Here is a 72089-nt window from a genome sequence, read left to right as displayed (position 1 = left end):
AAGAATTCTATAAGAAAATGCCCTGCTTGCCTGCCTGCCTGCCTGCCTGCCTGCCTGCCTGCCTCCCTCCCTCCCTCCCTCCCTCCCTCCCTCCCTTCCTTCCTTCCTTCCTTCCTTCCTTCCTTCCTTCCTTCCTTCCTTCCTTCCTTTCCATACTCACTCAATATATAGAAGTATATATGACAGGATTATGGCCCTTAGCTCTCCCCTTCAAACTCTACGCTCTTTCATCTGCAAATGATAAGAAGGTACATACACTCACACACACACATGTATATTATATAGAACATACAAAACTAACATATTCAGCCCCATTGTCAATTTCTATTGTAAGAGCACTGAGATTGGAGTAATGCCATTAGATGCAAGGAGACAGAATTTTGCTCCAGCACTGTGATATCCATGCTATGTGCAACATGAATGCATGATGTCAAAGGAGAACAGAGTTAAAATAACATGGGAAATAACTGAAAAGACCAACATATGCCCTAGGAAGCAGTAACAAATTTAACCATCTCTTCATTATGAGTGTAATTCTTTATCCATGAACTTCCCTGAATCTTTCTTGGTTATTAATATACAATTGTTAGCAAATAAAATATGATTAAATGGGTCAGCTGGGTCTGTTCTTGTTCAAGAATTTTCATTTTAGGATATTTAAATATAACAATGCTCAAAGCCTTGATAATGGTGATAATAAAATGGTGATAATAAAAAGATAATGGTGATAATAAAAAGATAATGCAGAAATGCACTAGGCATGTTCACCAATTGTTGAGGTCCAGAACAGAAAAAAAGTAAAGGAAAAAAAAACTAGTTACCTTGCTTTAAAAACTTCCCATTAAATTCTTAATGTCTATCCGTCTTTTGGAAGTCACCAAGATCCTCTTCCACTGAACAGCAAATAGTGCCAAGAAAATGGAGAAAGATTCAGCACACCTTTTGTTAAAGAATGTTTATTCGATTATTTAATTGCTTTTGCCACAAAAAACCTGCCACCATTCACTATTAACTCTGATAATGCAATTGATTATCTACTGACACATAATTTCATACATAGCCCACAGTAGTTTATGCCCTTTTTTCCTCTTCTGCGCTGATTGGAAAAGAAAAGCACAATTGTACTTCTTTGACTTTATATTTAAAAATGATAGATAGATAGATAGATAGATAGATAGATAGATAGATAGATAGATAGATAGATAGATAGAGATAGATCACTTCTTAATTTTTTTAGAAAGAAATTATAGAAAACGGGAGCTTTAGTTGGATTCATATTTCTATGCCTGAAATAGTTTTATAAAATAATGTTTTTGAAAATTAAAGGAAAAACATGCCAATTTAAAAAGGAGCAGGAGATTCTTCGGAGAGAAAAAGGATGTTCCCAGCTGTTAACAAGGACGTTTCTAAGTTATGTGAAAGCTTAGTTATATCAGAACTAAATGCTGCCTGAATACTATTCTGCCTATTACCCCCCAGTTATGTCTTCATCTGAATGCTAGAAAATGATTTCAGATTATTTCAGCACAAAGATTTGGGGTATCTATTGTATCATATTTGTATGCCCTTTTCTTCCACAGAGTGGCTTATGTGTTTTCACTTTATCTACATTTGACTGTGGAATTCACAGAGTGTGCTAAATCTGAATGTGAGTTTGCTTAGTTTAGGCTTGCAAGATATGTGGGGACTTGGGCATTTAATCATGGTTTACTGAATCACCCACAATTAGCAATGTACATATATTGCACTAAGCCAGAAACTGTGGCTTAATGTATGTTTGTGTGTGTGTGTATATGTGTGTGTACATGTATGTATATATACATATATATATTTCATTGTGGGTGATTCAACAAGCCATAATTAACAACCAATAGCTTTGTAGGATTTTGTCTATCGCTTTCTAATGCGTCTTAGTCTGAGCATTAACCTGAAGCTCATTTCACCTCTTTGATTGTCAGTAAGAGATTTAAGAAACAAATGGATCACCTTAAAAATATCAATGTATTTTTATGTTATGATTATTATGTTTATATTATTATGCTTTATTATGAGTCTATTAAGAAAATAGAGCACCAGTGCTACAAATAATGCCACTGACTAAAATAAAAGATGAAATGAGTTGATAGAATTAGTTCCGTGGAGTCCTTGGTGCTCTCTGAGCTTGGTTGTTTGCTTGCAGATGCTTCATTATCTGACTAGGTAACATCATCAGTGCTAGGGAGTGTGGGGTTTGCTCCCTGTTTACAGGTGGTAGCTTGCCCCACCACTGTTGGTGGGGGTGTGGTTTTCTCCTGGGTAGTTCCTTCATTAGGGTATTGTTGTCTGCTTGATTGTTTGTCTGCTTGATTGTTTGTCTCCTTGGTAGTTCCCTGATTATTGTTTTCCGAAGAGCTCACCTAAACAATGTACAAAATAGAATTGGAAATGATTCACTGATGGACAGGAAAAGATTCTGATCCAATCAGAACCCCTAACTTTATATGGGAAAACTTTAGGCACATACAGCTGTATGCTCGTAGGAACTCTTCGCCCAGCTAGCCAGACCTCAGCAGCAAATAATGGGCAGCGTCCATCCCACAATGCTTTGAACAAGTTACTTTCCAAAGGATCTGAACGTTCCTAAAAGAGCAAAGCAAGTAGTACTGTAAGTGGCCTGCTACAAAAAAAAATTCAATAAAATTTTTCTATTTAAGGTTCTAGCCAGCCAGACATTTCCTTTTCCACATCTGACATTCCATTCTCCTTCACGCCCACTCATTCTCTCTCCAGTCATTAATCTGTAGTCAGTGAGCATCTTCAGTTCTCATTTACTGCTGCTACTCCCCTAGTATTTTTAGGTTTCTCTGAGATTGTTGTTAGTTTCTTAGATCCTTCTCATGTATGATTGCCATTTGGATGATTAAAAACGACAACACATATTTGCAGCCTGTATATCTGAAATGAGGGAATTATTATTTTTTTACTCTCATCTGCTGGGTAATTTGGGGGAATTGCTCTTCATAGGGAACAAAACCTTGTAAAAATAGTGTTTTGACTCGTAACATTATGGAAAAATGCAGAAGGAAAAATGCAGTAGAACAATGCAACGTAAGCCTAACTTACATAGTTATCTAATTTAAACTATTTATATATAAATGACCAAAATTCCAAGGGAATTTACAAAATGAAAACAATTTTTTAAAAACAGAATGTAAACAACTAGCAGGTTACAAAAATTTACTTCAGACTCAGAGAGTCCAAAATATTTTTAAAATGCTTGGATTAATTAGAAATGCTGTTAAAATTAACCATGGAATTGACAAAGAAGAAGAATGTTGTTGGCGGCATCTGTGCAGGTGTGGCTAACAATCCAGTTATCTGAAAAAAGCTGCAAGATATTACAAGTGCAGGGAGTTACCAGCCTTGGGGATGCTGATAGGTACTAATAATCTGTGTAAGAGAAAAACTTTTCTCCCACTAGAAAGCCAAGCATGGAACTGTGCTCAAAGGACTCTCACACGCACCTACATCAGTACTGTACAAACAGAGCAAACTCATAAGACACCTAATGGAAGAGAACACAACTATTACTAACTAGTCCTGAGATGGCACAAAATACATAAAAATGTGTTTCCGGATTTCATCCAGAAATACAGTTGAAGACCCACAGGAAACAGCCATCCAAGCAATGCCTGATGGCCATACGAGTTGTCACTTTATGTATCTCATGCTCAGCAGAGAGAATTTGTCATGGCTCCCCTTAAAGACAGATAAGAAGTATTGCTAAACACTGGTGAATATTATCCCTTGCTATTTTAAGTAATGTACTTTTTAACCAATACTTGGACATTGCACATTAAATGAAGCTACTCAAAGGAATATCCAAACATATCATACTTTATATGGAAAAATAAAGTCAAAGAAAACAATGCTGTAAAGCAGTGTTGTCCAAACTTGGCCACTTTAAGATGAGTGGACTTCAACTCCCAGAATTCCCCAGCCAGCCATGCTGGCTGGGGAATTCTGGGAGTTGAAGTCCACTCATCTTAAAGTGGCCAAGTTTGGACAACACTGCTGTAAAGAAAACAACAAATTAATTGAAGATACCCATGAACTATGATCAAATGGTAATTTTAGCATAACAGCATTCACAATATTCCCTTCACATTACCTATGACATCTCACCATGCCTGCTGGCTTCCATCCAAAAAGGTTGCACATTGGGAAGATCTGAAAGAGGTACTGATATTTAGGCTCTAAGCCAAGTACAATTATATAGGTCCAGATCCAAATTGGAAGCTAATAGATAATATATTGACGAGTGCGATTGATGCATAATACAGCAAACACAATTGTCATGTAAAGCCAGGGACACATTACAATATATATAATGATAGAAAAGGGCAAGAATCCACTTGGGTACTGCCGTTTGCCATTATATTCCCTGATTGTCTGTTACATTCAAATGCATGTATATAATATGCCTGCCTGCTCCCAGTTGCCACATGTGTCCAATAAGCCAGCATCTAACCTTCATTTGATTCCAAGATGATAGCTTAATTTCCAAAAGTCCTGAATAATCACAGACAGGGCAGTGCACTTTGTAAACCCCAAATGCAATGCACAAAAAGGTAAGGTAAGCTCTGTGACATAAGAAGTGCCATAAAATCTCTCTGAGTCTTACCAGTTCAGCTTAGGTTGGAATTTGTACAAGTAATGTTATCTAAAGGAGAAACATATGAGAGCAAATTGAGCAGCACAGAATGAAAATGATTAAAGCTGAACCTAGAGGCAAACTACCTTTAAAGGATCAGCCATGCACCCCTATCTTTGAAGGACTGGCTCTCTAGATATCTTTGGTTATGCTAAAATAAATCACAGTACTGGTTAATTTATCCAAATCTGCACCGCCCCCCCCCCCCCCCCAGCATTCCTGTGGCATGATCCCAAAAGCAGCACACACATTTTGGATTAGCTATGACTATTGGTTCAAAGAAATCTGCCACTTGAAAAACAGACAAATAATGAAAGGGGAGGCATCAATATTTTATACCAGAAAATGCTGCAGATACCCCCATCCAAAAGCCTCTGCTGCTTGAAACCAAAGGACCACTGTTGAATTTAGCACAGTCAATTATGAAATGATTCATACCAAATTTCTTCACAGTATGTCATTTAAATTAAGCAAATATAGATGGAACTGGATTATTGGCAGGAAAAGCAGCAGTTATCCATGGATTCAATATGCGTGGTTAATGTAAAATAGCTGCATTTACTGGATATAATATGATGATATGAAATTGGTATGGCTAGCAGTGTCCATATATGCGGTAGGTTAAGAATTGTGAAAAAGAATTATATTCCAAGTTGTTTCTTTTGCTCTCTCTAAGAAAATGCAAGGTCTCATATTTGCATGTATAGGTGAGGCGTGCCCACTCTGTATTTCAGACAATTGTTTGTCACTAATTTGTCACATGGATGCATTTTTAGATAGTGAACTGCTTTTAGTTAATGTGATCTGCATGTTACAACAGGACAAATATTGAGTTTGGGGCATGCTGAATTCTGATCTCTTTACCCGATCTTCCAACCATACTACTTAAGAAAACACAGTATATATACTTCTCAAGTAACTATGAAGGCAGGTTTCAACTTTAATCACTGTTAGCAAAACATTAGTTGAATTAGCTGCATGGAAAGGAGCAACAGTGATCCTCAATCCCACCAGCCAACCATGTCATTAAATTAAACTAATCTAAATAACAACAGCCTAGTTCAGCAATTGAAGCTAGTTGAAATAGGATTAACTGAGTTAGCTTATGAAAATGAAAGTTAATGTTTAACAAGTTTATTAATTAAAATATTATTTTTAAAAGCATGTCTTTAACCAAATGCAGTTTGGATAATAATTTTAAAGGAAATTAAAAGTAAGAAAATATATTTAAATAAAATTCATGAAATAATTCCTTTTATTATGTGAACTGCCCCCACATTTTCTACATCTCTAAACAGATCACGATTTCCACATGCTATAAATAGTGCAGACTGTAATATAGTGGTACCTCAGTTCACGAACTTAATTCGTTCCACGATTCTGGTCGCGAACTGAATTGGTCGCGAACTGAATCAAATTTCCCCATAAGGTTCAATGTAAATAAGGTTAATCCATTCTGACCCCTATGAACATGGTCGCCAACCGAATTGGTTGCCAGCCGAATCAAATTTTCCTATAAGGTTCAATGTAAATAAGGTTAATCTGTTCTGAACCATATGTATTTTTTTTTAACCACAAAAATATGAAACAAAGTACAGTACCGTACAGTATGAAGAGAGAGAACACTAACCTTGCATGAGGTGACACCAAAAAGCTTCACAGCAAGTGTCTGTCTGGGACCGCGATCTCACCTAGAGGAAGCCACGACCACGTGTCAGAGCAGGGAAGATGGCTGTGGGTCGTGTTTCTCACCCGATGTGGAGTTCACGAACGGAAGCAAAAATGTGCGAACGCTGCTGTTCGCGAACCGAATTGGTCATGAACAGAAGCATTCGTGAACCGAGGTATTACTGTATATGCTTTCTCTTGGGAGTAAGCACCATTAGACTCAATGGAAGTTACTTCTGATTTGATGTATATATGATGGCAATGTATTAGAATTCCATTTATATCCTTGGATTTGGAGAAGAATGAGTTCCTTGCTGTCCTCAGCCCAAAGCCATATCTGAATCTTCCATGAGCTATGATGAGCCACTTAGATGAAAAAGCATGTTTCTAATTAATCAGTCTTCCTATCCGACCAATATTTACAATAGGGCTGGGCAACCTTTTTGTGATTGGCTGATGACATACTGAAATCAGTGGAGTGAATGGTACTTTTTTTGTTTGTTTGTTTGGAGGGTTGACTTTTTTGGCTTTTTTGCCTCCAAATTACAGGGAACAATCTGAGGATGTCATGGGAGCTGCAGAATGATATTGTTGGGCCACATACAGGCTGCAGGTTGTCAAACTCTGACCTAGACAGAAACCTGGTACCATAACAATCATGTTTCCCCAGCTCACTTTTGAGAGTGCCCCTATTGCTACTTTCTTACTACTGTACTTGTCTGCCATGAACTCAGATGTTACATACTGTTATCATATTTGCCTCGAGGTGGAAAGTAGATAGTAGCATGTTCTAATGCATTCAGACAAAGCCAGATGGATCCTTCTTCAGGACATTGAACAGTTCGTGTTTTGGAGAAATCCACTGGCATCTTTCTTGCTGTTGGATTTGCCACAACAGCAAAGTAGAAGCAGAGTTCTCTAGACCCATTCTGACTGGGTCTTTTGGAATGAAGTATTATGAGCAAGATCAGCCACACAGCACCTGTGCTGCTACTGTGATGTGTGTATGTATAATTGTTTTGCAAGCTACTGAAAGGATTACCTGATGGAAATATGTGGCATATAGACAGATAAAGCTCAGATTTCTTTCTGAGGAGGGACCCCTCAGAGGTTTGGTGGGCAAGATTGCCCAAACAGCTGCAGCTTTCTCAACAAGAAACACTGTGGAAAATGAGATGGAAGCAAGTCCTCTGTCTGAGACGGAATAAGCAAGTAGTGGCCCACCCAATGACACATATGAAGACCAAGAAAAACTTGAGGGGGTGGGGGATAGAAAGGTTAAACTACTGGAAACTTGGTTCCTTATAGGTTTCAGGTCCTCCAAAAGATCTTAGAAATATTCTTGAATTCTAAGAATTCTTAGAGGACTTGAACCAAGATTTGTTGCAATGGCTGTCCATATTATCTCAGGTTAATTTTTAGGTGCCCAACCGTAGGCTACTACTATAGGTGCAACATTTCTTCTGCTTGTTTTTGATGTTTTTCAGGAGTGGGTGAAAGTTATGAGCTGAATCAGGCCATACATTTTTTAAAATGAAACTGTAATGTAAATCAAGAAGTATTGGCTGATCAATTACAAAACAAGGCAGCTGGGATACCAACTGAAATGGCCGTTGACCAGCAAATCAGTCTGGGCTTGGTTTGCTATATTATCTGGCCAGGAATGTTTGCTAAACAGTTTATCCATGGTTAACCCCAATGGCTCTTTCTATAGATGCCATTGTCACATACACAGATTTATAAGTATCAGAGAAATATTTATTACGCAAGTTGAATTTTGTATGCAACTTTAGGGAGCAATATTGCAATGTGGCAACCTCTTGTTCTACACCAGGAGCCACAGCTTTTACCTCCCAGTATTAGGCCGTCCAGTCTTCAGTGGGCTGTTTTAACTTCTCCATTTATGGTTTATTTTCTTAAAGACCTGAGGTTTGACAAAGTTGCTTGAGCCTGGATGGTGCTATTTTGGCTATGTCAGCGTTAGCGCTCAAAATCTGAACACTGGAAAAAGACAGAATAGTATTTTTTTTCAAACATTTTTCAGAGACTGCTTAGATTATAAGTAGATCACTGACCTGTGTATTACCATCCAATTTGTGAGCTACTAAGGCTATAGACTGAAAGTATTCCTTGACAAGTACAGGATTCCTGTAATATTTAAAGTGCAGTTCATAGTACTAGGCTCCCTACAATTAGACAAGATTTAGAAATAATCTAGTCCAGATTTTATAAGTGGAGCATAATGAAGATGGATGAGAATAAAGACTGGGCCACAGTTATACAACTGAGATAAATCATCATAATAAAACAGTCTGTTTCTTTTTTGGATTTGAACCAATAATCTTACATCCTAGGCCCAGCTAAGTTCCCCACTAACTTCCCATGTCCTGAAAGGACTTTAACTCTCCAGGTCAAGCTAAGATTTTGCCTTGCTATTAACAGTATTTACTCTGGTTGACTGCTAATAGGGCCAGGAACTGACAGCATCATAAAACACATGAAATTAAAAACATTTCAAGCTTCCCAGCAGAGATTTGAGAATGCAGAACTGGACTGAAGTATTTATAGATAAATCAGTTTACATTAACTGTCATCAAATATAACTGTTTCAAAATAATTTTGTATTTTCTCCTGTAAATAATACATATAGTAGTGTAGGGGATCCAGAACAGATTCCTGTGCAGGACAAATGGTGACTATTAACTGAAAAAATATTATTTCCCATAAAATCATGTAAAATTAGCTCACTTTTCTGTTCTGTGGCAACATCTAACATCACCTTAATACTGTTAACTCAGCACTAACTCAACTTGGCTAGATGAAGTTGTTCAACACCTCAAATCATGAAAAATCAATTTCTTGCTAATGGCAAATAATCATAAACTAAACATAATGGTATTATCTGAATTTTAATCAGAGTAATAATGTGGACAATAAAAAAACAAACAAACATAGCTCTTCTAAAATTCCAACGTATATTCTGATGATTTCCAAACAAGATCACTGCCAGATTATAGACATACATTTTTAGGTCCTACTGAATTTCTTGGGTAAAAAAATATTTTATGCATTGAAAGCCTTCACCTCTCATTTATAGAATTCTAGGCAGCTTAGAGCAATCATAATTAAATTGCAGCTAAATTCTAAATTCTAGGCAGCTAAATTGCAAGAGTGGGAAAGCTATGACTCCCTTTCTTTGACATGCGGAATCCTTAGAGATTGTATTGCATAAAACTGAGGGCTAAATGGTATCTTTCTTGCTTGCAGTAAACAGGTATGCTAAGTGTCAGAGGATGCTACTGATCCTTATAATAAGTTTCTATCTTGAATTCAGAACTCTCATGGGAAAACAAGAATATGGTTTGAGTAGATAAGATACTTTATTATGGATACTAGTAAAGATGAAGGAGCTTCTTTTCCCCATCTTTTTGTGATGGATTGCTTGGAATCTGCTTCTTACATTGGCCAGGTTTCTGCACCTGGCCTGAGTTTACAAAGCAGTTTATCTGGTCCTACACTCCTTGTTTCTGGTCTTGCGAGGTTCAAACCTTCCAAAGCCTCAGATTTTATTTTACTTTAGCTCCTGACACTCTAAGAACAAAAAACAAAAGTTGAAAAATTCAACTCCCTCCAGTAATGTCAACTTGTCATTAATAGGCCTCTTGCTGCCATCAGAGGCCATTAAAACTATGCCACCCTCAACTAAAAATTCTCTCCCTGCTTGAAAAGAAGATCTTTACTAGCTTCCAGAAGGTTGTCAGTAATGAAATGAGGCAGGATCCTTTGGAAAGTATGTGCTAAATATTGTCACTATAAATCAGTGAATTCTTCCAATAAAATTATTGGGACCTAAAATTTCTTATTGTTGGCTGGATTGAGTCTTGTGGAAATAAATTGGGTGCTGACGCTGGTACTCAATAATTTGTGAAATGTCTAAATATTCAACTAGGAGGTTGTCGTGTGTATGTCCAGTTGATGAAGTGCCTATGAGTGTAATTATGTGTAATCACACCCTAAGAATGTGAAAACTGAAGTCAATGTTGACCCTAACATGTATACTGTCATTGAATTAAGCAATTTTTATTGTAATAAATGTTGCTTTGTAGTAGGCAATATCTTGAAAGATGACCCTGTGTTCAAGTTCTTTTCTTTTTTCTTTTCTTTTTTCTCTTCTCTTCTCTTTTCTTTTCTTTTCTCTTTTCTTTTCTTTTTTTGCCATGACCTGACAACTATAAAAAGGTACTCTGAATTAATCTCCACCAGATCTCTGGGAGTATTTTCAGACTTAGATGAAACTCTCTCTAATCAAAATTGACTTTGGGGGAAATGAAATGCACAAAGAAATGACAAGCTAGCAGAAAGCTAACCACTCATGTGACCCAGAGGCTGCTTTAAAAGTTCACAGCCAACCCAAGACCTGGGTGTTAACCCTAAATGTCTCTCCTGAAGAGATGTGACCCATGGTGTGACATCTAGATGACATGGTCAAACTACCAGGAACAGAGTGAACACTTTCATAGATCAAATCTTTGCAATGCTTTTCCATACCCATGGCAATTAACAAAGACATAACTTTCATTCATGATCAGCCATCTCTCTTATGCTTGAATTAACCGGTAAGTCCTCTCACTCCAAGTCTTTTTAGGATGTCTTAATTTAACTTCAAAAAAGTTAAAATGATAAGATATAATTTAATAAAAGAAGAAATGACAGCTAATAAAAATGTATGCTTCTTTCAAAAGAAATGTAAAAAAAAAATCACACAAAGATGTTAAATGATACAGGGGTGCTCTGTGTATATTTCTTGTGATGTCTTGGATGTGGTACGAGGCAGTTAGACATACTGAGAAGCTAGAAAGCTTGCACGTCCTGGAACACTGGTGAAGGGCCAGACATGAACACTCATTAACATCAATTCTACTTCCCATTTTTGTTTACTCTTGTACAGATTTCAGAATGTAAAATAGAAGAGTACAAAATGGATAATCAAGCGTGAAGGACACATGTGTATAATATTTGATGTGTTTCTTTAAAATATTCAACTATATCTGTCACTGTGTGTGTTAGGGTGAGGTGCAATCTGATTCCAGATTTGCATTTTGCAATTTGATAAGTATACCCCAGCACAAAATACACAATCCCAGTCATCCAGTGCAAAGGGCACACATGTATAAAATTGAACGCATGTTCCTTTAAAATTTGCAGAACTTGGGGACCAATAGTTTATAGAGCACCACTTCAAATTTAAATAAGGAACACCAATTTTTACCAAAGTGCCTGTTTACTCTTAATGAGAATCACTGTATGTATTACTCAGATGTTCATTATAATATGCACAAAATTTATTCTGGAAATATTTATAGAATGAGACCTGTTCTGTACAATGGAATGTTCTTTCCCTTGAAAAGAACCTGGATTTCTGTTCATGTAGTTCCCAAATTAAGAACAATCTAGGCCATAACGATGCCACGATATTTTTATAATAAAGTACACAATTAAAATAAACTATTTTAAAATATTACATTGAATAAGTATGCATAGACCATTATCTCTGTATTTAAGGATTTAATTAAGATCCTCAGTAAAACTAATCACTGTTCAGTATCCTGTGTTCACCAGGTCATGGATTGCCTGTGGCCTTAGATATGTTGTACTACAATTGACAGAACTGGAGGACATCAGGTGAGAAGAGGCTGTCTTAAATTTGGTTGCTTGGGTTGTTTGGTAAACAAGGCTAATATATGTCAATCTATTACAGAGAATGAGCTAAAAATCAATTTGGAAGCAGAGAAAGAAATAATAAATGTAATCTTTCTTTAATTTGGGAATAAATTAAATCTAAAGTGAATTGGGCTAACTGACTTAAAAGGAAAATATTTCCCTATTTGTTTAATTGATTGCACTTTGATTTCCTGATTATATTTATTCATTATCTTTCCAGAATGATTTATTTATCATTAGAGACTCATTCCAGAATAGCCATTGACGTCTATATTGGTTTGATTTAACACTTATTCTAGTTGCATTTTCCATTCCAAGAATATTTTACAGAGTGCTCACTACTAAGAGCTTCAGCCATGACCACACACATTTTGGCTGGATTTCTCATATCATCTGAGTTTCTTTCTTATGCTGAGATAGAGTAAATTAAAAAATGTGTTTAACATCTTTTCCAAAAAAGTTGGGCATATGGACTTTTGGTTCAATTAAAAGTCCAAATTTCAAATAAAAATGCTACCATTGGAAGCCTATGTTCACTGATTATAAATAGTAAGCTTAATCAGAAATCTTGGACTTATATTTGAATAAACATGAACAGGACTGGACTATATATCTCATAATGGTCAAATATCTGTATATTTGTTATCCCTTTTTTCACCCTGTACTGAGTTTGGAATTGCTTTAATTTATTTAAAATATTACTGTACTTAGTCTACCTTTCATTATATGGGAGTTCAGGGGGATCTGTCATATAAATACTAAATTATTTAAAGAAAAAAATCATTTAAATAAAAACTAATATTAAACCGTTATTATTAAAACAGCAACAAAACTTCAAATTTTGCATGCCATTACTGAGATAGAATAAAGCGTTGTACAGATGAAAATGCCTGTATAAAAATAAACATTTTAACCTTATGCTGAAAAGGTTTAAATCAGATGATAATATTACATAATATACTATATCAGATAAGAATATTAGAAAGGACAACATTTCTAATTTGGGGTACCACCACAGATAAAGACCTTTTCTTTATCATTATTAGTACAGTACTGAAATTTTCTTCTGCCTTTTATTACTATTCTTCTTCAGTTGGAAGGGGAAAATTGGTTTATTTTCAAAGGAGAAGGAAAAAAATGATGATATTTTCATGGAAGATGGCAGAGTTTTTGCATTTACTTTAATTGTGAGGTAACCAAGAGTTGTGCGTGGATGAATGTCCTGTATCTCACTCATAACCATCTACAGCCTCCCTGGCTTCTTGTCGTTCAGTTAAATTCCCTTCAATAACATCCCAGGGAAAGACATCATGACAGAGTTCCTCTAATGGGACCGTACCAGATTAGAAATGGGGACAGCCAGAGGGCTACAAAATCTTGGTCAAATATATAACAGAAGTAGCAGCACTGTTGGTTGCCTTGTATGAAATAAACTTGAAACCAAAATAAATCTGAAAGAGCCCTTAGAGATACCAGTGAACATGGGCCACTTTGAGGTACCCGGGAATTGCAGTTTAACAACCTCTAAAGGGCAACAGACTGAACAACCTTTGAAAACAATCCAAAGATTAAGTTTTGGGAGCACTGGAGAGAGCTACATAGGAAAAGATAAAGCCAGTTAATGCTGCTCCATGGACCTCTACTGTGATTCATTGTGGGAGGAAAGGTAGGATTAAGACTATGGTCATTATAAGAAGTGAAGAACAGCCTGAATAAGAAATATTATTAAACATTAATGAAGATGGAATAGTATTAGGCATGGCCTGAATATAACCAAGTATATGTAATCAGCTGTATAATTGGTAAACAGGCATAATTTCAGGCACATTTGAACTCTAGCCTATACGTAGGATTTTTTTTTAAGATTTCTTTTTATCCACCTTTATTATTTTTATAAAATAACTCAAGGTGGCAAACATATCTAATACTCCTTCCTCCTCCTATTTTCCCCACAACAACCTTGTAAGGTGAGTTGGGCTGAGAAAAAGTGACTGGTCCAAAGTCATCCAGCTGCCTTTACTGGGAAATATGATCAGGAGTTGTTCTTTCATTCATTTCCCAATGTGGAACCAAAATAGTGGGCTAGAGAAGTCTTTGAATGAACCAATACAGCTCTTCTGAGGTTTTTATATTTTAAAACTTTGGTAGTAAAACTTGGAAAACTTGTTCTTAAGTTTGTTTTTAATCACATAACAAGCTGAAGGTCGTTGTATACATTCAGTTTTAAATCCAATACCCAAGAGAAGGTCTAATATAAATTTGGAATTGTAAGAACTGATTTATGCCATGTGTAAAACTGTATCTATTCCTTCTTCCTTCACTGAGCAGATTCTCCATCTCTCTACTAGTTACTGTATGGTAAAGCAATTAGAAACAGCATAAGCAGTGTTTTATTTTCATATTTCCTATCTATTCATTTTCCAGGGCCTTAGAGCACTGCAGCAAAGCATTATCATGAATAAATTTGAAGGAACTGCAGCATCCAATTTCTTAAAAAGACTTAAAACTTTTAAGAAAGAATACTGATTAAGATATTGGACTATGTCTCTGTTAGGAAGCCTGCTGGTGACTTTGGATCAATCCCTATCCAGTTGGCTAGTTAGGTAGCCTAGTCTAACAGGGGTTGTTGTGGGAGCAATAAGAAGAAGGAGTGCTAATGTATAGTGCCATACGTTCCTGGAGGACAGGCAAGGTATAAATTTTACCAATAAAATAAATAATTTACACCATAGGTAATGTGGTAGCAAATCCAGAAATGTCACTCAAGGGGATTGATGGGTGACACATGTGTTTGTTGCATATATATATATATATATATATATATATATATATATATATATATATATTCACATGTGTATGCACTTAAAAAATGACTTCATCCAAAACTACACAACCTGGTTACTGAATTAACACATTTTGGAGGCTTTGTACAATCCATTAAATTAAAGGTTAACTGAACAGGCTATATATTAACAGGCTATATTAATACACTAAGCCTCAAGAAACCTAATCAAGCTTAATCCTCACAAATCCTCATCATATTGTGCAAATGCATCTGCTTGATCTTTATCTGATGTGTTCCATGAAGACACTAACATCGCTTACTCTCAGTTTGAGATGGGTCCTGTAGTTGTATTATTGTCCATCAGGAAAAAAGTTGGACCACTATTAGTTTATTTCAGTCACCACAGAAATCAAAAATAAAATGTACGGGGTAAGTTACTCTCTGTCACAAAGATATTAAAAGGTCACTTTTCTGTTTGAGGGACTGTCAGAAGCATAGTCTGTGAAGGCCTGTCAAATCCAAGTCCAGATAGATAAAGAACTATAAAAGGAAAACCAGAAGCTTTTATGTTGTCCATCAACAGTTAGCACCTGAAGAGCAAACTAAGATGTGTCACCTAATTTCCCTCACTGTGGTGAGATGTATTGCATTTCTAAAAAACTATACTAGTGATGAATTCTGAGTGTATGTCAGTACACCAACTTGATGGGATGCAGGCAACAGTATACTGGCTTGCAACATAATCTTTGGATTAGAAATCCCAGATTGCACAGAAATAATGTGAGTGTGCTTGGGGTAAACCAGGGTTGGATTGCACTTGCTGAATACTGCCCAAATATGCAAAAACAGAGCAGTATTGTCTTACAATCAGCAGGAAATGTTTCCAGGATTAAGGCTGGATACATACTATATTACTAAAAGATGTAATGCAAAACTGTTGAATGACCAAAACCATGATGAGCCATGGGTATCTTTGGGCCAATCTGGTGATGACCATGGCAAATGGAAGATAATGACTAAGAAGATAAGAATAATAAATTGTAAAGAATATAAATTAATGAAGAAAGGAAAAGGGGGAAAAAAGGTTGTATTAGCTATGAAACTAAAAGATAGGGAAAGTATCTGAATGAAATTGGTCTGATCTTGTGGAGCAAAGTTGATAATACATGCAAGAAAGTGAAGCTATAAGCTTACTTGTGAATGAAAGGGTTGAAATGTATGTATTCTAAGTAGTTATGGGCATGTAAAAAATAGGAATCCATGGGATAGTGATAGTTGCATCTTTCACTTCAGTGAATGGTGATAATGAGAAAATCAGAGATGAATTTTGGGGACAATTGTGCAATATTCTGAATGAATGCAATCCAGAGGGAAATACTATTCTATTAGGAAATGAGATTCGATCAGTCAGAATAAGGCCAGAAAATAGAGAAAAAGGGACTGGGTCATTTGGATAAAGAAGAATGAATGAGAAAGTTGACTGGTGAGCATTTGCTTAGAAAAAAGTATGTTTCAAGTATGTAGTTGAAGATGTCCATTTGTTTGTATACATGAAAAAGGAATTAGTATAAACCTAAAAGTTGACTGATTGATTTATTAATGATGACAGAGAATTAGTGAAGGATACAAGGGTGATGAGAGGTTCTGAATGGGAGAACCATTTTTTGACAATGTCAAGAATGGACATGGAAGAAAAGGGAAAATGTGAAAGAAAGAAGAGTTAAAGCAGAAGAACTTTAGGACAAGGAAGCATTAATCCTATATAAAAAGTATTAAAAGATAGATTAATTTCCAAACAAAAGTAATTGAAAGTATATGTAAGGAAAAAGGGTGTGGAAACTGCTTAGAACAGAGTGAAAATTATGTTACAGGGGGACCCAGAATTGTGTGAAATGATGCCAGTAGGAAGTATGAAAATGATGCTTGGTGGAATGAAGTCAAAGAGGCTTTGGATAAGGAGAAAATGTATATAAGCAAATGAGTGCTGCAAAAAATGATAGAGTTGCAAATAATGTAGTTAAAGATAAAAAGATATAGAGAAAACCAGAACAATTTGGATATATTTATACAACACTGTATATTTGTATGTATATACAACATTATTTTAGAAGTGGGTGAAGAAGACTGAACAGGGAGCCACAAGTGGAATAACTGGAATTTTTGTTTATTAGAACTAAGAATAGAAGACATGAAATGACTTGGGACACAACTGAAGTAAGGGTAGTTTATAGCATTGTATCAGAATGATAGTAATTTGTCAAAGAGTCAATTAGATAAAAATACAATAAATGTTAGTGCCCAAGAAAAAATGATGAAAAATAAGTCATAAAATGATGTGAGAATGTTGAAAAATGGTAAGGCTGAAGGTGTAGTGTAACTTCATGCACGGCAGGGGTTGTGAAGACAGATTTTTGCTCTTCAGGTCATAAGAAATATAAGAATTCAAGACAGAATTTTTTTGTACAATTGTTCTAGAGAAAACATATGATAAAGTGAATTATGGAATGTTTTGCATAATTATGGAATTGAAGGTTGGTTACAAAATGTTGTAAGAGTGGCATATGATGGAAGCAAAGCATGTGTGAGAATAAACTGAATGCTCAGTAAAAGTAGTAAGATAATGATAGTTACTTGATGTATTTATGGAATACATTATAAGGAAAGTTGTGGTGTTTGTTGGGGACATGAATTTTTATGTATTTTTGCATATTGAAACGATGCCATATTGTTGACATAGAACCTAAATGATTCACAGAGAATGCTAGATAGATTGTATGATGCAATAAGAAATATGAAATAAGAATTAAGGTGCTGGATTAGGATCAGGGAGACACAGGTTGGGTGACTTTGGGACAGGTACTCTCTCCCAGCCCTAGACTGGGAAGTTGAAAAACATCTGTCTACCAACCATATTAGTGGATTCGTGTGATAACTATGATCCATAACCTTCAATGAAAAGGCCTTCATCCTGCAGTGGATTGATTCAGAATCATCTTCATTCTCAGCATCTGAACTGGACAATATAGAAATGCTTATAAATAAATAAATAAAATTCTGTGTACCTTGACAGATTATTAAAGATGGGAGAATTAAGACTTTTTATGATGTGCAAATGCTGAAAGAAAAGTAGTGGCTAGTATGTGATGTGTTGCAAGGAATTAATGTTTATTGAAAGAAGTGAAAATGGCTGTGTCTGAGTGTGCTTCTGCCCACTTTGTTATATAGAAGTGAGACTAGGATATGTCAGGAGCACCATAAAAGTATGTTGAAGTATTTAAGAAGTATGTGTGGTAAAACTAAAAGATATAGGGTCAAGAACAAATGGATTCTTAATGAGTGTGGATTAAATAAAAAAGTGAATGAATCACAAAACAAATATATGAAGGAAGAATGACAGGGTGAAAAGGAAGGGGAAGACTAAGAAACTTATGATTAGATAAAGTTGGGAAGATGCTCAGAAAGGACAATTTGCAAGGAGAAAGGTATGGACAGGCATAGCAAATAGTATATCTCTTTATATCTTTAGCTGTATATCTTTGTATATCTATATATCTGTGTATATCTTTCCTTTCCTTTCCTTTCCTTTCCTTTCCTTTCCTTTCCTTTCCTTTCCTTTCCTTTCCTTTCCTTTCCTTTCCTTTCTCCCTTTTTGCACTTTGCTTAATGTTGCTTACCCTAAAACAGAAGAGTAATATGAATGTATGAAGTATGCATAGTAATTATTTCTAAATTTGATCTTACATGTGTAAATTAGCATATGCATTTTTTATGGAAATATCTGTCCCTTTTGCTGTCTTTTTTTGCAATACAGAAGTGATCAGTGTCTGAATCTAATACACAACTATCTCTGGGCTCACAGAGTGCGCTAAGTGGAGATCAACCTATGGCTCATAAGCCACTTGTAAGCCCCAAACCCCAATTTGTAGCCCCAGAGCTTCTTCATATTGTGCCACCAAAACCCAGCAGAAACCCAGCAGTTTTTTTTTTAGTGTTGTGTTTTTACTTGATTCCCCGCTCCCTCCAAATAACTGTAGAAATAGGTATGTAAAGTTGTATGAGGTAGAAGACATCTATTTCCACCCTTATGTCATCCAGCCTGATGTACCTGGTGATATTATTGTATCACTTGATATGACTCCCTTTGATCCTCCAAAGTCAATATGTACATAAGTATAATTTTCAGCTCCCAGGCTGAAAAATATTGCCTACCCCTATGATAAGCTATGGACTACCTTCCTTGTCATCTTTTGTCCCAGAAAATCAACATGATGTCAAAAATCCAAATCTACATTCCTTCCAGCATTAAAATTCTGAACAGTAACACAATGTGTTTTTACACTAAAGCAAGTTTACTCAGAATTCAGTTCCAGTAATTTTAATAAAATTTGTTTGTACTGTAATACATTCCTTAGGATAATAGGAGTAGAAATGGCTCTAGCTTCATCCAAATTTTTAAAGATTCCTTTGCTCTGATACTAGCAATTTGCATTCAATCTTGTATCTCTCCACTTTTACTTCCAATTTTAAGATTTCTTTTAGTATGATTTCCCTTCAAAGCTCCAGATTTGTGTAAATGATTCATTAGAAGGACATGGAAGCACAAACCATTTCATTCCTTCCTGTTGTCTAAGGAATGTTCTGATGATATCAGGGATTTAAAATTCCTTTCCTGTCTCCTCCAGCCCTGTATATTTAGCAGTTATCTGGGCTTTCCTTTGACAAAAAGGAGGCACATGCTGAACTCATTCTGCGCTGACCCAATAAATAAAATTCTGCTTGTAAGAAAACTACAAGTAAAGCACACCAATGATTTTTAGAAGAAAAGAATCTGATCACTTAACATTGCTTGCTTTTGCAAATGTAATACTCTACACAATATTTTAAAATAAATTTGTATTTCTGAAGGTTTTGTGATGCATGGAATTAATACTACTGTGATCATTGTGATCACTCCAGCTTACCACATGAAGGAAGACAGTGCCGCCTAGTGTTTTTCTTTCAAAATATATCTCTGATTACTATTAAGTAGTTCCAGACCAGTTTTCTTTTTAAACACAATAAAGGCTTCCCTTGCTTTATGCAAATTCACTGTTACGAAATTGTGCATTTCTGTTCCAGAATTTCCTTCATGAAAAAAAATGCTATTATGTGATTTATGCCAGTATAGACAATTTGTGTCAAAGGTTTTGAAACATGCCAAGACTTATTCCTGCCAACACTCCTTTCTGCCTCACTCACGGATTTATCATCATGTTGTGTGGTGTTCTAATTGTGTGTCCTATGTCCCGCTTACTTCCATAGCTGCAATGCAATACCTACTCTGTTTACTACTGAGTCAACAACAAAGTTTCTAAATCTATATTAAAGAGAATAAATAATAATACTCTATAATTGCAAAATGTCATGAAATCTGTGCCAAAGGAAAACATATTGCATCATTTTTTTATTAGTAGTTAAAATTGCCTTTTCAAAAATAGATAAATTACTTGTCACTTGAATCTAGTTCTTAATATCAGGTATACTACTTTTTTGATTTAGATAAATAAATAAATAAATTTAAATACATAAATTTGGGGGGGGGGAGGGGAAGACCGGAAGATCTGGATCCTCTCAACTTTGTATCATTGGCACAAACACTAAAACCTTGATACTTCCTCCCAAATGTTAACAGCTGCCCCATAGACACCTCACAATTTTTCTCCTACATGTTTGCTTTATGCTCACCAGAAATACAATATATCTCTTAGGTCTCACTGATTATTTCTAGAAGTGTCTGAAAAGCATAGAATCTGGCTTTGTGACTTAAATGCATGATCTTTTGGGACTGCTATGAACTAAATACATTTTCATCTATGATATCAATGTATAGAGAATTAACTTTATCTCAAGTGCCAGCAAAGCTAATCCTCCCAGCAGCTGTTACCACTCAAGTTCAAAATGAATATGATTTTAACTTTGCCTGGATCTAACTTAATAAATTCTATTGTTTTCCTAAGCACTTCTGTGAATTAAAGTGAACTCTGGGTTGCCATCCAGGCACATGTACAGGACTGGAGTGGCTTTTAGGCCTGTAGCCAAATATCTTCCCAATTCCCTAGTAGGGTATATAACACTCCCTCTAGAAAGCTTTTGACCAAATGATAAAAAACAAACTGTTCTCTACTTCCCTTTCAAACTTTTAAAAAAATTGCCCAGCCTTGTCAAAAAGGCCTCCACAGGGCCTAAGAGTGTGACCCTGCAGCCAAAGTAGTATGCAGACCCTGCAGTTTGCCTCCCATCACTCTGTTTTACCAGCTAACTCTGATTATTGATTTATAGGGCTACTCCAAATCCTCCAAAAGAGGTGCTTTGCCATAGGTGCACATATAAAGCACATCTTTAAATCACCAGAGCAGCTGCATCATTTTTCAGTCACATGGTGAATTTGTAAGCTACATCTGGCTGTTTCCACATGCTTGTGTATGTACCATTCTTCAGTGGGCTGCACAAATCTGGAAAATCACATTGCTGCTTTTATGATTCAGAAAGAGGTGCTTCACATAATACATTTTGCATAATCTGTTTCAAAGGATTTGTAGGCCTCCCAAGTTGAAAAGTTTTTTGCCATTAAGATAAAACTGTTTTTACAGTGGTACCTTGGGTTACGAACGCCTCTGCTAATGAACTTTTCAGGTTGCGACCAGCTCCGGCCACAAAAATTTACCTTGGGTTACGAACCGGATCCGCGGCCATTTTCCGCCGTGACAGGTGGTCCGTGGACATTTTCCACCTGTTCCACGTGGTCCGTGCCCATTTTTCCACCCGTGCCACGTGGTCCACGGCCACTTTCCACCCATTCCACGTGGTCTGTGGCCGTTTTTCCGCCCGTTCCACATGGTCCACAGCCGTTTTTCCGTCCTGCCGCGTGGTCCACAGCCGTTTTTCCGCCCCTGCCGCGTGGTCCACGGACGCTGGAACGGATTAACGGTAATCACATTGAACCTTATGGGAAAATTTGCTTCAGGTTGTGACCAAATCGGGTTGCGACCAGAGTCACGGAACGGATTAAGATTGTAACCTGAGGTACCACTCTATAATGATTTACATTACAAACTGTTTATTTAATGGTTTATTAAGTGCTTACTTAATGATTTATTAACAACTCCCTGAAAGGATTTTGATGAAGTCCAAAGAAGGAGAAGAATGAAGTCTTGAAGCTACCTGGATGGATTAATGATTAAATTCATATATTTTGCCTGAAATCATTTCACAATTGTTCTCTCTGGGTTTCCTTATTTCATTTCCACTTCTGACTTCCACATACTGATTGCAACATCTGAAGATTTACACAGGGAAGCTGTTCAGTGAGTGGGAACTTGCTTGAAAATCCTGATCACAAGTGTTCTACATTTCGTGGTCCAAGATTCCCAGTGATCAGAGGGCAGAAATTAAGATGCAGGTAAAGGCAACTTGTGAAAAAGATTAAGGATTTTTCTTAGAAATGCAGATGATGTTGTTATATTTCTGTATCTGTAGCAAGCACACTACTTTGGAGGCCACTGCTCTGGTGAAAAGATAATTGCTTGCTTAATTCCTATATATAAATATAAACTATTGAAAAGTTATTCAAATGTGAATTCAGTTTGTTCTTTTATCAGTTCCTCTTTCCCTCAATGTAGGACAAGAACTGTGTTAATCTATGGTGGCAAAAAATCAAGTCTTGTAGCATCTTATCCAGATAACAAATTTAATTAAAAGCTTGAAAGCTTATGAAAGCTTATGCCTTTTAATAAAATGTGTTAGTTGGAAAAGGTGCTACCAGACTCCTGATCTTTCTCTCAAAATCAAGGAAGTGTCACAGCATTACATAATATTTTCTAGCAATATCATCCATGGGGCGGCGGGGGGACTCTTTGACCTCGCCTAAAGCAGTTTACAGCAGTCTCCTCTGAGAGTGTAACAGAAGCCTAGTAAGATGTTTATGAATTATGCAAAACTTGTAAAAGTGTACATTTTTAAACTCTAACCAGTAGTTTTGCAGGAGTAGGATTCAAATTATTAGTATGATTAAATGCAGTGTAAATCCACCCACTATAAACTATGTTTAGAATACATCTATTATTAGTCATAGTTAAATATTAGCACAGTAAGTGAATCCTATCTGCAGATCCAGAACTATTTGACTTACACAAACCACATAATGTGGCTTACTGCACTGTGGAAAGTAGCCAAAATTCTCCCTTTAATGCTGCAATCTGATCTAGAGGCAGAATTCTTAACTCCATCACTTACTCCCAATTTTCTGATTTGGCTCACTTCCCTTACAATGTCTTTTTTTTCCCCCTGGCACAAGGGAGAGGGATTAAGCAGCACCGCTGTTTGCCATCCCCTTTCCATACAGTACTTTCCATTTAAAATTGCAACATCAGAGACCTTCATCTTTGTAGGAAATGTATACTATGGAGACAAGAGGTGATACGTTTGTCTTGAATTTTGAAAGCTGGTATAAATCTAATAGAACAGGGTAACCCAGAATGGGGCAAATCGATTATCTTCAGTTTGATGTCTTCTATTTAAAAAATTAAATTCGCGTAACACACTAATCCATTTTTTAAAAAGACATTTTCGCTTAGAGAGTTGTGAGAACCCAGCCAGTATGGTTTATAAACCGCAGTTTGTTCACGAAGCCATTATTATGCACACCGTGGCTCAGCGCGTTGAGAAAATACAGTTTGAGTGTTTTTTCCTACTTAAATCCCCCGTCTATTTTGTTTATTTGTTTTTTTGATCCTTCAAAGCAACTCTATATCCGTTTCGGACTCACTAACGCGACCGCCTACTCCCCAACGCTCTTCTGCTCAGACCGCGGAGGGTGATCACCAAGCCGCGATGTCGAGGCGGCGACCGAATCCTTTCAGACTACATTTCCCAGGACACACTGCGTGCTTCTCCGGAACGGGTAGCTGGAGCCATTCCGGGTCAATTTAGCATGGCTTCGCTTGGAGTATCCTGGTGCGTTAGAAGCGGGAAGGTGGCTTGGTTGCTTCCGAGGTGTCCGCTACGGGCCGCGTGGGGATGGAGGGGGTTTTGTGAAGGCTCGGATGCAGGTGAGTTTTGGGGGCCCTCAGAAAGTGGCCGCTTCTTAGGTGTAGAAATGGCAGAGTATGGGAGACTACTCAGAGGGGAGCGACCTTGTTGAAAGGTTGGAGTCGACCCGAACGTCCTCCCATTGCGTTAGACTCACCGCCTTTCCCCAAAGTACTGGATTTCCTGCATGGCGCTGCCTGATATAGGCTGCACAGATCCAGAAGACCATTAAGTAGCAGCAGTGAGATGCAGTAAACTCTTTGCTGTCATCTAATCGCCGTCCGGATTTTTGCAACCCGGTCTGGTAACTCAGTTCAAGCACCCGCAACCCTGCCATCCGCTTACTAGAAATCATGTGGAGCGATCCTATTTGAGCAGCAAAAATTCGGATTACCACTAGATGGCAGCAAAGAGAAAGAAAACTAGTCAGGATTTTGGCAGCTCAGATATTGTAGCCCTAGATTACAGGAGTTGAAGTGCAAGACCTTTGGAGGCATCAGGTTGGGGAAAATGTTCACTTTTCAAGTTGAAATTATTTCTTTCAAAATCACTTTGACTTAAGATCTTATTCATGTAATGGGACCAAGCCTCACTTCATCTGGATCCATCCTTTTGGGATCTTATTACTAAGCAGGCGGTTGAATTGATATCACTAGGAAATATTGCTTTGCAATATCCTACATTTCTTTATGACAGATTATGATTCATGTAAAAAATTAAAAGTGAAGACAGGAAGCTGCTTAATCAGGCTATTTGTTCATACATCATAATATTACTGATGAAGATTCTCAGTCATCCAGGTGGAATTATCTGGAGGTTGAGTCATGGCAACTGGACTTTTCTTTTGGTTTGGTAACATTTCACTGTTGGTCCAAGCAGCTTCTTCAGTCTAGGCTAGACTATATTGAAGAAGCTGCTTGGACCAGCAGTGAAATGTATCAAAAGAAAAGAAGTCCAGTTGCCATGACTCAACTTCCAGATCATAATATTATGTACTTTGATTTTCTGTGGCTCTCCTGGATCTCAAACCAATACACAAGGCTTAGTACTGAACTGCTACCTGTAACAGGAAACTGAGATCTAGGTGAAAAACATGTGCTCCTTTGCTCAGCTGGAATCCTAATAAAAGAATGTATTTTATAGGGGTAATATGAAAGAGCAACAGCCCTAAGGTCTAAAAAAGATCCTTCATGGTTAAAATGTATTCATTTATTTAAGGAATGTGTATACCATTCCTTGTATCTCTGCACTGATGCTTTCATGCATGCTGCCATCTCATGATGTTGTGGTCATCTAGTGAATAGTGTGATTCTGAGCCTCTTAGTTTGCTGTGAGTCCATGAGCCTGAAGTCATCAGAATTTGGTTCCCAAAGACATGTTTCTTGTGCGTTATAAGATAAAGTAGGATAGTATTCTGTGACTACTGACAAATTATGGGTAACAACCACTTATTTAGGATAGTGATTTGCTCTTTATTTTACTGTTTTTAAATCTGTAAGCCATTTTTGATTTCATGTCTCCTTGGATAGAGGGAAAGGTTATTTTAATAATAGTATGTGTTAATAACAAATAGTAATTGTTAATAGTATGCTGGACTCCAACACTCCTTTAATCAAGATTATAATCCCTTTCATACTAAATATTTGTTGTACAAAATTTATTTATATCCTTGAAATATGAAGTCTTCATGCTTGTGCCCTTCAGCTGTGATGGGGCTGCAACTTTCAAGTGGGCACCTGTTTGGGGAAGACTGTCTTATAGTTTGGGAAGGCATCCCAGGAACCACAGGCTATATAGTATCACCTGCAGGTGGATAGGAAAGTCTACTCTGGATTTGTAGTGATAGCAGAAAGCTCTGCTATTGTCGCTTTGGTGGAGAAGATAAAAGGGAGGGTATGCCGGGCTAGACTTTATATCTCTCACTAGAATGGGAGAGAATTGGAAGTAATGTATTTATTTTCCCTTTCTTGGGATCAATAAGATGGAAAATATAAATTAAGCAATATGAAGTGCCTGTATCTTGTTCTGCCTTTCAAGAATGAGCCCTGCAAAGCCTTGGATTTCTGTTTATTCCCCATGGCTTCTTTCCTCTTTATCCACAATATGGTTCCTCAGCCCATAAATCTATAGTATAATTCCTTTGTATTGTGCTTACTCCCAGTTGCATATAGGGTTTTAACTAACATTTGATTAAAAGTTCATTTTTCCCCTTCAGGCTATAATTTAATATTTTGCTGTTGTGTTCTAGCTTTTCTGTATTTTGGATGAACTGTTTGTTTTTCAGAAGAAACTAAAACTGATGTTCAAAAGCCTTGTTTCATGGATGAGAAAGTTCAGAACTTACTCCTCAAGATGACAGGGATAGATTTGCAGAAGATTTTCAAGGCAAGAAAACAAGAACTTAAGCCTCCTGTATACAAAGTCATGACAGAAGCTCAGCTAGAGAAGGTATTTCAACTGTTTTATGACCATAAATAGAAGACATGATGGCTTGTTTGCTGTGCAATTAATTACATGCTTTTTTTCTTAGGCTTCAGAACAAGCTCTTGAGAAGGCTAAAGAGTGTCTCAAAATGCCTCCTGTATTGAATGAACGGGAACCAATTGATGATGTATTATCTGAGGACAAGATTCTTGATGGATCTGAACCTTATAAATATGTATTTACTGATTTAACATATGACATCCCACACCGTGTAAGTCTTTTAGATATCCTATAGTAATAACTCTGAATTTAGTGTGGCTTAATCCTATTTTCAGTTTCACTGATAAACAGTGTTCTATGGGCGCACGGCACAGCAAATGTACACAGAACTGTTGCAATAGCTTAATAGCTTATTTTTAGGACTAACTTCAGTAACTGAGGTTTTCATATTGTCATATCACTGATGGGTTTATGGGAAATCATATAGAGATCTTCAGTACATGGCACTTTGTGACATTGTATTCTCATAAAATGTAAGGTTGGCTTGGCTGAGCCATACTAGGTAACTGATCTTAGTTCTTTTTCTAGCTATTTTCTTTTTGGCTTTCCCACACCTGAATTGCCTGCTCTTTTCTCTTTGCAGTATTCTAGCAGAAAACAAATGTATGCATAATGAACATTTAGAATTCCACACTATACTACTGTACAAGGTTCTATGTCTCTTAGTACAGTTGGCTTTAAAATAGAATAATATTTGCAGAATAAAATTTGAAAATGGCTACTGAATTCTACATGAAACCTCAGTGCCTAATTTGCAAATTTGTAACTACCTTATTTATCACTGCTTTTGGAAAGGCAAAAATAGGTTAGTATAGAAGAATTGAATCAGCAAGTTAGTTCCTAAATTGGTTTGTTTCCCATTGAAACAACAACATTAGGGTATTTCAGGTGAGTTATTTCAATATGGCTATAGTCTTTTTTATACAAATCCAATATATATGTTACCCATTCAGATAGCTGCTAGGAATTTCTTGAAAGCCAATTGATATTTTATATTATTTGCTTTCCAATGAAAATAATTAGTGGCACTGGTGATAAAATTGTAGCTTACCTATTTTTTTTCTCCAATTTCAGGAACGGTTCATTGTAGTTCGAGAAACAAATGGAATATTACGCAAGGCCACTTGGGAGGAACGGGACAGGATGATACAGATCTACTTCCCAAAAGAAGGCCGTAAAATTGTCCCTTCGTCTGTATTCAGCAATAAAAATGGTGCAATGGTAAATACAGGAAGAACATTAATTTTCCTCTTACAGTCTTTAGAGTGACTTAGTTGGATTGCTAAACCATAGTTTAACATTTGAGTATGAACCCTGGGATATGTTAGCTCTCAGTTTTACTTCCTAGTTTAACTGGATTAATAAGTTGAGGTCAGTTTAAGATTTTGATTATTAAGTTGACATTAAACCACTGGTATGGAGCATTAACACAGGAATAGTAATGATTCCCTGGTGAAACTGGGACTGTCCACCTTCATTTGAACACTATTGATATACATACCTGAACAACTTTTATTCCTAGAATCTTACTGTAGAACTGGACTAAACATTCTCCTAACTGCTTCTTTGTGGAAAGTTTAAGCCAAAGTTTTTGACATGAAATGCTACCTTTCATTCTTGTACAATATTTCTTGTTTTAGAATATGTTTCTTCAGGACCGTCATGAAGAACTCCTTGACCGCTGCCTTCTGCAGTTTGAGCCAGATTCATCTGATTATATCAGAGTGAGTTGTCAGTATTGCCCAACGGAGGTGGTACTTAGGAACTGCTCGCCAGTATACTGTACACTAAAAGAAATTTGTGAAATCTTTAGCGCTATCTATAGTTCTGCAGTACTGTTGACTGACAGTGGGATCTGAACTTCATTTAAGCCTTATTAATAGATAAAGAAATTATGGTTTGGCAAACTATTTCTTTATATATTTCACTTCTATCCTGCCACAATCCAAGCAACTCTTGATAGCTTACTCAATGCAGAAACATTAAAACATCCATGGTAAGGTTAAAATAGAGTAAGTTATTTTTTAAAAAAACCATAAAGTCCAAGTAAACCAAGAGAAAACTAACAGTAAGAAATAACAATAAAGTTGAAATAAAGATAAAAATTGCTAACATTCCCTGGCTAGTTAGAATGCTCTCCAGAACTGTTTGGTTTCTCTACTGTTCCAGAGGATCAGTGCTGCCACTGAAAAGCAGCATCTCCTGACCTCAGTTCCCTTCACTTCTTGGAAGTGGAGTTCTAAGAGCAGTTTTTCCCTGGATGACCTAGCAGGTTAGCCTGATTTAGGTTGGAATAAGTGGCCCTGTAGGGTGCCAAGCCATGAAGGGCTTTATATGTCAAAACCAGAACTTCAAATTGTACCAGACTGTTAGCCAATATAAGGCCTGTAGTACAGATAGAATATGTTCCCAGCATCATGGGCCAGCTGTAGGGTCTGAATGGTCTTGAAAGGCAGCACCATGTAGAGTGCATGAGGGCGTAAATTACTACTGTCAGGACCCCATGCAGATGCCCAAATCATGAACCTGCATTTGAAAGAGAGCATTTGCCTTCCAGAAATAACAGTACCTCCATCTTGCTTGGGTTCAGCTTCAGCTTTTTCTCTCCCATCCAGATCCTTGCAGTCTCCAGTCACTGGGATATCAATAGCATTTCCCCTACAGCCTGGGGTGACATTGTATAGTTGGCAAAGTGATGAACAGTATAGTAAATAAGTACTATCATGTCAAACACCTCGGGCTAATGTTTACTGTCTTTGGAAAAAATACACGAAGCTTTAGATTTAGTAACTAGTGGCACCTTCTTTAGCAGTAGTGACTTCAACCACATTTCCTGGCTGTACCAGTTGATCACATCAGCTTGGAAGTAGTTTGGCTCATTCTGAATTATAGAACTGCTTCAGCTCATTAATATTTTGAGGCTGTCTTGCTTGAACTACTTGCTTTAGGTCATGGCACATTTCGGTTGGGATAAAGTCAGGGCTTTGATTTGACTATTCCACACAAGGCAAAATTTCTTCTTATACAGCCCTTCTGTTGTACATTTTCTCTGTGTTTGGAACTGTTGTGCTGCGTGATTAACATTTAAGCTTATGAACAAATACCCCACCATCCTGTAGAATTTGTTGGTACAATCTAGAATTCATTGTTCCTTCAATTATTGCAAGCCATTCAGGATTTGAGTCTGCAAAACAGCCCCAAACATAATATTCTCACTGCCATGCTTAATGGGTGGCTTAAGTTTCTTTTGTTGGAATGCAGCATTTTGTTTTGTCCAAGTGATATTGCTCATTAATACCAAAAAGTTCACTTTCATCTCATTTGTCCACAGAAAAGGCAGCTTGAGATAGGCGTCAGTGAGCTTTCTGGAGAGCAATGTTTTCTTTCTGGCTATCCACCCATGCGTATCATTCTTGTTAAGTGTTTTCTTTATGGTAGACCAGGTTTTCCCAAACTGCGTGGTGTACCTCTTTTGGGGAAGCATAGACAGAGTCCAGAGGAGCCATGAAGAATCTCTTAGCCACATTGCTACAATAAATCCACCTTACCCAGAGTTTCATTGTATTGTTTTAATTGTTCATTTGTGTTCATTTTGGTGTTTGGATTTTGTAGGGGAGATGTGTACATTAAGATTACACTACAGGGAGGTGTGGTGGCCAAAAGATTAGGAATCCTTCTAGTAGACTTATGAAGACTTGCATTAGAAAATGTGTACGTGTCCTGCAATTCATTTGCTGTTATCCTGTGGTTAGTGACCTCCTGGAGTATGCTTTGCTCTTTGGGTGATTTTTGTTGGACAATCACTGCTCAGAAAGATAACAACATGAGCTTAATGTTTTCAATACATGCATGACACAACATATTGTTTTTGGTACTGTTTGTTCAATCATCTTATTATTAATAGAACTAAGATGAAGATCACAATACAAGTCACAGTTCTGCAGGATTACAGATATTCTAAAACGTTTGCTAACTTTTTCTACTGTACATTTCTGGAAACTTAAATGCATTAAGAATTATAAATATTATGTTTAAATATCTGAACAGGTTCATCATCAGACATATGAAGATATTGATAAATATGGAAAATACGATCTGCTACGTTCAACAAAATATTTTGGTGGGATGGTCTGGTACCTTGTAAATAGGAAGAAAACAGAAGGATTGCTGATAGATATGATCCAAAGAAATTTGTAAGTACTTTGGTAAGCCAATATTTCGTTATGAAAGGAATTAACTAAGGTGTTTCACTTGGCAGTATTGTACTGAAAATGATCCATATTTATCCACGTTATCCATTCAAATTTTCTAGTTACAAAAAGTCTGCTACAAAAAGTAACAGTATTTGATGGACACTGGGCTTGAAAGCTAAGCTGGTTAGTACCTGAGAAATTTCACTGCAGTTTTGTTTGTTTTTTTAAAAAAATATAGAAAAAGACATTGGCAATCTCTTCTGTACCAAAAAAAAAAAAAGGTTCTTCAACTATGCTCAGAATAAGGAAAAGAAATAGTAACTGCACAATGAAGAGAATAAAATTTTAACAAGAAAATACATAACTTCAATTTTTTGATTCTAATAGCTAATCCAAAATTGGGTTGGATAACTAATACCCTAAAAGACAGAAATGAAGTTGAAAACAATCTGGACAGGTTAGGTAAAATTGGCTGAAAATAGCAATAAAATTTAACAGGCCCAAATGCAAAATTATACACTTAAGAAACAGAAATAAAGTACACAGGAATAGAATGGTTTGGCAGGTAGTATGAGAAAGATGCTAGAACAGTAGATTGCAAATTGAATAGGAGTCAGCAGTGATAATGTGGCAACAAAAGGCAAATGCAATTTTAGGCTGCATGTACAAAAGTAGTCTTTTCTTTGGGTAAGACCCAAGGCAGACTAAAATTGAATGATTGTTTTGTGATTTGTAATTGAGTGTACCTTGAATATTGTGTTCAAATCTGGGCAGTACACTTTCAAGGAGGATTCTGACAAGATCACTAAGGATTATCAGCGGACTGGAAATTAAATCCAGTGAACAGAATTGAAGGATCTGTGAATCTTTTAAGATTTGAAGCGAGTGGGGTGGTGGGCTAATATACAGTGGGGCAAAAAAGTATTTAGTCAGCCACCAATTGTGCAAGTTCTCCCACTTAAAAAGATGAGAGAGGCCTGTAATTTTCATCCTAGGTATACCTCAACTATGAGAGACAAAATGGGGAAAAAAATCCAGAAAATCACATTGTCTGATTTTTAAAGAATTTATTTGCAAATCATGGTGGAAAATAAGTATTTGGTCAATATCAAAAGTTCATCTCAATACTTTGTTATATATCCTTTGTTGGCAATGACAGAGGATAAATGTTTTCTGTAAGTCTTCACAAGGTTTTCACACACTGTTGCTGGTATTTTGGCCCATTCCTCCATGCAGATCTCCTCTAGAGCAGTGATGTTTTGGGACTGTCGCTGGGCAACACGGACTTTCAACTCCCTCCAAAGATTTTCCATGGGGTTGAGATCTGGAGACTGGCTAGGCCACTCCAGGACCTTGAAATGCTTCTTACGAAGCCACTCCTTCATTGCCCGGGCGGTGTGTTTGGGATCATTGTCATGCTGAAAGACCCAGCCACGTTTCATCTTCAATGCCCTTGCTGATGGAAGGAGGTGTTCACTCAAAATCTCACGATACATGGCCCCATTCATTCTTTCCTTTACACGGATCAGTCGTCCTGGTCCCTTGGCAGAAAAACAGCCCCAAAGCATGTTGTTTCCACCCCCATGCTTAACAGTAGGTATGGTTTCTTTGGATGCAACTCAGCATTCTCTCTCCTCCAAACACAACGAGTTTAGACCAAAACATTCTACTTTGGTTTCATCTGACCATATGACGTTCTCCCAATCCTCTTCTGGATCATCCAAATGCTCTCTAGCAAACTTCAGACAGGCCCGGACATGTACTGGCTTAAGCAGGGGGACACGCCTGGCACTGCAGGATTTGAGTCCCTGGCAGCATAGTGTGTTACTGATGGTAGCCTTTGTTACTTTGGTCCCAGCTCTCTGCAGGTCATTCACTAGGTCCCCCCATGTGGTTCTGGGATTTTTGCTCACCATTCTTGTGATCATTTTGACCCCACAGGGTGAGATCTTGCATGGAGCCCCAGATCAAGGGAGATTATCAGTGGTCTTGTCTTCCATTTTCTAATTATTGCTCCCACAGTTGATTTCTTCACACCAAGCTGCTTGCCTATTGCAGATTCAGTCTTCCCAGCCTGGTGCAGGTCTACAATTTTGTTTCTGGTGTCCTTCGACAGCTCTTTGGTCTTGGCCATAGTAGAGTTTGGAGTGTGACTGAGGTTGTGGACAGGTGTCTTTTATACTGATAACAAGGTCAAACAGGTGCCATTACTACAGGTAACGAGTGGAGGACAGAGGAGCCTCTTAAAGAAGTAGTCACAGGTCTGTGAGAGGCAGACATCTTGCTTGTTTGTAGGTGACCAAATACTTATTTTCCACCATGATTTGCAAATAAATTCTTTATAAATCAGACAATGTGATTTTCTGGATTTCTTTCCCCATTTTGTCTCTCATAGTTGAGGTATACCTATGATGAAAATTACAGGCCTCTCTCATCTTTTTAAGTGGGAGAACTTGCACAATTGGTGGCTGACTAAATACTTTTTTGCCCCACTGTAAATCTTCAAATACTTGAAAAGATTTGACATAGAAGGTCAAGATCTATTCTCAGAGAGCAGGACATAAATATTGGATTAAGTTAGAGGAAGGCAGATTTTATTTGATGTTAAGAGTCAAATCAAATCTTTATTATGGTCATAGACCAGTATAAGGCAGGTGGGGTACAGTAAATTAAAAAGCATGGAAAATATATGTTAAGTGTTTTTTCCCCCCCAAATGGTAAGAACAGCTTGACAGTGGAATCAATTACTCAGAAAGGTGGTTGGCTTCCTTACATTGTCACTGATGCTTTAATTTGCATTCCTGCAGTAGAGTCGTGGGTGGGTAGAGAAAAAGGTTGACTCAGTCTAAATATTTCTTTCTATAATTTTGTGCTCTATGATATAGGATAACTTGTCTATTGTCTAATTAAAATGGACAATGCTGAAGAATTTTGACACAAAGTAGGTAGGTAGTTTATGCCCAGGTAATTCAGTGAATACCTGGTAGATTCAGGAAGTGTCTACAAATGCTTCATAAAGCATTTATATTGCCTGATTTATATTGTGTCTTCTTAATTCTTTGGGGAAAAAAAATTTGGCATGCTAAAACTTAAATGGTAAATTGGTTTTTAAATTAACTATTTAGTTACAGAGAAGCCTGTTTTTGAACACGAGTGTACTTGCTACATAGTGGCTTATTTACGTTCATCAGTATTTCTTCCAATATAAGCTAATAACACTGAGTCCCCCACCCCCCATTCTTAATTATCAGAATGTTCAAATTCCGTATGTGAAACTGTTTAGGAATTGTTACAAATGAACTTCTGTATTTCAGGCTTGATGATGCTGTAAGCTTAATTAGCCTCTACCATATGCTCCATCCTGACTGTGAATCAGCAAGAGAAGCACAAGAGAAAGATATCCAAGGGATAGATTTAATTAAGGTATAATATACTTTTTGTGAATGTAAAAAAGGTGACTATCGAAAAAGCATACATTAGTATCTGTTGCTGAATCTACCTAGTTAGTGGCTGTGGAAATAAAAGCAGTTTATTCATAAGAAAATTTATTTTTGAATTTTGTGTAACTGTTTTGAGTCCTATTAATTGTCAAATAATTCCTTATTAGAAGATATTAGCCACATTAATTCACCAGTTTCTTTAGTACAAGAGTACAGGGTGTTATATTCAAAATCACACTGGATACCTGATTGTCATTTTAATTTTTTTTTACAGGCATTTGCAAAGGCAGAATCATCAAGAGCCAGCTACATTGAACTTGCCCTACAGGCTTGTCAAGCACCTTCGCTTAAGTCTGCAGCTTCACAAAGTGATTAGATCAATAAATTCATTTAATGTCAAATGTATGGGAGATGGGGAAGAAATGTACATAAAGCTCTAAAAGAACATTTTTATACTATGTATGATAAAAACAATTATTCCACAATTTCTTCAGCACACTTATTCATCTTTCTTTTAAATCAATCCTTCATACACCAAAGACTGAGGGGATCTGAAAGACATTTATTGGAGGATTTTTTGATCATGTGATATGAGCTTGCTATTGTATCTAAGGGAGCCTACATTACAATGGAGAATGCTATATCTGTACTGTAAAAGACTTTCCCTATTTATTTTTCCATCTTAAATATAAAAAAGAGCCACTTTTCAAGAAGAAGACTACACTGTCAAGCATAGGGAAAACTAGATATAAGAATGTGCATCTTTTAAAAAGTTCAGTCAGACATTTCTTCATCCAGAAAAATATCGGTAGCATCAAGATCTTCCAGATCCAAATTATCCAGATCTACATCCAGGTCCAGTAATGCCTAGAACAAGACATAAGTAGTTAGGGGGAACAATGTTATCTTATTAGCAGAAAAGTAGTCCATCGTTTTTCAAGTTGTAATGCTCCTAAATATTTATTGTTTTAGTGATGCTATTCTGCTACTATTATCTTACATGGCCATTGGCCTTATTTGGGTCTAAATTCAAATTTATGTCAACCCAAATTCTTTGCACAGAGCTATCTTGTGAGGAAGTGACATGAATTGTATATAGCTCTGATGCTTCTTTCCGTTTTCATAAAAATGGTTTATAAATCCAGGGTTATAATTCATGTTGATCATTAATATACACTGGCAGCTAACACCACTCTGTAAGCTTACAATGAACAGGAAATATTTAAGTGTTAATTTGTTGTTAGAATAAGTATACAAGCCTCATTCAACAGAGACAATTAGTTCTATGGTTATATAAGGAAGTGGATGGACTGGGATTGGTATATACCATAGAATCAGTATCAGAATTAAATCAACAGTGCAGTAGTCTAAACCAGTAGAACAGTTGATAATGAGCAAACAGCTTGCAAAATAACCAGTTACCATGTTAGGGATACAAAGGTTAATTCCTGGTTTTAGCCTTAAAAATACATAATTTGAACATTTTATTAGATTAGCTTTAAAATAATAAAGCCATTTTAGTCAAAATAATCTGAACTACAATTATTGAAGCTTTCTGCTATGCTGGATCAATGCTGAAATTCATTAAACTGTTGACTTTATTTGATATGAACAACCATATTAAAATACAGTTTATTTCTTAGGAACAAACTGGAAAATAAAATTAAATATATTAGGGTAAGAACACACTTATTAATATATACTTTCTTAATGAGTTTCATACCTAGAGCTGATTAAGAGCATTAATGAGAAAGATAGTACTCAAAATGTAAGAGAAAATGTTAGGACAAGTCAATCATTGCAGTTACATCCAAGAGCTTACATTCAGCACAATGAAGTTAGCCTGTCATCTAAAAATATTGTTTACCTTAATTTCCCACTCCTCTTTGAAGACAGTTAATTAGTATCTTAGAAAGTAAAGTAAAAAATTTCTGATGTATTAGCGTCCTAAATAGAGGGATGACTTAAAAGACAGTTCACTGGCTTGCAATCAGCTTATACTATTACTTGGCTCTGCATTGCTTTAATTTTGACACTATCAAATAGTAATTTGAAACAAGGAAATTACAGATACGTAGTAGGATTAGAACTTCCCAACTGCTAATTCCTTTCTAGTATGGTACATGTAAGTTTACCTTTTCATCTTTGATCTCAATCGGGTCCTTACTGGCAACTGGAGGTGCTATTATAGACATAAGAGATGGGACTAATTCATCTTCTGGTTCCTTATAAAAGAGAAAAAAACTATGTAATGAAGAAATAATGTGTACCATTCAACTTCTTTATTTGACTGACACATCTTTTCCATCCCTTGTGCCTATCTGTACCAAAGATCTCCTGTTCCCCTAATATAAGCTGAATTTACAGTGAAACCTCAATTCTCTGGGCCATCCATTCAGTGGACTTTAGAAGCACCAGATACAATTTTACTTTGAATGTCACCATCTGTTATTTCTAAAGTAGTCTGAACTGTGTCATTAAGTAATCAATGTCATGTTATTCAGCCAATTTACTACATCTATTATCTAGATGCTTTTCAACCCACATGGGATGAAAACAGCATTGATTGCTCTTGTAGATGACCACTGTTATGACTGGATGTGGAAGGTTTATGCCATGGTATCCTTCTAGACCATCTGTGAGGATCAGAGGCACTGTCAGTGGTTCTGTCCTTACCTAAGTTGATAGGTCTAGTTGAGGCAGGGCAAGACGTTGGTCCAGTGGGAAGCTTATTTCTGTCCCTTCACCTCTTGTTGGGTCTTTAATATCTACATGAAACAGGAAGCTGGGGTGGTATTTACATCTCCATCCTGGGTTGAGCCAAAGATGTAGAAACTTGATTTGCATTTAAAAGGTTCTTGGGTCAAAACAGGCTGTAGCTGAACATAAGCAAATGGAGCTACTGAAACAGAAAGCCCATGATTGTGGGTATTGCTGGACTTATGGCTAATGCTGGAGGGCAGGTGGAGGCCATGGGTAGGAGGGCCTTTGTCTACTGTCTGCAGATATGCCATTTATGGCCTTCATCTGCAAAAAAGAGACTTTGTCAGCAGTGATTCACACCCATATTGCCATGTAGCTGAACTAATACATATGCTCTACATGGGTTAGGGTTGACTACCATTTGAAAACTGCAGTTGGTGCAAAATGCAGTGGCCTGCTCTTTGGGAGATGAGAACTGCTTTAGTTATGCCACACGATGCCTATGCTATGAGCCCTGCATTGTCTATCAGTAGCTTTCTGTGGGCAATTCAAAGTGTTGGTTTTCTATAGCCCTATATGACTTGGATCCTACGTACTTTCAGGACACCCTTCTTCCTAGGGAATCAGCAGGTGCACTACGTGCTCCCTGGTAAAATTTTGTTAATGATCCCACATTCCTAAGGTCAATGGGAAAGAACTGTAGACCATTTTTTTCCATTGCAGACTATTTTATGGAATAGCCTTCCCCTTGAGGTCAAGTTAGCATGTAACCTGACCATCCCTCCAGAAGCTAGTGAAAATTCAGCTCCTAGGGAAAGCTGTCATCTGGGACTATTTTATTGTACTGTATTGATTTTATATATTCCCTTTATTGTTTTACAGATACTATCTGCCAAATATACAATTTAATAAATAATAAACAACTATTACCAGAAATTCTGATTTAATGAACATTCAGATTTAACAGACAACTCTTCTGAAATGGTACATTAAATTGAGATTTTACTGTTATTACACTAGAGCTTTGTTGTGATGAGTATGTTACAATGAACAACTTACTTTCCTATGAAAGAGGAGGAAAATAAAGCTTCTACTTCCATCCAATTATATACTGTAACTGCAACTCTTCTAACCAAAACTTTCCTGTACTTGAGAGTTACAAAACACTAACTCAAAACTTCTGAAAACTTCTAACATTTTCACTTAGATTCAGAGCACGGAAACTCAATTCAAACATTTCCATTAATTTGCAATTTAATTTCATCCAAACTTCTTTCATATTTATGCCATCAAGTTGGTGTTGACTCTTAGCAACCACACAGATAGACCTACTCCCAAATCCTGGTTCTTCTGATCTTCCAGTGGTGCACCCATCACAACTGTAACTGAGTCTATGTGCCTTGCTACTAGCTGTTCTTTTTTCTTCTACCTCTCCCAACATTATAGACTTCTCAAGAGAACTAGATAGGTCCAAAATATGGTCATTTGAGCTTGGTCATTTGTGCCTCAAGTGAGAACTCTGGGTTGATGATCCATTCTTTTGTTTTCATGGCTATTCATGGTATTCTCAGGAATGTTCACCACCATCAAAGTTCAAAAACATCAATATTCTTTATATCCTGCTTCCATAAAATATGATAGGGAAACAGTAGCCTGCTCAGTTCTGTTGCTTGCGGGTATATACAAGTCATGGCATCAGAATATGTTTTCCAAGGGCTTTACTGCTACTCTACCAAATGCCTCTGCCATTATTACTAAAGTGATTATCCACACCCAGCATCTTCCTAATTGTTGCTGCCTGATATAGGTGCTTGCTTGCTTTATCTAAGCAGCTGGAATGACCTTCACACCTTGGATGACCCTGCTGGTGTCCTATATACTCCTGGAGTGCCAGCATGTGCTCTCGAGTGCCTTGTTTTCTTTTATAGCAAAAATGTACAAATTATTGTTGAGAGAAAAAATGGTTGAAGAATAAGTTAAAGAGTGCATGATTAAATCGGCAAAAAATATTTGTCATAATATACATATGCAGCAATGGGAAAATATGTGGTCTAAAGGATTAAAATTTACTTTATGTTATACCTTGAAAGAAAATTTCTATAAAATGATGTATTGATGGTATATGACACCCCAAAGACTATCAAAGATGTATGGGACAATTTCCAACATGTGTTGGAAATGCAATCAACAAGAGAGGTCATTTTACCATATGTGGTGAACATGCAAAATTGCAAAGAAATTTTGGATTCAAATTTTGAATTCAAATACAAATGTTGATGCAAATACAGATTCCACTGAAACCAGAATTATTCCTGTTGGGGATAATGGACTTTCAAATAGAAAAACATCTTATTAGAATTACTCAATACATGATTACTGCAGCAAGACTTCTTTATGTACAATACTGGAAAACCCAGACACTACCAACAATTCAAAAATGGCTGATGTGGGTCTTCTGGGCTGTGTGGCCGCGTTCTGGAAGTTTTGGTTCCTAATGTTTCGCCAGCATCTGTGACCGGGATCTTCAGAGGACAGGAGAACAGAAACAGTTCTCTGTGCTCCTGTCCTCTGAAGATGCCGGTCACAGATGCTGGCGAAACATTAGGAACCAAAACTTCCAGAACACGGCCACACAGCCCGGAAGAAACACATCAGCCATTGTATTCTGGCCATGAAAGCCTTCGACAATACAATACAAGAATGGTTGTTAAACCTGATGGATATGGCAGAAAATGACAAACTGACTTGCTTATTAAAAGAAAACTCAAACAATTACTACCTTAAAGAATGGAAACCATTGATGGACTATTTGCAAAATGCAGGTGAGTATTTTCCAGAGAGTATTCCAGTGATTTTCATCTCCTGCACTTTCATCTTTTACTTTTTACATTCGCTGTTATGGTGTATGCAGCTTTCTTTCTATACTTCACATTAAGTAGCCAATATTGGACTGTGAATTTCTGTATCTTTTTGAATACCTACTTGATTTGAATATTCAACATATTTCAGAATTAAAACAATTCTGAGGAAATAAATGAAGAATGCTCATTCACCAATCAGATTCTATCCACTGCATTCTACAATGTTTTAGAAATAAATAGAATCATCTGTATAAACCCATAAAAAGAAAGTGTGCTTTGAAATGCTACTAAGAATTTATTTGTAAAAAATATTGGAATTTTTTCTGCTGACTGCTGCAGTTCTGGGGGCCAAAGCAAAAACAGGATGGGACCATTCATTATGTATTTTTTATGTATTTTTTTCTCCAACAATCTTTTTGTTCCTGTTTTTTCCTACTAAGTAGGGAAAAAGAGAGATCACTTATCAGCGATCTGAACTGTATAACTGCAAAAGGATTTGGAAATCACACAAAGCTTCACGAAATATTTAGCCTAAAAGTCACTTTTTTTTTTTGCAATTTGCCCAGCCCTGCTTTCCTTTCTCTAAAAAGTGTGCTATTTCCAAATCTATTAATACTGACCTCAAATCCTTTGTTTTGCAGTGTGAAGCTTTTGGCTTCTTCCAAGATATTTCTTTCTTCATTTGGCTAACAAACAAACAAAAAAATTAATAATGCTTAAGCAGAAATTCTTTGACACTCAAGATTGTTAAATTCTTGAATTGTTGGCAACTTGCATCAACTTACAGTAACTAGAGGGTATTCACTGGCTGGCCGCAATATAGTTTGGTATTTTTTGATATATTCTTCAGCAACAAATGCTTCTTTTAATCCAGGGAACAAATTTTCATACTCTGTGGGATCAGCCAGGGATTCAGCAGCTTTCTGATTGACTTTAGAAAGATTTTCTCTCCATAGTTTTACAACCCTGACAATGAAACAGATGACCATTGCAAGTAGCTCAGTTTTGAAGAAAATATTTATACTGTATTACAGTTTTCACAGTTCAGTTACCTTGAAACCTGGCTCGGCAAATACGTCCGTGCTAAGAAAGATGCTTCTGGTAATCGTCCAGTTTTAATCAAAAGCTCAAGACAACTGTCAAGCCTACAATGACACAGGATTTTTTTTTTAAATATGCATTTAAACTAGTAATATGACAGAAGTAGGAAAAGAAAAATGTGTTTAAAATATTTCTAGCACTCTGCAAAAATCTGTGATATCATCAAAACAAACCTATTAACCATTGTTTCAATATGGGTTCCTGACACTGGGACCATGTAACACTAATACTACAGGTCTGCACTTGTTTCCAATTCAGTTCCAGGCACAATTAAAGTGTTGGCTTTATTTTATCAAGTCCTTTATGCTTTGGTATCTGGATACTTGTAGCACTGCCTCCTTCAACTTGTACAAGCCTGACCTACTACAGCACGGAGGGAAAAACTCCTTCTGCCCAACACTTCTAAGAGATAAGAGCTGAGCACTGACTAGAACAGTGTGGCCCTAGGATCCCTGGGGGTCCCCCAAGACTCTCTCAGGGGTCTGCGAAATCAAAGCTATCTAACAAGCCTATGTTGAAAAATAATACCATATTAAAATTCCATCAAAGGATTGTGAGAAGCGAATGCATCAATGTTAATTTTTAATACGGTAAATACTGATAAATATAACCCATATAAACAAGGAGTCCTCCATAATATTTAAAAGTGGGAAGGGATCCTGAGAGAAAAAAGTTTAAGAAACACTGGACTAGAAGATGCTGCTGCTCAGTGGCAGCTTTGGTGTTGTAGAACAGTCTCCCCACAGAGATCAGACTCCAGCTGAAGAAAAGGTAGTTCCTGCAGGTATAAAATCTATCCACCCAGATTTGGAAACCACAGAAAGTTATTTAGGAAGTGAAATTGAAGAAGGTGGGTCAAAAGCAACCAGAAACTAAACATAAAGATGCTGGCCAAGTTGAAAAACAAATACTATAGTTGCACTGACATTGTGTATCAGGTTTTCCCAAACTTTAAATAGCCATGGAGTGGAGGAGCTTTCAGTAACCCTGTTGCAGCCTTTGAGTGATTGATTTGCTCTTTTACTCGTGTGCCAATGGCTGATAAGCTTTAGTGGATGCATAAAGTAAGGCTAAGAATACCCAATCGCCAGCATCTGAGAACAGCTATCTTATCATTTTCTCCGTTTCCTTAGAGTGCTGGCAAGATTGTGACTGCAGTGCTCTAGTCAGAGGGGAAAGAAAGAGACTATTTGTATATTTTCTAAAACCAGTATTTATTTATTGAAGATACTTTGGGAAACACCACTGAATACGACAAAATGTTTGATACTTACTTTCCTTGCAGAAAGTAGCTCATAAATGCTACATTGTTTTTGCCATCTTTTTCTGCTGCTTCAGCCAGCTTGTTCACCATATTTGTATTTCCTGAAGCTGTGGCCAAAAGCAGTAAGCCACCATAGTCTTGTGCATGATGCAGACATTCTTGGGCAAGGCCAAACTGGCACTTATTGATAGCAAGTTCAGCTAGTTGCTTCCACTTCTGCTCAGACTATAGAAACAAAATATTCTCATCTTTTGAGCATCAACCATGCTTAAATGTTTTTGAAGATTATTTGGCTCTGCTAGTGCTTATCTTTGATTTTTTTACACTTTCCCTTTTGCATATTACTTAAAGAAAAACATCGAATTTAAGGAAAAAGTCTCATGCAACTATTTATCATACCAATATTATGAATATGCCTTTTCCAAAGAATGGTATGTGTTTAATTTATAGAAAGTTATTCCTAGACAATTCAACATTCAGGTTATGGTCAGTAAACTAAAAACTCTCAGTAAGTAAGTAACTTACTAAGATTCTGAGCTAGCTGAAGCATGACCATTTCCTATCTCAGAGGAATCAACTAAATATTTCACAACTTTTCAAGATAACCAGACAATAGATATAAGAGTCCTTCTCCGATGATTCAGAGGAATGTATCTTACTACTCCTTCAGTATAGTGTAACTCCTGTAGACCCTCCATGATTTATCAATAATTTGGACAGGACCGATTTTTAAATTCAGTTCAACATTGACAAAGATACCTGGAATTAATTCTATTCCCAGGCACTCAGAACTCTACTTCTTTCACACAAGTCTGCTCTTGTGCTGATCTATATGAACATTTTATTTATTTCTTTATTAGGCTTATTTGCAGTTCCAATTATGATTGACTCTGAGCAGCTCAGTAATAGGATAAAAACAAAACACAAAAATGTACAGTAAATTACTCAGACTCTGAGGAACAAACATATCACATACCTTTTCAAAGAACAAACAAATACAATGACCTATACACCACATACCCACTGAAATAACCTATTCTTAACTGCTTTCCAAAAAGCAAATGGAGTTGGGGCCAATATAATATCTGGGAGAATTCTGTTCCAGAGGATGGGGAACTTCTTTGAAATTTTTGAAATGATGCCAACATACCTCTGCTTCCATTGCGAGTTGATATGCAATCTTAAGCTCACCAAGCTGAAGAGCAAGCTCAAAGCGATGTTCAGGGTCTGTTGATACTGCAAGTGCTTGCTGTTTGAAACCCTAAGTACATTTTTAAAACAGCAACTTATTAATGACACAATTTTCTTATCATCCCTTAGAAAAGCCTGCTTTATTCTGATAGCTATGTAATTTCACATATTTAAGTGTTGATACGTAGGTCCCATTTTGCTAAATATTCAGCTGTCTGCAACAAGCTGCATGTTATTGCCCCCCCGACCCCTTACTTTGTGGCCCCTCAAGCATAGCAAGATGGTGTCAATAAACTCTAATTGTAAGTTGCCAAACTGCAGCAGCATTTTTCACTTTTCAAAAAGTTTGCAATAAAATAGCCCGAATGCACCTATTTTACACTCAAGAATTATGAAGAACGGACTGAAAATGTCCTGTCTGACAACACAGCTGTCTTATTAATACACTGTGGAGTCCTTGGTGCTCTCTGAGCTTGGCTGTTTGCATGCAGACATTTCATTATCCAAGTAGGTAACATCATCAGTGTGTGTGAGTGTGGGGCTTGCTCCCTGTTTAGATACAGTAGTTTGCCCAAACAAAGAATAGTGGAGCATCTTAACTTTAAACAGAGAGCCTCTGGTTGTTCACAATATAAAAGTTCATTACATAATAGATCCTTAGTTGTTATTCACAACTAAGACTTGAAAGACTAGGGGAACCTTTTTTACCTGCTTCTCAAGGAAGTGTGCAACTCTGGTCCTTTGTTCCTTTGGAATTGTAGGGAGAACTTTGTCGGCCATACTGAAGTCTCTCCTCATCACTGCAGTCTGATATTCTAGCACTGAGACTAGTAAGGAATAACTCACTATATTTAATTCTTTGTCACCAAGGTAAAGCCTGTTGTCTTTGGGGATATACCCTAATAAATACATTGTTCTTTGAGAAAAGAAAGAAGACAGAGAAAAGTATGTTAATTTAACACAGATGTAAAGTAAGATTTCAAATAGTTGAGTCTGAGAAATCTGAAAGATCAGGAACAATTATTTACCTAATGTAAACAGGTAAATAACATCAGCAAGCCTGTTCCAATTACAATTAAGTCTAGATACAATTTAGTCTGCTATGAAGCAGTGTTTCGTTCACACACCAAGAACAATGAGGTACTATCAAAACATAATCAATATGCTGAGGCACAGATAATAGTTGCAAAGTTTCTCAGAAGTAACCACTGAAAAGCAACTTTGCTATAACCATAGATCTCTAGAATTCTTCTCTTTCCTTAAAAAATACCTAGTGAGGAAAAAAGCTGAGAAATCATATAAAATGTTGAGCTTTATGCATTATGTTGAATGAACAATACAGAGTTAGAATTCTGGAGTCCTCCCACCATCAGGACTTCACTCCACTCTGAACATTATCTAAGAACTATATTCTGTCCATTTCTGGCACTGCATATCTACTTGACACATTAAGAATATGCTGCAAGACACAATGGCAGAATGATTTTACATCAACAAGATATCTTATAAACTACAGAACGCTTACCGGTCCAAGTGTGCAATAGTGACAATTTCTCCTCCAACATAGTAGTTCAGCCTGTTCACAGAACTGGTATAAATAAAACAATCACCCACCCAAAGTCCTGTTTTCACAATCTCTTGAATTTCACCAAGGACCTAATGGAAGAGTAAAGATTTTACATTTTGTACTAATCCCAACAGATTCAGCAAAATGTTTTTAACAAAAGTTTGCCCATATTGGCAAATGAATGCATTATTTCATGAACTTTGAAATGAAGAACTCTTAAAATACAAATCTACCAAACAGAATAGTATTCTGCTAAAAGAGTGAAGTAATAAGCAAAAGATGAACATTTGCTACTCATATAGTTTCATACAATATTATGAAGCAGAAGTGCCCAAGTGGTCCACCCATTCACTCATTTTGTCAGGAAAACACATCTATACAAATACAGCTGGCTACAGGTTTATTCTTTATTTATTAATATTTATTGACAAGGGATCAGATCCCACTGTGCAGGTACCTCAAAGGCATCTTCAATGCCATCTTCAGTGACTCCCTCATGTGTATCTTGTGCGGCTGCAACTTTTTCAGAAAGGTATTTCAGAATGAAGAATGATTCTTCTGTAGCTATGCAGACAAGTTCACCAGAATCAGACCAAAAAATCTAAATCAAAACAACAGAGGTCATGGGTTGTGAAAAGGAAGCATATTAAGCTTATCACACTAATGCTTATTGAAAACATTTTTATTTTTCTTCAAAAGAATTAAAATTAATTATCATCTTGGCTCTGTAAAATTTAAGCTTTATTTATTTATTTATTTGCAAGGCTTATAAGCCATACCAAACAAGAGACTCTGAGTGGCATACAGCTCCCCAAATGTGTAATTTGGGAGTAAAAACTGATCAGTAAATAATAAAATTTAAAAACAAGCCACACATTATAACTGCATTTAAAAACGAATAATCACATTTGTTAGAGGAAAACCAATTCATCATGTGAAGGGATAATCATAACAACCGAGCCCCATGGCTTGGTGAAATTATTAGGTTTTCAACAATATTCTAAAAATCAAGAAATTCTTAGATAATCAATGAGATTCAGTTAAAATAACAACTCACTCACATGTTTGGGCTGTATTTCAATTCTGCGTATCAGTTCTGTATTTTCCCAGTCATAAAATGCCAAACCATTGACAGATCGGACACCCAATAAGAAACCACCATAGATACCTGCATAAGAAAGAAACAGAAATTAGTATTTTACTAGAAAATGCTTATCTAAGAAGAATACTGAGCATTACGGGAATAACATGCCTTCTGCTCCAAAGTCAGGTTTAAAGGACTTCTTCTCTTTGAAGTTTTTAAATATCTTGACACTGCTGTTGCTTTCTCTGATTGCATACCTGCACATAAAATAATTCAATGTAACAACCAACTTCAACAAATTAATGCACACAGTAAGTAGCAGGCAACAGTAGGTACATAGAATTTCCATAGTTTGCTAAAGCAGTTCATTAAGCTGTTCATGTTTACCAGGGCTCAAGAAAAATTAGTGAGATTTGGATGACACATAACCCACCAGCCATGCATGCCTGCCCGACCAAAATCAGTCTATCCAGCCTTTATTAAAATGTTTGAATAATAAAATTTATTTTTAAAATTTCTCAGATATGTTTCATGCTTATCTGAGAAAGACCAGTAGTCCCTTCAGAAACACATTCTACTTTCTAACTTAGCTTTTTCACGTGCCACACAGGATAACATGCAAGAATCATACTAGGGTTACATTACTTACTCAGAAGAATCATGTGCCCATGCAAACTCCTGAGCAGAGCCAAAGCTCTTGTTTCTCAGGGCCATAGCGGTGTAAATGATGTATTCGCCGTCCCCACAAACTACTACAAATCTGAAAGACAGAAACAACAAAACAAAAGCATTAGTAAATCAGGTATATAAAAAACATTTTGTCTGCAAGACTAAAAAAAGGTATTATAAAAAAAGATGTAAAACAACTCAGTGGCAGAGCACATGCTTTGTATGCACAAAGTCTTGGGTACACTCAAATAGCACTGTGAAAAAACTTACCTAAAACACATAAAACTATTGCCCGTCAATGTCAACAAATTCTAATTCAAAATAAGAGAGCTTCATAGAGTTTGTTCCTAAAATGCCTTTGGCTCTACATATAATTTAAGATAAGCCTCTGTACTAAAACATTTATCTTCTGAAAAATGAACCTTACCGCCCATTTGGATTATGCTGAATAGTTTGAGGATATATTTCACAGCTGCCCATATCTTTCACAGCAAGAGGCAGCCTCTCCCCATCTTTGATTTCTGTATCTCCCATTGCTTTGAGATTAGCTTGCTGAATTTCGGAATGTTTGGCCCAAATAATCTTTCCGTTTGCATCCATTGACATGGCTGGCTCTTCCCGACCAAGCTAGTAAGGAGAAAATCAAAATGAAAATAGAATAAAACATCCTATACATCTCATGAACCACTACACTTACATCTGTGATTTACGACAAGCAAGGAAAATCTTCAGTGCAAAATGCTCAATAGGTTTCTGTTTCTCACTTATGAAAGCCAACCCCACTCTCCTGGCCTTCTGAAAAAGTCTGAAAACATGGCTATGCCAGATGGCCTGGGGGCCTGATGGGGGCTCGTACTGTTGGAATTGGCTGGTGGGACGATCAGTACTGCTCCCCCCCATCATTTTGAACTGTATATAATCTTTTTATATATAATTGTTATTAGTTAATTTTAATATGGACATTTATATTTTTATTGTTTTGGATTTTAATTGTGACCCACCCAGAGTTGCCCTTTGGAAAGATGAGTGGCATATAAATTTAATTATAAAAAAATAAAAATGAAAAATATGCAATCCCTCAGCTGGTGGATATCTACAATTATAGGTTTTCTAAGACTAACATACTTTGACAATGATGCTACCCTCGTCATAGCCAAGGGCCACATTATTTGATCCTCTTAGGCTTGCAACACACCACACTCGTTCCATGCCATAATTCAAAGTACTTTCCAGGCGATAAGTGCTCGAATGCCAGATCCGAACAGTTCCTGTGTGAAAAAGAAGGAGGAGGGAGCAAGAGGGAATGTACAATATTAGGCACTTTCAACAACAAAAATCAATCCTTTCCTGAAATGGCTTATGTACAAAAGAATCGATAATAAAACAAAATGCAATAAATATATAATCAGTAAAATGACTCAGGCTTACTTCAGATACGATATATCAACAAGCAAGGGAAAGAACTGAAAAAAACTATTTTTAATCAATCAGTTTGCAGTTACATTAAATTTATGCAGGAAAAATAACTCTCAAAATGGTAATTAATATTGATAGAATATCCACTTTTTCCCCTCTTATCTATATTCATTACTCTAAGGTACCTAAATAACAGAATATTAAGAATCTTAGTATATTATATAATTATTGTACTGAAATAATATTCTATTAAAACTTAGAAGATGGAGCAATAGATGGTCTATATGGTAGATTTATTAATATGTTAAAGGACTGAACTAGTGCTCTATTAATACTTAACAGATATATCTTTAATTTCTTCAAATGTCACTCATCTAATTACTAGTTTGTATATTCTTTTCTGATCATATTAGCAATGTTTTATTTTTGGTTGTACTTCATCACATCTTCCAGTCTTTATACTTCACCAATAAAATATTTAAATATTAAAAAAAAAAAATCTCGGAAGTGTTTAATAAACGATTCTATTTCCCAAGTATCCATTTCATTTCAAAATGAATGATTATTGTTAAATAATCACAATCTAAAATATGGTGATAAAGGGGGAAAAAACACTCATTTATTGATTCATGCATTTATTCCACAATGTTTAGGCATTTCTTGAAAATATTTTATGGAAAACTACTACAAAAGAAAGCTCTTTACAAAACCAATATATGCCCGGAATTGATCTTTTCTCTTCTAACCTTCTTGCACTTAACATGTAGTCACAAGTCAAAAGTTAAGAGAAAAAAACTAAAATCTATTGTTTATAATTATTGTAAGCCTACGTGCATAATAAAAACACATTTTATTTTGTTTATAGTAGTATTTAGAAGAAAAAAGTATTGAAAATATAATTCATAATAGACACCAAAAATAAACCTACAGTATGATTTATTACTGTGCTTCCTTCACAAACCAAATCAGCAATATTCCAATTAAATGTGGATTTGAATAATTTATAAGCACCTTAAAGCTAAAAATGCATACGTGCAATATGCCTGTTGTAGGCTTTGAATTTTCACTATTACATGGGGGTGGGGTGAATCATCTAACACTCTAAACAAAACCTTAAATTAGTTTCATAGATGTATAGCTAGATTACCATCTTCAGAGCCAGTGATGATAATAGGAAGTTCAGGGTGAAAACTGACACAAGAAACATTCTGTGCATGTCCCTCCAGAATCTGCACACAAGTTTTATTCTAGAAGAAAAAAATGAAAGTGATTGATAAAGATTCAATAACAATAATAGTAATAATAATAATTTATTAAATTTGCATGCCAGCCAACTCTCAATGACTCTTAAATAATTATAATACAATGGAATGACCGTTTACAGAAGCATGTTTAGCATTCTCCAACAACAAACTTCAACTGAATAACAAAAATAACCATAAATCCAGTTTTCAGTTAAAACCCAGCATGTTCACCTATTTCATATTGTCCCCAAATGGTTTAGAAATAATATGACGTCTCATACCTGGTAATCCCAGATCTTAACAAGGCGATCATCTGCTCCTGAAATTAGGTAAGGTTTATCACCTCCACTGTAATAATCGATACTATTTACACCTTTCTCATGCCCTTCTAAAGTAAAGTTGGGTGAAGAAGAGCCAAGCTGCCACACCTTGCAAAAATATGAAATTACAGATCTTTTTAAAAAAAGAAAAAGAGGCACAGTACATGTATCACCACCATTTAATAAAGTTGATAGAAACAGAATATGATTCTGAAACCTTCAGCTAAATTAAATTTATAATATCCTGCTCAAATTCTTGTGAGCAAAATTAAATGAAAGGAAAAAGAGATCGGTCTAAGAAGAATTTAAAATTTTAATATACTAGCAGTTTCTTCAGATTTCTAGATAAACGTAGAAAAACTCATTGACTAATTTATGGCCTTGCTGATACAATTTCAATCTTATTCAAGAAAAGGCATACACATAAGAAAAACTTTTTCTTAAGGTCAAACACCGTCTGCATCAGGAGAAGCCTTTGCTATCATACTGAATCTCCACAATCCATACCTTGAACTCCCAAGCAATCACTGATTAAAGCAGAAACTGCATTCCAATTAAAAATATCAATATACTAAATGTACTTAAAAGTAACATAAGGGGCCTTGCTATTTTTGATAGAATCAACTACTGTAATTTCAATGCCAAATATCATAAGCTATATATTATACCTTGATTGTTCTATATATATTAATTTAACTAGGTTTTTGTCATATCAGACAGCATGAATGTTGGTATGAATCAATGTTTCAAATCTGGCAGTTGTCAGTTCTGCTACAGGAATAGTTAAGCATCTACAAAGAGATGAATGTATTTTATTTCAAATTAATAATTCTGACTTTTGAAGTAATAGTAGTAATAGTAATTACTACTTCCAAGTAGTAATGCATTATACCTTGATTGTTCTGTCCAGAGAGGTACTAGCAAACTGGTTATTGTCCTTTGGATTTATGACAATCTGCATTACATAATGAGTATGCCCTTCAAACACTTGAGAACAGGACCATTTTTTATCCCAGTCCCATAGTTTAATAAGCATGTCATCTATGAGAGAGAGAGAGAACATAAATCATTGCAAGATTTTCTATCACTACTATTACCTGCTTCACAAAAACTGCACATTTTTTACTACAATGAAAAATTTAACTTAGAAACTAGACAGTATATATTTGTTTCGCTTTTTTAATCACCTTTCCTGAATAGTCTTGAAGTTTAGAAAATCTACTTGGCAAAGGGAGGAAGCCAGACAACACATCAAGATCCAACTACAAATAAGGCATTCTGTAATTTTGATAGAAGTGTATCAAGTTATTCAATTACCAATATGTGCTTCAACCTTCAGATAGAAAGGTTTTTTCCTTACTAAATGGAAAGAAAGCTGCCAAGAAAGAACTGATATACTTACCACTGCTAGTTAGAATAAAAGGCTGTGTAGGATGCACAGCAATGCAGCGAATATAATCTGAGTGTGCTTCAAACATATGTACCCTTTCCAAAGTATTATAGTTGAAAACTTTAATTTGCATATCATCCTGTGGGGAAAAAAAGATAACTCCATGAAACCCCTTATTTACAGAGAAGCTGATTAAACATAAACATTGCATAAACATGCAAATGCATGGCAAAGGAATAAGGTGAAAACATCATTGATTCAATTGATATGATGAAAAACTGGGAAAATAAGTGCAAAATACAAGGATGATGAAATGTTCTCAATGTGGACACACTATATTGCAGTTGTAGCAAGAATGGAATTTGGGAGAAAATGAAAATTGAAGGAAAGGAAAGGAGAGGAGTGAAGGAACCTGGAATACAAGTAGAATTACTGTAGTTAGCAAAAGTAAATGATTTATGCTAAAAAAATAAGTACTCCCAACAGAGTGAATGAGATGTGGACATAAGGAGAGATGACATGGAAGATATTTGCAACAGAGCAAAAAGAACATTACAAAATCCCATGGATATGTATAGCAATATGCTAATGTGACATATAAAAAAGGATGCATAATGGAAGGCCAAAAAATAATTTTATTTATTTATTTGAATTTGTCCAACAGATTCTGGGCGGTAATCTAAAACTAGAAACAAAACATAACAATATCAAGTCAGAGAGACAGGCCAGACAAAATAATCTTATAAACAGCTAAATCAAACAAAACAAAAACAGGGGCCCTAGACAAATAATAAAACATCAATCCCATGCCTGGCACCAAAGCCAGGTTTTCAATAGGCCAGGATAAAAAAAGTATATACACATTATTTTTGCTGCAAAAATGAGATGATACTATATACTGTGCACAAAGATAGTTTATTCACATTTATTTATTCAAATGATTTATATGGCTGCCCATCTCACAACAGTGACTCTGCAAAGAACAAGGAACACTTAATATTAAGAGGCTGAGAAAATACAGGGCAATTGTAATGCAAGTAAAAATACTGTTTTGGAAGTGGGTAGAAAGAGCTAAAGAAGGTGAAGCAATGCTTGAAGGAGTATTTTAGAGATTTGCATGGGAACGATATTGCTATGTCAAGGAGCGGAACTGAACAAAATGCTCGAAAATGTTGTTAGCCAAGACAAATAGATGAAAAAGAAGCTATTAGTGCTGTGAGAATGCTTAAAAATGGTAATACTGCAAGTGTAGACAGTGTAATTGGAGCACTGTTAAGACCTAAAGGTGATCTACTTGTCTAATGTGCATGAATACTGTGTTTGTGTCTGACAACTGGAATAATCAAGAATCTTACCCAGTCCTGGGGGTGGCTGGTGCCTTGATGACACTCCCTGAGTTACTGCTAATTTTAACATCTATCCTTGGATTATATTTATTTTCTATTTATTTAGGATTATTTTATATTGTAATTTTAATTTATTTTAACTGCTTTGTAAAACCGCTCAGAGTTGTTTTTTAATGAGATGGGCAGTGACAAATGTGATATATAAATAAATAAATACAAAATAAATAACCAGCTATGGATTGTATTGTCTGGTTGTTATATGGTTTTATATTGTTTTCTCTAACTTGTTTTTGTGTTTTTTTAATATTGTTATTTAATTTCTGAGAGCCACAGAGTCATACATTTGAGATGCACAGCTATAGAAACTGAAAATAATAAATAAAGCCATTATTTTTACATTATAAAAAAGAATGGTAACAAGACGAAATGCAGAAACAACATGGGTATTAGTTTAAATGTTTCTTTAAAGTTTAAAGTTGGCAGAATTCTGATTGGAAAGAATATTAGAGGTGACACTGAGAATAATATGACAAGTAGAATGCAGCTGTATGACAGGAAGGTGAAGACCAGATATTTGGTTTTCATCAGATTACTGAAAAATGTAGGAATGGAATAAAGTAAGTTTATTGTGCTTTTATGACTAAGATAAAAAGTATGACAAAATGAAAAAGTCTGAACAATGGAATTTCTGAGTGAATATGGAATTGCATAATGGTTGCTGAATGTGATCAGAGTAGCATATAATGAAAGTAAAGCGTGCATAATAAATAGAATGTTTAATGAATGATTCAACACCAAACAGCAAGTAAGGCAACAATATATAATATCCCCTTGACTGTTTAATGCATTTATGAATAAAAGTATAAGGAATGTCGTGATGACTTAGAGGCTCGAGATATGTGTATGACTTTTCTATGCATATGATGAATACTCGATTATACAATTCCTGATTACATTGTTTTCTGTATGAATTGGTTCTCTATCAATATCATGGAAAGTTGATCAATATTCTGTGACCAAGGTTTAATGATGTACTTAAAAACTGAACCAAATTACTTATTATATTGTAGTATATTATTATTTTGTTTGTCTTCTTTTCTATTTTTCCCTTTTTGGGGATAAAATTAACACAATAGAATTAATAAAAATACTGAATTACTTTTTATAAACAAATACACTTAAAACAGCTTCACTCTAGTAAACTGAGGGTTTCACTAGTGTATAGATTCTCAAAACAACCTATCTCCTCCAGATTTTTTTTTTTTTTAAAGGGTCAACAGTTAGTTTGGGGAAAATCCAGTAGTGCAGGTAAACTGTCTAAGAATCCTAAATTTCCATATTAGAATTGTGCATATATTTTAATTGTTAATAATTGTTATTAATGTAGCACAATAGAATTGTTAAAAAAAGAACTGTGGATATAAAGCCATAATTGGACATTAAAAGTTGTTATCAAAGTTAAATCTGAACGTCAGGATCTCTAACAAGTAAACTATAGGAGGTTCTAGAAATAATACTTAGACTATTGCTTTCAGAAATATATATGACACAAATGAAAACTTACAGCTCCTGTAACAACCCAGTTCTTTCTTGCCACAAATTTAGCTGCTCTGACGGGTAAGTCACATACTTCAAAAGTCTTCACTAGTGTCTGAAAATAAAACATAGTTTTAATTTTTTTCATGCAAATAGATTTTTAAAAGGGCTATTTTTCAACTGTCATGTAAATTATAGCACCCTAGGCTAGAACCAGAAATCTACAATAATTTTGTTCTAAAACTACATAAACCTGGTATTTTTGGGAAAAGAAATAATAGCTCAAAATTCCCTAGATGTCTCCAAATAGGAAGAAAAATACTAATACCATAAATGCAACTTTTGGTGGGAGGACACGAGAGTTAATTAAAAAAAAAAAATTTATATGGCATCAAATGAATTTAAAAAAATACAAAAGGAGATTTAGATTTTATACAAATCTATCTCCATAATAACACCAATTATCCTTTCACAAGGGTTTACCAACTATATTTTATATCAAGCTTACTTGTGTTTCGTGGTTCCAAACACAAACACTGCCATTATAAAGGCTAGCCAACATCCATGGTTCTGTGGGATGCAAGTCCACACTTTTCACTCGGTCAGATCGAGCTGTTAGTTTCCGCTTTATATCAAGTCGGAGAGGCTAAACAGAAGAAGAATTATGAGGCTATTTCAAACACAAAGAGTAACTGTGTATACTATAAGGAAAAAAATGAAGATAAAAGCTCAATTATATTTATGTAAGGATATACCATGTTCTTACTGCAATGTGCCAGTTTGGTTTCTCTTAAAGATGATGTTTGAAGTGGCCCATGAATTTTGTAAACCCCAGACCATATAACAAATCAAGCAAGCAAACAAATATTGTCACTGACACCAGAAACATTCATTTTTAATGTAAAAATATCACACTTTCCATCTAGATTAATCAAAGTTAGAATTATGGCAATACAAAATAATTACTGATATAAAAAGTTAGTTTTGGGCAGCTCCTAGAAATGGGCAGGGCGAGAATTCTACAGACAGAACAAGAGGCTTCTAACTTGAGAGAATTGTCAAACCATACTGGAGGTAGAAGCCTCAATATAAGTTTTTAAAAGTGTGATGCCTTTTAATATATCCACAACCATTAAGAGAAAACAAAGGTCACTGGCAAGGCATGTAGGTTATATGCTATTCCCAGTCCAAACTTATTCCCAGTCCTTCTGTAAAGAATAATCCAAAGTAGGAACAGTCTGAAAAGGTTGAACTAATCAGAGTTGATAATATTGGATCAAGCCATGGCTATATTTCACTTAAAAAACAAACAAACAAACAAACAAAAACAAACAAACTAGCAGTATTATTCTCCTCAGTGATAAAATAAAACAACTGCATCTGTTCAAATATGCATCTATGCATATGCATTTCTATCTCTAAAACTCTGGAACATGCAGGGTTAGTTTTGAACAAGTAAAGGACTATCATTACAATAATCATGCAACTTTACTAATGATCTAACAATGGCTCAGCTATGGGGCACTTGCCCATATCTTTTAGCCTGATTTAATATGTCTACATTAAGGCAACCATATCTATGCTGGAAAAATCTGGATGGCCATTAGATGGAAACAGACAGACACAGAAAACTCTCTTTGCTGCCATTAGTGGTTGTTGGGTTAGCCCCAGTTACAGAGACTGAAAAGGGCATGAATAAAAGCAGCAACTGCAGCACTGTTGAATGTTCACACAACATATTACAATATACAAATAACAGAAAGTGTGCCTGTCTTTTTCCCAGCAACATCTGGAACAGGTAAGGTATGACCAAAGATCTACCAGAAGCTCTGCCCTCATTAGCAGTTAAACCCTCTCAGAGCATATATGAAAATTCTGCAAGGTTCAGGATGTGCTTTCACCATAACAAAGAGCACCGACAAATCTCAAGGCCTATGAACGCAAGCGGGCTCTATCACTTTTGATTCAACAGCATCTACTGCAAAGGCAAATTGGCAGAAGTAAATTAAATCAAGCTTCAGAATCAATAAGCATTTCTCCTCTCCCAAGCAACTTAAACAGGGTTGCCACTTTCCCACGGGAAACAGATTTGCCCGCCTTTTGCAAAGAAATCAGCAGAGACGGCTTTGTTCGGGCCAGGAGACATTACCGTAACGGTTAGATTTCTGCTTACTGCACGGCTCATAAACACGCCGAGCTTCTACCGATTAATCTACGGAAGCAACTGTTTGGAAAAGCAACACTGAGCGCAAGGCTCTTGCGCGAATGGAGGTGGTAGCAAACCAAGTCCCTTCCACACGGACTCCTGACCCGACCCTTGCTCGGTCCAGCTATATCCATCCCCCCTCCTCGGCCTACGACTCATAAAGAAGCCTCCACCAAAGCTCCCGTCTTTGAAACTCCCGAACAACCCCAGCTTACCATAACGCTGGCTCCCGCGGCGGCTACTCAGGCCGCCCAACTAGCCGAGATCCTCTCCCAGCTCAATTCACCGACGTGGAGTTTCCGGCTTCAACTGTTCTCGCGAGAGCCGAAAACTAAGCGAGAACGTCGGCACATACTCTTCCGGCGCGTCTTTTGCGACTCTGAGCAGAGATCTGGAGATAAAAAAAAAAGATAGAGATAGGAAAAAAAGTGAAGAGGAGTCTATTTGACATTATCGAATAAATGGAGCACCTTTCTATTCCCCATTTAGTGGAAGAGGCGATTAAATACACCGTAATATAATCCTATATATATATATTCCTTGGAAATAAGTATCGTGGCCTTGTTTACACACTTTTACACAATATATTTGCAGAGAATCCTATTTAAATCAGTGGGCTTTGTTTCCAAACCATTTCCATAGTTCCTTGGTATTTTTCATGGTGGTAAGTGCTGATGGGAGTTGAAGTAAAAAAAAATCGGAGTTGCCTAATCCTGTGACTGTAGAAACAAGTGGCATAATTGTCTGCATAATTACTCGAATTAATTCCTTTGAGTTCAGTTATATTTATTCCTCCAAAAGTGTGGAGGCGAAGCAAACCGCATTAAATTTCGTTTACAGCATCTGCTGCACTTTACAACCAAAATCGACTGTGGCTATAATCTGAAATTAAGATCTTCTAGTGGGTATTTCTTACTACGCTTTCTAACAGTGATAACTTCAGACTATAATTTTAGAAGATAACATTAATAAGCAAATTACTTGATTTAAAATTCTATCCTATACAGTAAAGTACATCCTATGTATTACAAAATGTACGGAGTCGGAGGAAAAAACGGTGTCAAACTTTACCGGGAAGTTTCGTCTCGTCTCTAAAGAAATCCAATCATTTAATTTAACCATTTGATGGTGCTAAAATGGTTACAATATTTCATCTGCTTCCTGCAGGCAGGAAATGAGTTTCATCCAAAGCATTTTAGGACATGTAGTTAAATATCTGCTTCACCTGAAGTCCAAAATCGATACTGGGATTCATAAGTTCCTTAAATAAAAAGCTACGAAAAAGTCAGCATTGTGAGATAGGGTTTTCAACATTAAACAGTTTATTTAACAGTGGAATTCAGGAATGGATTGGTGTTGTTTTTTTTAAATATTAGGTTCAATTTTTATTTATTGGGATGTAGGGATATGAGAAGAGGTCTCAGTACAGTATGTCTTCTTGTAATTGTTCAAGCTAACAGAAAACAATATAAAAGTTTAAAACGTTAGAGGAAAAATCCAAGATATGTTTGTTTAAAGTTTATGTTTAAAAATGTTCCTGGGTATTATAATATTACTGGCTAAAGTTCACTACTGTGTGTGTATAAAATAAATCTTTTTTTAAAATCTGTCTTTTAAAGCCAGACTACACAAATCTGTAGATTTTTTTGTATTTTTTCCTAATGTTAACAATTATGGGATTTAAAAAATATTTTCAATGCAAAATGAAAGAGTTGCATTTTCCTATTTCCACACTTCCTGTTTATTTTTCCCTCTTCAAAGAGGCCTAAATTGGAAGAATTAAATATAAGAACTCAATGAAATTAAATGATTATGTAAAATAAATAAAAATGTAATAATCTGAGTTTAAAAGGGAAATTGAAACGGACATCCAGTCTAGAAATATTTGAAATCTTTTTTGTGTGCTGTCCTGCAGGACGTCTTTTGCTCTGGTTCCCGTCCTTGCTGCTTTATTAATATTATTATCCTTGTCCCCCTTCTCCTACCCAGACTCTGATTCAGGAATAGTTGCAATAATTTTCATTTTTTAGCATTAATTTGTTTTATCACCAGGAAAACTGGGGAATGAGTCCTTAGCACAGCTGACTGGCTGATAAATAGATCTCTTCTTGGAAGAATCAAATAGCTTCTGATACAGCTTATATCAAGTTTCAACTCACACTCTGCTATTGTGCAAAATACATGAGTGTATTTGATTTAGATGTACAAAATGATAAAACCACATATTTAAATCATCACTATTTTGCCTTTGTCTACACTTCCAATGTCCTTACAACATCCTCTGCCCCACACAGAATGGTGCTCATCCCAGCAAGATTTGATACCCTACTTTGAGGGTGATGAAGTGGAGATTCAACAACACCTGTTTTCAAGAACATATTTGCATCTGTTCAGAACACATGTTTTCCTGAACTTCCCTCTGTGCCATATCTAGTGCTGAGAGCTAACCTTATTACACATCAGCAGATACATGGAGAGGACCCCATCAGAAATCATGCTTTTCCTATTGAGAGTTCATTCTGCTGCTTTATTACTGCAATCTCTAAGAAAGTCACAATATTCTGTGCCATTGCAATTAGGATATGTTGGGTCTAACAAGAATGGCTTTTGACACCTACACTGGCTAGTTTGATTTTTCATATACATGTTTGAATTTTTCTTTGTTCTTTTCACCCATTGTTAACTGCTTTATGTGAACAGTGTTATCTTTTATTGTCTGGTCTACAGCTGTACAGCAAGCATGTAAATAAATAGGAAAATAGAAAACTCAAATGTTTTCAGTGCTTTCAACTTCCATAATGGACACTAGTGATTAAGCTATTGGATTAGTACCATGGAGATCCCAGAAATGGAAAATCATTGAGTGGCTTTAGGCCAGTCACTCTCTCAACCCAACCTACTTCACAAGCTCACTGTTGTGGGGATAAAATGAAAGGAGATCCCCATGTAAGCTGCTTTTAGTTCTTGGAGGAAAGACTGGATATAAATTTAACAAATCAATACAAATCTAAAATGTAGTATTTGGGTTTGGAACTTGAAAGTCATACTATAAATATAGTGAAATGAAGAAAATATTTCATGTCAATGTCTAAAAAAAAATAAATGTCACTTGATAATAGCTGATACAACAGTGTCTATAAGTTAAGATCAAGCCACTTCTGCATGTATTCCATTTCATTATCTGGTTTGCTGGTGTGCAGTGCAACTGGAATGGGTAATAAAATGGTTGGGTCTGTGAAGTTAATTGTAGCAGCAGTAATGAGCAAATGGCAGAAGATTATTTTGTATCAGTTTAAGATAAAAGAGTGGCATTTGTAATGGGAGGCTTTGCTTGAAGGAAAAACAAATAAGAGCTATGCCCCAGTGAGAACTCAGTAAAATTTCATTTTTGTCCCTGGCCCATCATAAATCATCTTCCAGTACAACATTTATTTGCACCCAGTTTTAATTACCTGAAATGGATGCCCTCCTCATTTTACAGAGCAATTTGGTTATTGGTCTCTGTGTCATGATTTTCAACCAGATAGCTACCTGAGATGATGGGTTGGATGGCAAAATCAAGAGGCTTCTGCTAAAAATATATCAGTCTACTTCATTAACCCTTATTGAGCAGATGGTAACTGTTTTCAGAATTATAGAGATCTGGCCTGAATTTCAGCTAATGATTTAGATGTGATGGGCTATCTGTTCCATTACCCATCTGCCAGTTATTCCATTGCCCAGCTGCTGAACTCATGAACCATGCAGCCAAGACAATAAAGCTTAGGAATTATAAGGTTTTTTTCCAGAATTTTCATACTATTCTAGCATAAAAGAATTACAAGGCCATAATCTCTACATGCTTGTTTGTAAATGAGCCCCATTGAACTCAGTAGGGCTTTCTCATGAATGTTCTGAAGGATTGCACAATTGGTTATCATCAATGATTATATGCTTATCTCAGATACTTTCAGCATTCATTCTTAATTATATCTGCCAACCAGGATTTGGACTTTTAACCTGAGAAATGATGAAATGCAGCTCAGGCAATGTATTACATCAACACAGACATTTTAATGTCCCAAAGGACAAATGGTGGTCTGCGGAAAAGGAGCAAATTAAAGAAATCAAATGACATGGTAAAGCAAACTGTTCTAATGTATTGATATGTATCTGTTTAAATATTTAGATTTTCTTGTGGAATTTACATAGGGAGCTGTATATTACATCAACTCATGGATTCAGAAATGCAGGGATGGGGCACAACTGCATTCACCATTCAGCATGTTGATAGTAACATCTGGAAGACTACAGATTCCCCATCACTGATTTAAAGGTTGGATTCACATACTGCACGTCTGAGTTAAGGGCTGTGCTTTTAAAAAAAAAAGTACCTGGAATGATCATATTGCTGATTTGTCTTTTGGTGTTAGTAGGAATAAGAGTTTTTTAAAAACAGCCATGTGTTCCAGTGACAAGGAAAAAATGAGAAAAATCAGTAAATTTTTGTGGAGATGTGATGTCAGGTTGAAGAAAGGAAATCATAAGGTAACTTACTTACTTCTTTTTTTTTGCACAAACATTGGAGAACATGTCACTGCAAATTAGTATTTTTTCCACCAAATTTTTCTGATGTTGTCTGGGGGCATTCTGGGAGGGGCAAAATAGGTGCATGGGGGTTACATGGGCTGCCTCTCTCTGCAAATCCATACAGTGGTTTGCTTGTGGCTTAGGGGATGCGTGGACCAATAATTTAACTGTCTTAGTCAGTCCTAAAGGCTTATAATGCAATATGCAAAGACCATCACTTGAAGTGTTTTGTCTTTCCTAACTCCAGTGATAGCAACAAATGGAGCCATGATGTTCTACATACAAAATACATGTTTATCAGAAAGGTATATTTTCTGTTTTTCGTGAGTTAAAAACATATTTGAAGTTCCTACTATCTTTGACATGAGCCTCAGTCACCCAACAAGCAAACAAGGGATATTGAATGTATGGACAGGCCAAGTGAAATTATGGCAATGCATTCTGGCCTGCTTCTTTTCTCTGGGCCATGTCTATACCAGTATATGCTAAGTCAGCCTTTCCCATCCTCAGGCCCTCTAGGTGTGTTACTACAGTTATGTCAGGTGGAGATAATGGAAGTTAGGATGCACTGGAAGGTAACCAGGGGAGGAAAGTCTGACAAAAATGTAGCTATGACTTGTTTACCTTTGCTTGATTGAATAAACCATAAGAAGATAGGTTCACACAACCCATTCAACAAATAATAGTTTACTCACTACAATAGCTGGATTTGCATAATATGCTAAACTAAAACTGAACACATAATGTTGTTGTTTAGCGTTAGGATTTTGCATGTTCTATTATTATCCAGCTTGCTGAGATTTAGTAGATGAAATGAAACAACAAAGAAATTAGAAGAAACTTGGAAGAGCTGGTTTTAAAAACGAGAAGGCAATAGCAGCCACTGTGTGGCCACTGATAGTCTATCCAGTTGTAGCCTTCCTAGTTTTCTTGGCCTTCGGTAATTATTGCAAAATTGCTGGTATTTATAAAATCTCAGGAGAGATCAGAATAGGGCTATAGCCATGTGGACAGTGTCTTAGTATATTGATTGATCAACAAATGCATGCACATTTATAAATATAATATTCTAAATTGCCAATGAAAGAAATGGACTATCTAGATTTTTTCCCCAATGGGTGGAAACACTTAGCAGGGCTGGAGAGTCTATTGATAAGACCTGCTATCTCAATCTCTCCTACTTGCATTTCTGCTGTCTTGGGCGGGTCTTTAGCATCCCTCCCCACCAGCTGTTCAATGGGAGAAGCACCAACCATGGCAACCATCTAGCATTCTACAGCACCATCTGTCCCCATTATCCTTAGGATATTTACTTTCAGGGTAGGGAAGTAAAAAAGCCACTAAGTGAGGCAGCAACAAAGCCACCAGGATAACCAGAACTAAGGAAGGAAGGAAGGACAGTGAATGCCCTGGTGCCTTGGCTTCTGGAGGGAATGGGAGAAACCTAGGAGTTCTTGCCAAAGGATTTTTGTATCTCTTCCTCAGAGGGAGGAAGAACGAAACTTGTGAAAATGAATGCTCCTATTTACCTCCCTTCATACGGATCAAATTCCACGATTAGTCCTGGCTTTGTTAAACTACCAGATCTGGACGGCCAAAATCCGGATGCAGATACAAAGAAAGCTTTGCTACCGCCTAGCGGTCATCCGAATTCCTGCATCCCAATCTGCTATGAAAAGAGGTATTCTGAACGGGCGCTTTCTAGGACCCAGCAGAGACGTCGGCAAAGAGCACGTGACTGATCGGCGGTGGTCTTCCGACTCCGGCAGCCCCACCTTGGGGATCGTCATGAGCTTGGAAGCGCTTCGGTACCGCAGGGGGTCCCTGCAGATTCTCAACCAGCTTCTGCTGCCTCATCAGAGCCTCTATGAGGAAATAAGCAGCGTTCGCCAGGGCTGGGAGGCCATTCGGTCTATGAAGGTGCTGCCATGGGGGTGGGACAGGCCAACAGTTGCCGAGTTCAGCTGAAGCAGGTTGGACTGCCACGTGTTGCGTCTGCTTCGTTAGGGACCACAGGAATTGCGTGGCACCGCCTTCGTAGCATAGAGGGGCGGTGGTGTGGGAATGTCTTTGGAGAGTCCCTCAGGCTCTGAGAATTGAGCTGCGGATGACCCGTTCTTGAGCATTTAAAAGTATCCTGCAGAGCTAAGAGTAACATGAGAGGATATAACAGAGGTTTCAGGCCAAAGACAAACTTTCATGGATTGGGTTCACACCAGGAAGGCAAGGTGGTTTTTAACTATGTTGACTGAATCACAATTGGATGGGTTCACAGAATATGGTGAGCAAAAGCCATATTTTCAGCCATAAACATGCTAATCCAAAGTGAACAACCCATGTTTGGGCTTAATGTGACATGCAATTAACTCTGTTTGCACAAAGATACTTAGTCCAAGAGTAACATTGAGGGTATATAACAGGGATTTCAGGCCAAAGACAAACATTCATGGGTTGGGTTCACACCAGAAAGGCAACTATGTTGAATCAATCACAACTGGCTGGTATGATGAGCCAAAACCATATTTTCGGCCATAAGGGCAGTCTATGCAAAGCATGCTAATTCAAAGTGAACAACATGTTTTGGGTTTAATATGACATGCAGTTACTGTAACTCTGTTTGCACAGGGATACTTAGTATTGTCTTACCCCATATTCAACCCACACCTTTCAGTCCATGACATACTATCCTGCATATTAATCATACACCTGGGGTACCAAATCTGAGCTGCAAAAATCCCAACAACCAGTAGTAGTAGCAAAACTAACATTACGATGCCATCTGGTGATCAGAGTTGCGCAAGCCCAAATCTGATAGGCCTACATACAAACAAGATTCGCATACCACACTAGGATAAAATATGGTAGACTGGATTGTGGTTTATGTTTTGTGCAAATTGAGCCACTGTGTAGAGGCCATTTGAGCCACAGAGTCAACCTGCTTAATGCAGAAATCCAAATTAAAGTATCTCCTACGCATAACATAGCCTTCTCATGATTATTTCCATCAAGAGGAATATACCACTTTCTTGGATAATTAGTTCCACTGTCATGGATGTACTTGTTGGGAAGTGTTTTCAAAATTCAATCTGAATCTGCTTTTCCTAAAACTTAAGTATGTTATTTTGTGACTTGCAATCTGGAACGATGGCCAACAGGTCTTGAACTTCTTAGGTGTGACCTACTTTCAGTGTTTGAAAGGTATCAGTTTATTCTTATGGCTAAATATTCTGGACTTCATTTTTTGTCATCTTTATTTGAATCTGATCCAGTTTGTCTAATTTTTTTAAAGTTTGGTGGATATCATTCTTCTGATAGGATCTGAGTAATGCAAAATAAATTTGAAATTTGGGGGGTTAGGAAATTATATTTCAGTGTAACCGAAAATTGCACTGAGAGAAATATAATTTCTCTGCTGATTATATTTAGTTTGCAGTTGACTACTATTCCAATATCTCTTTCACAGGTACCATTACTAAGCTATATATCCCTCATCCTATACCTGTGCATTTGATTCTTATTTCTTAAATGATATTATGTTATGCCCCAATATACAGGGATTTACATGACTTCCACCCCACCTCTGGGGGAGGGGTTTTTTCTCTATTTTTACACCATGTATACCCTGTGTAATGATTTCAGTTACATTGACCACCAGGGGCAGTACAAAGCTAGTTAATTTAAGTGACTAACTCGTATGTTAAATTCCGTTACAGGTAGTCCTTGCTTACCAACCATTTGTTCAGCAAACATTCAAAGTTATGATGGTGCTGAAAAAGGACACTTACAGTCCTCAAAGTTCTGACCATCACAGCACTCTCACAGTCACGTGATCGCGATCTGGCACTTGGCGACTGGCTCACACTTATAACAATTGCAGTGTCTTGCAGTTACGTGATCACCATTTGCAATCATCCCTGCCAGTTTCCCACGAGCAAAGTCAACCTGATACAGGTTGCCCTCTGCCCTTCCCCCATAAATACTAAGGAGGCTGTTTTCTGTACTTGCTGAAGTTTCTATCTTCGAAAGCAATCCTACACAGAGTGTCTTCTCTTCTATTGGAACCTACATAGAATGCGCTACTGTCTAATTTACATCTTGGTAGCCTTATACTGATTGATGGGTACCAATGTGGTTGTAATCACCTACCTTGATCTGTATGAGGCTTCCCATCCTATCTGATTTTTATTTTGTTGCAGATTCTTTTAATTAAAAAAAATATTAAATGGGAAACTCTCAAAGCAGCAGTCTTTAGCATCCTTTATCCATTTGCCTCATTGGAAAATTTTTGAATAGTGGATTGCTGAAGCCCACTGCCTTATTTAAAAGTATCCCCACCTATGTGAGGAAAAAAAATGAAATGTAAGCTACAACCCTAAGGTAATGCAAAGCGAGCATGCTGGGGGACTGAAGAGATGACCAGCAAGTTCACCCATTTGCCTTCTGGCAAATGGAAGTTTTGTGGTACTCATTTTATGAATAGTCAAGCCTGCCCTTGGCCAGCCATTTTGTGAGAGCAGCCACAAGGTGTTATTAACACCCTAAATATGCTCACTACCTCCCAAGGTCCAGTCTTCTCTACCTGATTCTATTTGTGTTGAATATAAAGAATCCTCACTTTCTATGTGTGTTGCTTTAAACTGAAATAGATGTCTCTTCTCTTAGGTGCGAGGTGCTCCAGCCATTGCCATTATAGGTTGTCTGAGTTTGGCAGTGGAGTTGCATAATAAAGGAAATGAAGAACTGAGTTTGGGCAACCTTGAGATTTTCGTGTTGGATTCACTGAGCTACTTAATAAGTGCCAGACCTACTGCTGTCAACATGGCCCGGGCAGCTCGGGACCTGGGACACTTTGTCCATCAGGAGGCAAAGCATGAAGGGACTACTCCAGAGAGGTTACGAGAAAGGTGAGGGTTCAAGAGCCTATCTTCTTTCTGTCCCAAAACTATAAGCAAGAAACATGCAAGTCTGTGTAACCTCTTATTGTAGTGTGATCCACTGGGCGGAAATGTTGCTGCAGAAAGACCTGGAAGACAACAAAAACATTGGGGAACATGGAGCTTGCCATCTCTTGCAGCAAGTAGGGCAGGGCAAAGTGAGAGTCCTGACTCACTGCAATACTGGCTCATTGGCCACTGCTGGTTATGGCACTGCACTTGGTAAGTGGCATCTCTCTGCATTCAAGAAACATTACCATCAAGTGCAAAATATTTCAAACTGCTGGGCACCCTTCCAAGCAATTCTATCTGCATCCAAAGTCTCTGATGTTTTATCTAGTTGCTCATTATTTCTGTCCTTTGTGACAAAGGAAAGGGTAGGAATTATGGTAATATATCTGAAAACATGAGATGTCACCCCTTATAACAGCTTTCCCCAGTGTAGTGCATTCCAAAGGCCTTAGGATTACAGCTCCCAACATCTGAAGGAAGAATCCAAGTTAGAAAAGCTTGCTTTGTACCTTGACATCTTGTAGTCTTTTATATGGTCTGTTATTTTGTCTGTGTTTGTAATGTTGCTTCATAGGTATCATTCGCTCGTTACATGCCATGGGTCGTCTGGAGCACGTTTACTGTACAGAGACACGGCCATACAATCAGGGGGCCCGGCTGACTGCTTATGAATTAGTGTATGAGCAGGTGCCTTCAACACTCATTGCTGATAGCATGGCCTCCCTGGCAATGAAGGAAAAAAAGATATCAGGTAGTTGTCTTATACCTTCTTTTTCTGCATGGCTGCTGCCCTATCTAGATTTCATGCTAGGAAATTACTGTGTGCATGTGAATCAACGCTGTCCAAGAGGCCAAGTAGTTAGGGAAGATGCTGTGCAGGTCACCTATCAACTCTGATGTCTTGGGATAGGATATTCTATTTAGTTGAATAATAAACAAATCTGACTACCACTTCAAGCTTAATTCCAGCCTGCAGAGTTCCTTGGTTGAATTGGCAGCAGTAATCATACAAACATGCAAAGGGGAGTCTTGTTGGAAGGAAGGACGTGTGGCTGAACTGAACTCAGAGTTGAAAGCAATGCTTGTTATGTAGCGAGTGTCTGGTTGAATCTCTAATCTTCACTTAAAAGGATTTCAGTTGGAAGGGCAAGGAAGACCATACCTGGAATCCTGGGAGAGCTGCTATTAATCTGAATATAAAAGTATATGGCTTGGTTCAGTGTAAGGCATATTTCTGTTTTCTACGTGCTGATCCCTGATTACATTTTCTTATTTAATAACCTAGTACATGCAACATGCCAAGCCATCATCTGATTTGCTAAGTTTTAGCATATGTATTGTGTGAACCCAGCCAATAGTGATTTAATCAACAAGCCATAGTTAAACCATGGCTTAGTGTAATGTTTGAACCCAGTTTAACTGGAATTTCTATCGTCCCAATAAACTCTAGGAGAGTGGAAAATGAATGGCCCAGAGAACAAGAGAAATAAAGAATTGTTTCCTCTCTTCTACCCAGAGGAAATTTTAAAAACATATTATGGGAGCATCTACCAGATTCTGGACAGAGCAGAGTGGGCACGCAGTTCACACTAGGGTAATTTGGTAAAAAAACACAGCAAGCTTTCCTCTAGTTTCCCCTTGTTCTGCATTGTTGACTGTTAGTCAAACTTGGGACATATGACTTCTAGCCTTAGGCTTTTAATTGCTGTTGTCCTTCTTTTTGTAATCCAGCTGTCATTGTGGGAGCAGACAGGGTTGTTGCTAATGGAGACACGGCCAATAAAGTGGGTACTTATCAGCTGGCTATTGCTGCAAGATACCATGGGATTCCCTTCTATGTGGCAGCACCCAGCACTTCCTGTGACCTGAATTTAGAACATGGAGGGCAGATCATTATTGAGGAGCGGCCAACCCAGGAACTGACAGACATCAATGGTGTACGAATTGCAGCACCAGGTACCAAAACATTGGAAGGTTGTGTGGAAAGAAAAGAGACATATGGTAGAATAGTAACATTTTCAGTACTATTTGTAATCAGTGATTTAACAGCAGCTGCCCAGCGTACATAAATCTATATGATGTATATATTTAGAATAAGTTGTCATAGATCAAGAAAATGTATCCTGACTTGAATCTCCTTGGATACATGACAGTCTAGTAAGCTATCATCTACTTCTTTTTGAAGAATGACAATTATGGAAATTTAGCCCAAAGTTTCTTGAAGGACATCAAGTTGCTTACCACTGTCTGATGTAATATTTTCTTTTAACCTTGAAGAACGTAGATATCCTCCTTGAGTGGTTCTGCATCTTCTCTTTTTGTTTGTCTCCCATCTTTTTAAAACTGAGCCATAACACTTACCATTAATGAAAGAAATAGAATGTGGGGAGTTGATCTAGCTGAGTTGGTGGACTAGATATCTGCTTTACAACACTAATGGAACAACATATATACTTTCTTTCTTCCCAGGCATTGGTGTTTGGAATCCAGCCTTTGATGTCACTCCTCATGAATTGATAACTGGTGGCATTGTCACTGAGTTTGGGGTCTTTCCTCCTGCTGAACTTCAGGCAGCACTGACACGGGCAGTGAATAAAGTGTAAAGAACCTGAGTTAAGCTGTTTCTGAATAGGGTGTGAATCCAATCTTCAGCAATTTTTACTAGAGCAACTTTCCCTAACCTGGCATCTTTCCAGATGTTTTGGACTCAAATTTTCAGAGTTCTGTACAACTGGAAATTGTAGTCCCAATAGCTCTGAACGCCATTTGGTTTGGGAAAGTTGTACTAGAAAGGTCAGCATTTGGATCTGATGGGAATGCTTTGTATTACTGCAATTTGTTACTGAATGCTCATTTTCAAACTAAAAGTGGGGATTTATGTGTGCAGACAGTGCTCATTATCCATGCAACTTAGATAACAAAATAACCTAGATAAGATTTTTTTTTTTTTTTTGCAAAAAGGAAGCTGTGATTGTCCTACTTCCATCAAAGCAAATTAAATAATGTGGGAAGCTTGCTTCTTGAATGTGGTCTATATTGGGGGTTTCCACTCTGGCTTTGGGGGGGGGGGTTTGCTTGGTTTTGGAGTTTCTGAATCACGCTATAGCATAAAATTTTTCTTCAGTATCAAGTGATATTTGGTGATACACGTGTAGTATAATTATATTTCTTTATCTGAATCATTTTTGTTCATTTGTTGTTTAGCCTTCTTCATTGACATTCTGCTGTATATTCCTGTTAATGCACCATTTTCCAAACTGTTCTTAAGGTCCATTGGTGTTGTATCTCACATGATTTTAATCTTATGACAACAGGTTCTCTGTACCAGTGCCTTCCAGTGTAGGAGTTTTGTACCAGGAAATCTTTGCAATACATTTTATGTAAATCTAATGTTGACATAAATAAAAGTATGACCTATTAGTGATCCCTCTATTGTGGAAGAGGGATGAAAATTCAGAGATGATAGCTTGACTTAAGGTTCATGGCAGAGGTGAGCATTGGCTTACTTCTGCCTTACTTTCAGTGGGTTAACTATTTTGGATCAATGCATATGGAAAATATTAGCTGTGAGTGCTTGCCATGAAATTTAAGTTCCTTCTTGACTACTTCAGATTTGCAAGCTCATTCTTTATAACAAGATTTTTTCATTTTCTGTTCTTTAGGCAAACATTCATTCCTCACAATAGGCCATGTACTTCCCATTACTTTCCATAAGTGTAAGAGGGAGCTTCCACTACTGTACTATTTAGAAATGAGATTTGGGTGCAGCAGGAGAAAGATAAAAGTTGAATTCAGAGGAATGGGATACTTAAGAAGTTTCTATAGTAACAAATAAAAATTAAAAACAGAGGATGTGTGGGGTTCTGTACAGATATGGGCCATTTTAATTGGACAGAAAGAATACAATAATAGCCCATGCTCATTAAATCTGTTTTTAAAGCATTTAAATTTTCTATGGCTTCAGAATCTATTTAGGGAGTTTTAAATTTGCAGCTAATAGTTCTACAAAAGTATAGGTCAAAGGAATCTAAATTTAACCTACTGGAAAAAAAATAGGCTATGCTAGCTTTGATTGACTATAATTTTCAGCAGCTGCAGATCTAACCCTATTTTAAAAAATTGCTGCATCAATTAAATGAACTGAATTTGAAGTTATGACTGCTGTAGCAGAGCTGTTCACTACCTTTGTAAATGTTCTGTACAGTTTGGTTGCATTTGACTGACCCTAATGATTTTTTGTTTCACCAATTCACAGATGGGTTCTTGATGCACTGTGTTCATGAAAAGTCCTAATGTGAAAATTTGCTTAAGGTCAGGGTAATTTAAATAGCCTGTCAAGAGAAGCTTTTAGAAAACCCAGTGTGTGACTATAATCTGCAAGAATTCTCATTAGGTATGCCTTATATTAAGGCATTGATTTTGGCTCTGTTCCATCAGGTGGAAAGTACCTCTTTCATCAGTGCGGATGGTGGGTGCATTAAAAATAATTTCTCTCTCTGGCTGTTGTAATGCCTATTTAATGTTCTTGTTGGAAAGGTTAAAACCAATTGTTGTTGTGATTTTTTCCTATTGGCATTTCCGTTGTGTATTATGGGTCAAACAGCAGTCACAAAAATGTTCATTGCAGCGTGCTGATCTTGTTATAACTGTGTATGAAGAGCAAGTTAACAAATAATTTACTCACTAAAATGAATAGCCTAGATTTAGGTTATTGTAATGGCTTTGTAACATGTGTTGCCATATGTATCATTTCTGATCCACATGGAAATAAATTAACCTTTATTCCTACTATTGCCCATTACTGCTTTTAACAACAACAAAAGCCATGTGGTTTTTAATTGCTAGAAGGGGCAGGGGGTGGACTTCAAACTTTTGGTTTCAAACTTGGTCTTTGTGGTTCGTAAATTACGTACTTTGGTTTAGCATGATGGGTGAACCTGTACTTATGTAAACCTGTAATCTTTTGCAAGCATAATTTAAAAGCAGCTGCATATTTTCCCCTCCCTTTTTCTGTATTTCTAATCTTCATAATCTGTGAACAGTAGAAGTAAAAAATATTGAAAGTCATCTCACAGCTTTATAAAGACTTAATTTAATTTGTACAAAATCCATATTATCTTTTAGATAATGTACTTTTGATTACCTTCTTTTCTTGTATAGTTTGGAGCCATGGATACTTCAAATGAGAAAACATTTCTTGTATTTGTTTGATTAAAGTCATATCTTCTTTAAAAATAACCTATCTGCTTTGTACTTTCATCCCTGGATCTAAAACTATGTGTTTTTTGGCACTAGGTGGCATCTGAACTCTGTCCATTGTTTTAAAATGATTTCTGCAGGAGGAAGAATAAAATAGTTCGCTATTCTTTATTTTTATTTGGACTCACTTTTAAGTCATTCTGATAACTTGGTAAGCCTGATTCATTTTATTATTTATTTGTTATTCATTTCCTGTCACTATTCTTTCTACAGCTTTCTTTTTGGGGAGGGGGGCAGGTCATTAAATTTGATTAGAATTTTGCTTTTGTCTTATCCTACCCTCACACACTGCTTGAACTGCAGTTTGTTTAATACTTAAAACTTCATTTCTTTCACGCAATTCCTGATCATTAATGTTAATTACAATTCAGAGTTACCCAACAAGGCACCAAGACAATGCTAATGAGTCTTTAGACAGATCCTTTGCTGCTAGGTACATTCTTTGCCCCAATTCATTTTAAAAGTTATTTTTATAAAAATAAAGGGAAAGCTAGAAAATGACCAGTCTCAGGCATAAGAGTATGATTCAAGATGCTGGTTATCATCTATAAAGGCTTACATGGCATAGACTGGATATTTGCAGGACCACCTTTCTCCTACTGTTTCTCCTTGGCCCACCAGACTTAGCAGAGAGAGCATGCTTTGGGTTTTTCCCTTCGAATAGGGGTGTTGGTTGTATAAATATGCTAAATAAATAAAAAAAATTATGTGTCAGATTCTGATGCATCCTCTTTTTTGATCTTGTTTCTATTGATGTTTAATTGTTTTTAAATGGTTTTGGAGAATGTTTTGTTAGTTTTATTGTACGCTGCCCAGAGTCACATTTGTGAGATGGGCAGCCATATAAATTTGATAAATAAACAAATCTTCTTGTACCCAGAAGTTGTGCCTTCTGTGTGGCAGTATCTGCTTGATGGAACAGCGTTTCTCTGGAAGTCACAACCCCGTTAGCCTTTTGAACAGCCAGGCTTTGAAAACCTGGGTGTTTCCCAAGGCATTTGGGCCAGAATATGAGCAAGCTGTGCTGCTGATATGGTTTTGATGATTTGGGCTTTGTTTTAATTTTGGGTGTCATAGGTTATGTAGTGTAGTTGTTGTTTTAATCCTTGTACACTGCCCACAATCATGGTTGTGAGATGGGCAACCATATAAATAATTTAAATAAAATAAGCAAATAATCAATTTGCATTTTCAAAACAGATCCAGCAGTATTTTTCCAGAATAAGATAGTGGAGGATGACAATAGGCTGAACCAGTAAAGAGCACTGGAGGGAAGGGTTAGAGAGAATGGAGAGCAGCAACCTCAGTTTGCTGTCCCAGTAGAAGGCAATGACAAACAGTTCCCACACTGTTGATAGAAGGCTGCA

General features: G+C 36.6%; 3 protein-coding genes across 6 annotated transcripts; 2 read left to right on the top strand and 1 right to left on the bottom strand.

Annotated features, from left to right (window-relative positions):
* Nucleotides 1–23820: 23820 nt before the first annotated feature.
* MRPS22 (mitochondrial ribosomal protein S22) lies at nt 23821–34462 on the top strand. Of its 2 annotated transcripts, none has more exons than XM_007422248.4 (8): nt 23821–23953; nt 26218–26381; nt 26464–26628; nt 27492–27638; nt 28058–28141; nt 30465–30610; nt 33925–34033; nt 34325–34462. In XM_007422248.4, exons 1-8 carry the CDS (start codon nt 23836–23838, stop codon nt 34424–34426), a joined length of 1035 nt encoding a protein of 344 aa, XP_007422310.1. In that variant the 5' UTR covers nt 23821–23835; the 3' UTR covers nt 34427–34462. The 2 variants fall into 2 exon arrangements, with proteins under 2 accessions (XP_007422310.1, XP_025032862.1); XM_025177094.2 differs by having other exon boundaries at nt 23825–23953; nt 26221–26381.
* Nucleotides 34463–34591: 129 nt separating this feature from the next.
* COPB2 (coat protein complex I subunit beta 2) lies at nt 34592–56314 on the bottom strand. Its single transcript, XM_015891030.3, has 22 exons — nt 56164–56314; nt 54251–54388; nt 53771–53857; nt 50873–50999; nt 50363–50511; nt 49432–49578; nt 49054–49153; nt 47616–47758; nt 46918–47117; nt 46471–46581; nt 45990–46078; nt 45799–45905; nt 45195–45338; nt 44696–44826; nt 43879–44086; nt 43130–43240; nt 41990–42204; nt 40667–40759; nt 40400–40580; nt 40235–40300; nt 36186–36275; nt 34592–34917 (listed from the first exon to the last, which is right to left on the bottom strand). The coding sequence occupies exons 1-22, from the start codon at nt 56164–56166 to the stop codon at nt 34825–34827; spliced, it is 2733 nt and encodes a 910-aa protein (XP_015746516.1). The 5' UTR covers nt 56167–56314; the 3' UTR covers nt 34592–34824.
* A 5915-nt stretch (nt 56315–62229) lies between these two features.
* MRI1 (methylthioribose-1-phosphate isomerase 1) lies at nt 62230–71791 on the top strand. Of its 3 annotated transcripts, none has more exons than XM_025177074.2 (6): nt 62230–62437; nt 65180–65421; nt 65504–65673; nt 66038–66214; nt 67195–67419; nt 67933–71791. In XM_025177074.2, the coding sequence occupies exons 1-6, from the start codon at nt 62306–62308 to the stop codon at nt 68064–68066; spliced, it is 1080 nt and encodes a 359-aa protein (XP_025032842.2). In that variant the 5' UTR covers nt 62230–62305; the 3' UTR covers nt 68067–71791. The 3 variants fall into 3 exon arrangements, with proteins under 3 accessions (XP_025032842.2, XP_087988202.1, XP_087988203.1); XM_088132076.1 differs by having other exon boundaries at nt 62295–62490; XM_088132077.1 differs by lacking the exon at nt 62230–62437 and adding an exon at nt 62501–62798.
* Nucleotides 71792–72089: the final 298 nt, after the last annotated feature.

Source organism: Python bivittatus, unplaced genomic scaffold, assembly GCF_059951505.1.
Source record: "Python bivittatus isolate LINGU-HERP-01145 unplaced genomic scaffold, Pbiv_v1 ctg000980_np1212, whole genome shotgun sequence".
NCBI lineage: Eukaryota > Metazoa > Chordata > Lepidosauria > Squamata > Pythonidae > Python > Python bivittatus.
Note: the sequence above shows the minus strand (reverse complement) of the source record. Positions and strands in the feature narration are given on the sequence as shown.

What these genes read in the sequence shown, in the direction of transcription:
- MRPS22 (XM_007422248.4), top strand. Translation starts at nt 23,836, where the DNA reads ATGGCTTCGCTTGGAGTATCCTGGTGCGTTAGAAGCGGGAAGGTGGCT. An exon ending in CATATGACATCCCACACCGT is followed by an intron (nt 26,629 to 27,491) that starts GTAAGTCTTTTA and finishes CTCCAATTTCAG; the next exon opens with GAACGGTTCATTGTAGTTCG. An exon ending in AAGGGATAGATTTAATTAAG is followed by an intron (nt 34,034 to 34,324) that starts GTATAATATACT and finishes TTTTTTTTACAG; the next exon opens with GCATTTGCAAAGGCAGAATC.
- COPB2 (XM_015891030.3), bottom strand. An exon ending in CATCACTGGCTCTGAAGATG is followed by an intron (nt 47,759 to 49,053) that starts GTAATCTAGCTA and finishes TTTTTCACACAG; the next exon opens with GAACTGTTCGGATCTGGCAT. An exon ending in AGCTACTTTCTGCAAGGAAA is followed by an intron (nt 40,760 to 41,989) that starts GTAAGTATCAAA and finishes GTGTCATTGTAG; the next exon opens with GCTTGACAGTTGTCTTGAGC.
- MRI1 (XM_025177074.2), top strand. Translation starts at nt 62,306, where the DNA reads ATGAGCTTGGAAGCGCTTCGGTACCGCAGGGGGTCCCTGCAGATTCTC. An exon ending in CCAGAGAGGTTACGAGAAAG is followed by an intron (nt 65,422 to 65,503) that starts GTGAGGGTTCAA and finishes CTCTTATTGTAG; the next exon opens with TGTGATCCACTGGGCGGAAA. An exon ending in TGTACGAATTGCAGCACCAG is followed by an intron (nt 67,420 to 67,932) that starts GTACCAAAACAT and finishes CTTTCTTCCCAG; the next exon opens with GCATTGGTGTTTGGAATCCA.